The sequence below is a fragment of the Henckelia pumila genome, chromosome 4, assembly GCF_033568475.1.
Source record: "Henckelia pumila isolate YLH828 chromosome 4, ASM3356847v2, whole genome shotgun sequence".
Lineage (NCBI taxonomy): Eukaryota > Viridiplantae > Streptophyta > Magnoliopsida > Lamiales > Gesneriaceae > Henckelia > Henckelia pumila.
Window position 1 is genome coordinate 210,937,044 of NC_133123.1, and position 72,089 is coordinate 211,009,132.

Sequence of the window (72,089 nt, forward strand, 5' to 3'; positions counted from 1 at the left end):
GCGCGGCTTTAACGCACAGAAATCTCAAATTTTGATTAATTTCCTACAAAATTCAACCAGGTGAGTCTAATGCAAACACATAATATAAAACACTAATAAAACTAACGAAAAATAACTTAAATGCATGCAAACTAAACACAAAATGCTATAAAATAATGTATACTAACTGCACTTATCAAACACAGTTTTAGATGACTCACCAACTTCGAACTTGCTATTCTCAAACCCTAGTCCAGTTTTATCATTTTGTCCCATCATTACCATTGAATCCAGCTTGGCTTTACTTGAGTTGAACTTGGCAAGTGTAGCTGTAGCTCTTCCAAGTTCCTCTTTTAGTCTATACAGCTCCATATCTTTCTTGCTCAGAATGACTTTAAGTCTAGCCACTGCTGCCTTCATTTCACTGTTTTCTTTTCATAGAGCCGAATTTGATTTGTTCCTCATTACCCAATCAGTAAATAACTCTTCATACATCTTCTGGGCATCTTTAAGTGACAGCTCATTATCACAAACATCTTGATCATTCAAATTTTCAGGTACAGATATATTTAAGCAGAACAGCTTTTGTTCAGTGTTGTGGCCAAGTGTAGAGACACTTGTAACAACACTGCTCTCCTTCAGCTTCAGAACAGCCAATGCATTGTGGGTCACTTCTGCTTCTCCTTGTTCTATACCCTCTTCATCTTCATCATCACTTAAGGAAGTATTCATCCCTCTTCGAAGTCTTGTTGGACACTCACTTGCATAGTGACCAAACCTTTGCATTCATGACACTTTACAGAATCAATCCTCTTTGAAATAGTCAGAGTTTTACCTTCCTTTTGTGTTTGAAGTGGATTCTTCGATGGGGTTATATTCTGATTTGATCCACCAATTCTCAAGGGTCTTCCACCAGTAGGAGTGATGGACTCTTCAGATTTCTGTCCAGGTTTCTTTGAGTCTCTCATTCTCTTCAAGTAGTTACCAAATTGTTTGGTAAGTAGGGCAATTGATTCATCTCCCAAGTCAGACTCATTTACTCCCTGTGTCAGATCAACAAAATCATTGTATGAGTTGTTAGAAACCTGTAGAGCAATAGACTTACCTTTTTCCTTCTTCCCCATCAAAATGGGCGAGGCATACGATGGCGAAGTTGGACAAAACTCAGCAGGAGAAAGGAAGAAGGAGGTATGGGTTTTAGAAAGGTTCGTGAAAATAGAATAAAAGTGGTTACTATACCTTAACAAATTTACATGGTGGGGACCGTGGAGTTCCTAGTATGGGGAGCATAAAATAGAATACTGTGTGGAATTTGAAAGAATCGGCTAAAATTAGAAATTTTATTTGGAGAACTCTTTCATCATGTTTGCCAACCATGAAAGCCCTTCAGATTCGTCGAGTGGAGGTTTCGGAATGGGGTCCAATATGCCATCACGAACCAGAAAATGAATTTCATGCACTTATTTCATGTCTGTTTGCTAGAAGTGTTTGGCGCCTCACTTCCATTGGCAGTCATATTCCATTCATCTCCATTGTGGAGTGGTGGAATTTTGTTGTCCAGGAGAGCACAAGGAAATAGAGATGGCAGCAACGGCTTTGTGGTGCATTTGGGTAAATCGCAATGAGGTGATCTGGAATGGTAGAGGTAAAAGTGCTATTCTGATTTTCCAATCTGCCATGCGTATGCTTTCTCAATGGCAAATATCAAAAAATCGTGATATTCAAACCCAACATCCACTAAGAAATCAGGAGAAAATGAGATGGCAAAGACCTAAGCATAACATTCTGAAATGCAATGTGGATGCGTCAGTGGTAGCAGATTCTCCTCATTTTGGCTACGGTTGTATCATTAGAAATTCTCATGGAGTAGTCCTAGCTGCAATGCAAGGTCAAATTCTTGGTAGTTTCTCTCCAACTTTAGAAGAGGCCATGGGAATTAGAGAAGCTCTGAGTTGGTTAAAAAGTTTAAGGTTGTCAAAAGTTAGGTCGAATCTGATGCTCTCCTTGTCATTGAAGCTCTCAATGCCCAAGAGTCAGATTCCTCCAGTGTAGGTTTAATTATAGATGATTGTAAAAATCTAGTGTTGGATGTTCCATTCACTACCTTTTCCTTTTGTGTATAGATCAACGAACTGTGCTGCTCATGTTCTTGCGAGAGGAGCTGTTTCTTTGTCTGGTCTGGTAGGATGAGTTTCTCCTAGTCCTAGTGTAGTTGCTTATGTAATTGTCCCTAATTTGGTTTAATATATATATATATATATATATATATATATATATTGAAACAAACAAGTTACCCAACTCCCGTCCCGAAAAGAATCGAGAAACTTTTTTTTCTCCCGATCTCGTACCCGAAACATTTTGGGACCCGACTATTCGAGATCCCGAACATTCGGGATCCCGTCGGGTAGGGAGAGAAAATCCCGAATTATAAAAAAATTGAGATTATTTTATTAAATATACTATTTAGAAACTTATATTAATAAAAAAAAATAATTATTTAACTTATAACATATAATATTAAAATATTTTGGATAATGTTTCAAGGTTTTGTTAAGAGAAAAAATGTATCGAATAATTATTAATAAAATATTTGGATACAATTACTAAATAAATTTTGTTAAATAGATTGTCAAATTAATCTCTTGAGTCTTGTTCTACATATTTTTTTTAATTAGATAATTATAAATATGAATTAATTAAATTATTAATTTATTTTAAAAAATACACAAAAATAAAATGTCATTTCGTGATTTTACAATTTTATCGTTCCAAAAATAAAAATTATGCAAATTAAGTCCGCAATTAATTGTTATATGAGTTGAAACCTAATAATATTTCGCTTATTATATTAATAAAGTTATTAATAAAATATATTATTATATTATTTCGGGACGGGTCGAGAATCCCGTCGGGATAAGGTTTTATTCCCGATCCCTCTCCCGATATTAATCGGGATGGGAAAAATCCCGAAAGTTCGGGTCGGAAAAATTTCAAATTGGGATTTTTTCGAGACGGGAATGGGATGGGATTCGGGAAGGGTCGGGATTTCGAAAATTTTTGCCACCCCTACTTTCAGTTATAAAAATTCTAATTTCTTTATTTGAATTTACCTTTTTTCAAAAATATTTATTAATCATTATAAATATATATTTTTAATATTACCCTTTTCTATATATAAGATTATTGGGATATAATAGATCCAACATGCAAGAGTTAAAAATCTCAATAGTTTGAATATTTTGGTATGTGATAATGATAGTAGAAAAAATTTCAACGGCATACTTGTGTTTAAAGATGTTTTCCCAAATTTCTATGTTTTATTTGTTTTTTTAATGTATGATTTATACCCCAATTAATTATTTGTATTTTAATTAATTAGTCAAACATTCACTCACTAATGCAGAAATTCAAATTATTGATTCAGTATAATAACATCTCGTGTGATACTCCATGCATTGCACGGGTGAAATTCTAGTCAAATAAATAGAAAAAAAACATGACATCCAAGTTCCATAGCACACGATCTCGTTTAATGGTAAGGAATATGTACATGTACTAGTCTATATTCTATATCTATATCTCTATAAATATACCAGTTTGATTTGTGATTTTACAAGTACGTCCTCATAATCTTCTCCTAAAATTGTTGTTCTTCGAGGCTTTGTTTGTCCTTTCCGGTGCATCAGTTTGACTATGATTCTTTGAATACATACGGTGCATTAATTAATTATTAATTATTATATTAATTATATTATAGTAGTAATGGTAGATAAATAGTTGAATGCATGCATTTGCATTTCTTAGAGTCATTATTCTCCTCAATGCATTTACTGCTTTAAATGACACCTTGACCGTTCAATACATAATTAATTTAATTAACTATTATTTTAAATTAGATTGGTAAATAATTTAAAAATCTCTACCAACCCTTCAAACTTTATCTTAACTCTCTAACCATAATTGTTTTTATTTCAACTCCCTAGTGGTCTTCATTTTTGAATTAAATATTAATTAGTAACTAATTCTTTGTACATGGCATTGTTAACATATCGAACCAGTCCCGGCCATGCAAGACTATCGGTTACACAAGGTTTCCAGCCGATATACTCCGAATTAGGGTCCAACATGCTTCCGTAAGATGAATTAAATTCAAATAACTCTTTGACCAAAATGTCGTCGGGTCATACCTGCAGAGTTTTACGAAGTGCTCCTCACACTCCAATCACGCAGTCACAACAGATGGTTTCTGCACAAGCTCCTTCAACGACACCCAGCACAGCCTTAATTCGTTTTTTACCTTAAGGCGTATGGTATATAAATTTAATTATAAAATATGAGCATTAAAGAACAAGAGGCTTTAAAGAAATTATTCAGACATAATATTATTACATAAATCAACTCCTTTGAAGAGGAGAAGACAACTTGTTTAGCTACTCATAGTAGTTTTATTCTTGAAATACATGAAAGAAAACCTAATACAATAGAAAGAGAAATATTACAACAATTTATTTGAAAGAAAACTGAAGGGAATGATCGATATCTTCAGCTTCCTTGAACGCATGTATTTATAGCTGAGGTTCCACTCGTTTCACCGAGAAACTTCAGGGAATCTTACAGATGTCTTGTATTTCTTTATGCCATTATTGATGGCATCTTTTACTAGTGAAGGAGGTAGCTGTCTTGTATTCTTTATGCCATTATTGATAGCATCTTTTACTAGTGGAGGAATCACATGTCTGCCACTTTCTTTTGACTTTATTCTCCTCACATGTTTGCTTTATTGTTGTCGGGGCATCTTTTGCTTTTGAAGTAAGCCCCTGTGAAAACGCATCTTCAGTGGTCCTTGTCCACCTTTGCTTGTCTCGGAAAAATCCTTTCGATCCGTTTGGGGTCTAAAGGTTTTTTCAAATTCTGGCTCCTTCTAATTTGGGCATTCTGAGCAGATATTTTCTGACCATCGTCCAATATGAGCCATGTTACAAAATTTTCGGCGAGTTTCTTTACTCCCCGGCAGCTTGTTATTCCACAAAATATTTCTATTCTTTTCAAAGAGTTCTTCCGCAAAGGTTGTAGTGTTTCCTGTCATTGTGTTTAATAGGAACGATCCATTCACAGAATTCTGATAAAATTTAAATGGAAACTTGACTTTGTCCATCTCAGTAAGACAGACCCAAATACCCCATGCCCTTCTGGTTGAGATCTCATTTTCCCCGAAAGTGTACACTAAAGGTATTTCTTCAGTTTTAGGATCCTTGATAAATTTATGACTATTTATATCGGGTCTCCTTAGCTTGATGAAATGAAAGGGTTCGTGTGATCCTTTCACTATTGGTTCCGGAGCTGCATTTAAAAAGTATAACTCAAGCACATCTTCTTTGGACAAATGGTCATTATTTGCCCATGTTTCTTGGACTGCTTTCTAAATCTATTTCGATAACTGTGATATCTCCGGGAAGCTTGGTGACGTTGTATAAACTGAGACCAAGGCTCCAAATTCATACCAGAGCTTTACATCCTTAGGATTGACATTGTTTTTTAGCCAAACCCTTGGATATATCCCTGCCACATCAATCCTACAAGTGTTAGGGTTAATTTCACTTCTTGTACTTAATTTCTCCCACCTTTGTTGATAAACCTGAAATGGAGAAATAATAGTTGGGTTAGTATCGATCTTAGATTTGCCCTTGTCAGTGTTGGGCCTAAGATTGATCTCTTCCTCTTTTACCCCAGAGGCGGAGGGTTGACTTGATGAGGAATCCTCATCAATTGTTGCTTCATCTAGATCATCAAAATGTGATGATAGATTAGCACTTGTTTCTTGAGTTTTAGCTTCCTCAACATCTTGTTTCCCAACCGGTGGTTGTATTTCTTGTTTTTGTAAATCCAATGGTTTTATCATATCTTGTTTATGAGAAACCAATGGTTTCTCTATAGCCTTCACAATTGGCCCTTGAATAGCAGCCCATAGTTGTGTTTGAGCTTGCATACATCCTGTAATTCGATTAGATACTTTGATCCGATCAGCTTGTTGTAACCTATCGGCCATTTCAGCATTAATGACTAACTGGTTGAACTCGGTTTGAAACAACCCAAGGTGTTCCCTGAGATGCCTCTGCATTTTCATGATGGAATCCACGTCACTGTCTTCCATCTCTTGTTAAGAAATCTGCAAGAATATTTTCATGAGATTTAATAATAACAATATCAAAAATATAATTTTGACATAATGCTTGCCATCTTAATAACCTAGCTTTCTTAGGTTTAGATTCAATTTTATTTTTTAGGAAAGCTTTTACCTAATTGTTATCAACCTTCAGAGTAAATTTTTTAGAAAGTAAAAATAATGGCCATTTTTCAAAAGCCCTTTTAACTGCATAAAATTCCTTTTCGTTGATATGCCATCTGATGGCCTCTGATTCCGAAAAAAGACCGCTACAGTATCTCCATGGTATTTCCCCATCTGGAGTGATCTTGGTAAGGAGTGCTGCCCACCAATCGTCACTGGCATCCGTAAATAATACCAGATCATCTTCATCTAAGGGTATAGCCATTTTTGGGAGATTCTTAAATATCTCTTTTAATTGGTTTACCCTTTTAGTATGGTCATCGGTCCATATAAACCTAGCATCCTTTTTTAACAAAGGACTGAACACCTTTCTGTACATTGCTAGGTTATTAATGAACATCCCTGCAAAATTAACTACTCCAAGAAAACTCTGGAGTTGTTTTACGTCTTTGATTTTATCTAGAAAATTCTTTACCTTTTCCACAATATGGGGTTGCAGAATTATTCCAGTTTCATCAATCTCAATTCCAAGGATTTCAATTTTCCTTGTTGTTATGACTGCTTTCTTTTCAGATAAGACCAGTCCTTCTTGTTTACAAATTTTGGAGAAAATCTCTAAGTGTTTAACGTGTTCGTCTATGTTTTTTGATGCTATTAGAATATCATCAATATCAACAAACATAAAGTTGAAATAATCTTTAATAGGTTATCCATATTTCCTTGAAATATCTGGGGTGCATTAGCCAATCTCATAGGCATAACTTTCCAAATATAGTGTCCTTGTGGAGTAGAGAAGGCTGTGAATTTCTTACTGCCTTCTTCCATTCGAATCTGGTAAAATCCAAACTTACAATCAAATTTTGAGAACACTCTAGCATTTCGTACACAGCTAATTAGGTGTTCTCTACTCGATATGAAGTATCCATCAAACTCCAGGATTTTATTAATACCTTGGTAGTTAATAACTAGCCTGGGTTTCTCTTTTTTTATTTCACCATGATTTCTAACCAGAAAACCTGGGCTGCTATATGATGAAACTCCTTCTTTGATTAAACCAAGGTCCAAATGTTCCTTGATAATCATTCTCATATCCTTTTGATTCTTTATGTTCATCGGGATAGACTTATATCTGAAGAATTCATACCCTTTGCCTTCCTTTAGAGTAAGACTGGCTTTAAGTTGATTTCTATCCCACCATGCCAAAGGATGATCATTGTAACTTTCTTTGAGTCTCGTTTTGACATCTTCAAGGGATATCTTATTCTCTAACTCTATATCTCTGTGATTTAGGGTTACCTTGAGAAGCTTCATATCCTCTGTCTGGAGTTCTTGTTCCGTTGTTATTTTCAACATGGTTTCTCCAAACCTTCTTGGATCATTCATTTTTGGGTGAAAAAGTTGTCCTTTATCACCACGCTGGCTGCGAAATATTATCGGCAAATTGTCGATAAAAAGCAACCTTGAGTCTTTGAACGATAATTTTATGATCACAAATTGTCGTGAACATAAGTTTTCTTGACTCATTGTCTTGTGTGTACTTCTTAAATATTTGTAAGAAGTTATTTCCTAACAGGATATCAGCTCCTGTATCATGGAAATAGATTGGTGGTGTTTTTACCTTGTATCAAGGTGTTTGACCTGCACCTCCCATAAGGATCTCTGCTTGTTTTATTCCTTTGCAAAGAATTAAAATTCTTCGAGAGAAATCTCATCTAGCAATTTTTGGCAATTCTTCTTCACATTCTTCAGGGAAGACTCCTCTTTTTGCTGTACAAATTCCTGCTCCCGAGTCAATATAAGCTGCAAAGTACTCAGCCTTATATTGTTCATACAACATTACTATCGAAATGTATATGGAGAAAGGACTTGTTGTCATTTTTTAAAGGGATTACTAAATGGCCCCGCCATTTTTAACAGACTGTGTTGTAATTCAGTAATCCAATTAAAACTATTTACCTTTAGTTTTTCTAAGGCCTCAGAAGGTAGAGTATGGTTACACCTTTCTAATTCTTCAATGCGTTCTACTAAATCATGTTCATGACTTACTAATTTCAGCAGTTGCTTCTTCCTCTGTTTGTGAACAGAGTTTTCGAATCTGATTAAGGGATTGTCCCTTATCCAATTCTCATGGTTTTCCATTTCGTAGAATTCTTATTGAATCCTCCAAGTCTTTTATTTTGCCATGAAATCTATTCCCTTTTCAAGGCGTTTCCATGGTTTATGGTCCTCCAGAAATTCTAGATCAAGAATGAGCTGATCCATTTCTTTTCCTGGAATTCCCCAGATTTGAACTTCCAATTCTCCAATATTTATCACTCCTTGGTAAGTTTCTTTTTCCTGTTGTTCCAAATAGTAAATCGAGTTACAAGGGAACTGGTTCCGATGACTTGTAATTTCGAATACTATTTTCACTTCTTTCCATCCTTCTGGAGATCTAAGTTTTCCTATTATAGAAAAATATTTTTCTTCTAGTGGAATTTCTTGAATAGGAGATTTGTCTCATCTCTTGCTTGTCATTCTGTTTTCTTGAAAAGATAACCTTCGGGGTTCTATTTTAAGGTCTCTGTATAGAACCGGTCTGTCTTAAATTTGAATGTCTGTTTCCTGAATTAAAGGAAACTCGATTCTTTCCGGGTATATTGCTTGAGCAACTTTCCCAAAGATCTCTGGAATTTCAATGAACTCATTTCTAATAAATAATTCAGAATGATGAGTATTAGAAAGAGCATATGAAATTTGATACGTAATAGAATATGGCCTATTACCTTCCTTCATTAGTCTTTTTTCCTTGAAGTTTTGATGCAACGTCAAGGCTCGACTAAAATCTCTATCAGCTAAATTGTAGGCTATTCTTGGATAAATAAATCCCACAATTTTTCCTGCACACAAATTTCCCGAGATAGTTCCTAGAACCGCATCTTGTATATTCCCCATTCTTTTATCACATACTACAATATCTATGGGTGAATCTATTCCCTCTTTAAAAGAAACTTTGATCATAATCTGGATTGCTCCAATATGAATCCAAGACATTGTCTTTGCTACATCTGCTTTTAATTTCTGTAATTCCTCTCGAATTTCTTCAAAGGGAATTAACTGCATCTCAATTTGATTACTGGTTAATTCCATAGAGATTGTCATTTCCCTTCTGGATACCTTTATAATTCAAATTATGTCTTCTTTGTCTTAGCCCTAGGTTTCCTAAGACTCTTTCAACTTGTCCTGCTGAAAATCCTTGGTACTTTTGTAATGTTGGATTTTCTCTCATAATCCTTTGGACCATATTATGAGATATCGTGGTTTGACTAAAGAACCCAGCCAAACTTTCATGTGTTTCATGCCAAAACACTTCCTCTTTACTCTGATTCTGATTCTGATTCATCCTCAAAAACTTCTCGACTAAACAATATCTCTTCTTCGTATATGCTTTCATCTGAGGGGATATCCTCAAATTGATATACTTGGACTAGATCTTGAAAGAAGACCGCATCATCCATATCTGGTGTTGCTTCAAAGAGTTTAACTCTTTTTTTCTCGTTTTCTGGACAATTTGTAGATATATGTCCTCTTGCCCCACATGTCCAGCAGTTGCAATCCTTGAAACTTTCACTTGCTCTTGTATGAGTTCTTCTGAAAGTTCTTCTTGATGGTGTTCTTCCCCTTCTTTGTGATGAGCCTGTTGTTGGGGATGTTCTTGTAGGTCCACTTTTTCTACCCGATCTATAGGATCTGGCCTTTTGTTTGGACCAAAATTTTCTTGGTTTCCAATAACTTTTCATTCTTTTATTATAGGAATTATTTCTGAATTTCTTTCTTTTAAATCTCTGTGATCTGTTTCCAATGATCGTTGGAAGATCATTTTCTCTACAACACAAAGGTGTACGCTTATCTATACCCCTTATTTTCTTGTAGTTCTTCTGTAATTCTGCCATATGGCACCATTCTGCTAATTTTCTTTTCAAAAAGGAGGCACGTCTTGCCAATGTATCAAGATTACCTGGAACATATTCTTTGATTAACATTTCTCTCCATGGACTTGGCATTTTTGCATAAAATAGTTGAATACTATACTTTTCTCGACTCCCGAATTTCATCTGTATTTAGTAAATAACATAATGTATTCATCAACTAAACAGATATCATGTAACTCGAGGCTATAAAGAGTTTGAGTATATCTTCTCTTTTTCTCTGTATCTTGATTATTGAAATAATCTACCCCTATGAATTGTGCTTTAAATAGGGTGGTCATTCTTTCTCCAATCTCGCTGAGGGATTCTCCTGATAAGATTGATTCCTTAGTTTCTGGCATAGTCATTTCCCATGCGATCTTAACAGATCCCATTAGACTCATTTCTAGAAGTTTAATAAATCCTTCTTTATTGAGATCTAATGTCCCTGCTGCTATTCTCATAACTGACGTCCAATCATCTATAAGATCTTCTCTGTTTTTGAAGTCCAAAACATCAAGGTTTAACATAACCCCGTAAGTATGTATTGGATCTAAAACAGCTTTTCCGTAAGGAGTTTGATGGAGTGGAATTTTACTCCTTGATCTGGTTCCTGCTGGATGTGAATTTTCTCCAACCTGAAACTCACTATGCGGTTCTTCTGTTTTAACCACATATCTTGGGGGATTCCCTATGGGTTGTTCACCCTCAGAGAAATTCATTTTTAGATCTACTACTTTGAGATTCACAAAAAAATCCGCAAGATCTTGAGATCCTCGAGATTTAATCTTTCTAAAGTAGTCATCAGATAGTGTTTTTCTCTGATACTGCTTTTATAAGATTAATCATCATTGGTTAAATGTTTTTGAACCATTTTGGTTTTACCTTTCTGATGTAGCAAAGGTTCGGTACCAAATGAGAGTGGTAACCTTCCTCCTGTATTTCCTTTTCTAGAACCCGAAGTGTGTTCTAGATTTATGATTTTATTTTGAAGATCCTTTAGAGTTCCAAGAATTTCTTCTTGTTTCTTAAGGATTTCATCAATTTGCCGAGGTATTTCATACAGCTGATTGTTGTAATATTGTACTATCTTTTGAATTTCTCTAAGATCTTCGGAGAGTTTAGAGGAATCTAGGGTAATCTCTAAATCTTGAGAGTTAGAAATCATTTTTCTTTATCTCTTCAAAATTAAGAGCATTAATCACAACCTGTTGTAAGTAATCTATTGTGAATAGATTAACTTGTTTATAGGATTTCATATGAATAAAATCCTCTTGATTCAAACCTTCGTTTGAAGTCATCTTTTGTAAAAATCTTGTCCTCAACAAAGAAAAGCATGATTTAACGAATAATATTACGTCTGAATAATAAACCTAAAGCTCTGATACTATTTTTGCGGATAATTCTTTATACTGCAAATGAGCACAAAATCTCTAGATTCAAGCATAAAAACTTTAAATTTTAAGCATAAAACCTATAGATTTCAAGCATAGATTAGCATAAATCCAGTACAAGAATTAAACATTAAAATATTCAAGTTTGGTAGTCTTAGGAAGTTATAGTAAAGAATCTTTTGGCTAGGGAGTTATAATATAGTTAGGAAGGGTATTAGAAATTTTAGAACAATTCATTCTTAAATTAAATGATAATCCTGGATGCATGTATTTATTCACGTAATTCTCTATCCTTAATTCAACGACTTCTCATATTACGGCCATGACTGAAAAAACGATTTCCTACAGCCTTCAAAGGTCGAACCTGTAAGAGTGGGTGCCCAGTGAGCCAACTGTGTGGCTATGGGCTTTGTTGACTCTTTGTATAAACAATCTTTTGTTTAATATTATTTACACTTTTATGGCAATGACTTTATATTACTTCATATTGTTATATTGTGATATACTATTGTTGTTTTGATAAAGACCTTGAATATACTATAGTGTATGTAAGATGTGGTAGAACATGGAGATGTCTATCATGAAATACATCTTATAGTCACTGTATATTCTAAAACCGTTCCTAGTCGATTGAGCCGTCCGATAATAAGGATAAGGATCGCTCGAGTTTGAGACTAGCATTTGCGATGCGGAGTACCACGTTTCATTGGTAGGGAACATGGAGATGTTCGAAGCATGCAAATGGATATTCATAGGATGAATAGTCGAACTACCCTATCCGGACTTTCCAAGTGGTTATCACTTATCGAGTGGATAAAGTCCGCGGTTTTGGTTGTACACCATTAGTCCTTACGACTTGAAACATCATGGAGACTCTATATGCTAGTACTGTGCTTTGACTCGTTTACCGACTCTGAGGGGGTCATCAGGTGTCGAGATTGGGTACAGTTACGACACATATAGGAGTCAATGCATTGTTGTCAAGGATTCACCACATACTTGCGAGTGTGGATATCCTATGCGATCTGAGGAGATATTAGTGTGACAAATCTCTGGCCAGAGTACTTGATGTGATTTAAGAAATGGTTTCTTAGTAGCACATGCGATGTCACTAATTTGATCTTCAAGATGTATTGCATAGTTATCGAATCTTGAGCGACTCTCGATATACCAATGGTTGTTGATTCGATCGGGATATATGGATGAAGGGACCGTACTGTACGCTAACCAAAATCTACTGGTTCTTGTAGGCACTATCAGTGATACCTAGGGAATCATGGGGCGATGTTGCTAGGCGCTTTACCATGATTCGTTGGGCAAGTCGGAAAGTGTTGTTCCGAGTCACAAGGAGTTGTGAGCCCACGGCTAGCTGTATCCCTGAACCATTGAGGGTCACACAGTGTAATGGAGTTTTAATCCCCGTTGAGATAGTTAAATTTAAAGAGTTAAATTTAATGAACTAAGGAGTTGGACTTCTTAAATAAGAGTAAGGGAGTAGGATTTCCTAAAATGACATAGGGATGGACATTTTTGGAAACCACTGAATTCGGATTCAGGAAAATTTATTTTGACTTTAAAACGTGCAGAAATGGTTTCTGTACACATTGGTGAAATCGGTTCATCAATCGGAGTCACGATAAATTTTATATTAATTTCTGAACGAGCGGGCTTTGCTTGTCGGGCCCCAGCTTATGATTAATGGGCCCTAAGGAGTTAGTGGCCTGCATTATAAATAAGTTATTTCAGTACAGAAATTACACACAACAGGTCATAATTTTTGAGACAGAGCAAAAATCGAACCCTAGCCTCTCTCTCAACAAATCGGCCGAACCCTCCCCCTCTGCCCGAGAAAATTCCGGTCTGTGATTTTGAATCGCAGTAAGGAATAACGAATCAAATTCGTGTATTCTCTTCGCAGAAAACTTCTGATAGATTTTCTAGTGCAATCTATCAGAGGGATTAAACCTCTGTTCGTGGACCTGATTGAAGGCGTTCATCGGTTCCAGGGAGAGACAACAAGAGCAGAATTGTTCTGTTGGTGTCCATTAATCTCGTTGCGAGATTTGAGGTAAAATTTATTTATTTGTTATTTAAATTTTACACACACGTAATTCAATCGATGAACGGTTGATACCCATACCATGGAAACGTTCCATGAAAAATTTTAAACTTCCGCTGCACCGGGTATCAATCGTAATTGGTCTGGGAACTCGCCAGTTTTCCAACAGTGGTATCAGAGCCAGGTTGCTCAGATCAATCGATTGAATTAATCAATTGTACAAAATTTTTGAGTCTCGGTTTTTGAAACAAAATAAATATTTTTAATAAAAAAAAAAATTTTTCGGGGGCGAAACCCGGGCAGCGATTGGATCGCTGCCCGGAGGGGGCAGCGATGGTCGCTGCCCCCAGGGGCGGCGCACGGCGCCGCCCAAAGCGGGCGCACGGCGCTGCCCAGGGCGGCGACCATCGCCGCCCAGGGCGGCGCACGGCGCTGCCCAACGCAGCGCTGGGCGCTGCGCAGGGCAGCGCTCGGCGCTGCCCAGGGCGGCGCACGGCGCCGCCCAGGGCGACGCACGGCGCCGCCCAGCGGCGGCGCCAGGCGCCGCCAGGGCAGCAAGCGTTGCTGCCCTAAAGGGGCAGCCGGGCTGCCCCGGCCCGCGCCCCGGGTGCGGGCCAACCCGGGAGTGTCCCGGTGGCCCGCGGGAAAAATTAATATTTTATTAAAAATTAATTTTAATATGTTAAAATTTTATTTTGGTCCGGTCAAAAATTGTTTTTGATTGGTTCACGAGATTTCGGATCGAATTGTTCGAGTCCGTAAATTTTAAAATTGATTTTGGATAAATTTGAATTTTTGGAAAATTTTAATATTTTATCCGTAAATTGAATTTTGAAATCAATTATTTTGGTACAATTGATGATAAGATATGATCTTATGATATATTGAGTAAAATATGATTTTATTTGTAAAATTGGATTTTATAGATAAAATATGATTTTATTTGATATGGAGATAAAATATGATTTTATATGTGAAATGTGATTTTATATATAAAATATGATTTTATCTTGTTTAAATTTGAATTGCCACAGCATGTTATCCAATAAATTAATTTTGAATTAAAGGTTATTGGATAAGGATGATCGATTGCCATGACCAATTTTGTAGGTGTATGTTAGGAATTTACATTTTGTCTTTATTGTTGTTGGTTTTATTAATGGGCCTGGTTTATGGCCCGATATGAATGTCATATGTAATAAAAGTGGGCTTGGTTTATAGCCCGTTCCCACCCCTAAAATGTATCCCCTACTTGTCATTGTTATTTATTGTAAATACATTAGATTTAGTGGGAGATCAAGATTTGAAGATGGTGGGCCCAGCAGACAATGAAGACTGAAGAAATGTAAATTGGAAGCATATGTAATAGGATTGCATTTGCATACTGCATATTACCTAGGATTGGACTAAGACCCGTGATTGGCAACCACGGGTCAATTAGAAATGGAATCGATCATCCTATATAATATGTGATATTATGATTGTATGCATGTTTAGACATAAATTGCGTGAATCCGGCAATGCATGCAATAAATTAAATATGATGAGACAAATATTTTTATAAATAAAATCCCTCATTTTAAATATGATTTAAAATTTATATCAAGATAAATAAAGGAAATTTAAATATTGTTTAAATGTTCCTACCTTCCATCAACGGTCAATGTATGTGATGCTACCCGCGGATACGGTCCGGCTCATATTATTGGGGGGCCCGTCCGTCGGAAAGCTGTACATTGGATCGACAAATGTTGTAAGTTGGGTGGAACTCCCATGGGATCGGCTCATATTATTGGGGGATCCACATGGCGACCGTCCATCACAACTTAATATTGATGGGTCATCTTGACATGTCACTTTAAACGGCGTCATATTATTGGGCCCTTATTGGACATGAGGTAAACACATGGGGGTTGCTTTGGAAGCAATTGGGCTCTACCTTTTGAGAATTATGGTTGGCTGATATTATTCGGGACCATAAGTTTGTCAATTGGACTCCATGTTCTCACTAAGGAAAAAGTTTCCCGTTTTCACTAGAGGGTGGTGAAATCGTTAAAATAGTGGGAGTGAGATTCATAAAATTAAATTCGCCTATTTTATGTCTTAGTAAATTGTTAAACAATCATTGATATATGTCTGTTTTCCTTTTCAGTATTTCATACAATGAATTCGCGAAATCCTTTATTCTCGATCCTCGAACAAAACAAGCTGACTGGCGCCAACTATACGGAATGGTTCCGGAAGTTGAAGATTGTCTTAACTTCGGAGAAAATGCTCTATGTGTTAGAGAAAGCACCTCCGAAGGAAGCACCAGCTGATGTTAGTGGAGGAATTGGCCAAGCTTGATGCATGGTGGGACCATGACATCAAGACCAAATGCTATATGCAAGCCTCGATGTCTGATGAACTCCAGAGGCGATTTGAGGACACGGTGAATGCTGCTGACATTCACGCGCAACTCAAGGAACTTTTTGGGGCTCAGTCGAGGGCTGAAAGGTTCTCTACTGTTAAGGAGTTGATGACGTGCCGCATGCGTGAAGGGACTTCGGTCCGTGATCATGGGGTACGAGTGATTTGGCTCATACAGAAGTTAGCGACCCTTGATTTGGTGTTGGAGCATGAACTCAATGTGGACTTGTTGCTTCTATCTCTTCCTTCCTCATTTGATGGATTCGTGATAAATTTTAATATGAACAAGATAGAGGTCACCCTTGAAGAGATGGTCAATATGCTCGTTACATATGAATCCACACTTAAGAAGGATAAGCCAGCTTTCTTGGTGGGCTCCTCATCTTCTGCTAAGAAGGGGCCAAGTATGAAGGGCAAGAAACGTTCTGCCCCACCCAAAAAGGTGGAACCCGAGAAGAAGCAAAAGACAAAGGCTTCAAACAATGGAAAATCCAAGGATGTTTGCCATTACTGCAAGAAGCCGGGTCATTGGAAGCGCAACTGCAAGGAGTATCTTGAGCAGTTAGGAACTGCAAAGGGTATGTTCTATATCGAAATAAACATGTCACTTAATACAACTTCTTGGGTATTGGATACCGGATGTGGATCTCACATTTGCAATGATTTGCAGGTGATGACAAGAAGTCGCAGGCTTAGAATGGGTGAGACCCAGCTGAGGCTCGGGAATGGTTCCAGAGTTGAAGCTACGGCCATTGGAGATGTTTGTTTGATATTGCAGAACGGTTTTAAATTATTGTTGAGAGATGTTTTATTTGTGCCAGATTTAATTAAAAACATTATTTCTATTTCTATGCTTGATAGAGATGGTTATTCTTGTAATTTTGTGAATGGGATTTGCAGTATTTACAAGAATGAATGTTTAATTGGAAATGGACAACTTGAAAACGATCTATATAATTTAAAACTAAAAGACGTTCCAGTGAATTGTATTGACAAACCGGCAACAACAAACAAAAGGAAAATTGATAGTCAAAACCCGGCAAACCTATGGCACGCTAGACTAGGTCATATTTCCTCAAGGAGGATGAACAAGCTAGTGGGAGAGGGCATGTTTGATATGTCTGATATTAACTCTCTACCTACTTGTGAATCCTGCCTAAAAGGGAAAATGACTAAATCTCCTTTTAAGGGGAAGCCTGAGCGTAGTCAAAATCTGTTGGATTTGATCCATACAGATGTTTGTGGTCCATTTAGAGTAGGGACTCAGCATGGCCACACCTACTTCATTACCTTTACTGATGATTATTCTAGGTATGGGTATTTATATTTAATGAAATATAAGTCTGAAGTATTTGAAAAGTTCAAAGAATTCAAGGCTGAAGTAGAAAACAAGCTAGGTAAAAGTATTAAAGCACTTCGATCGGATCGAGGTGGAGAATACTTGAGTACCGAGTTTTTGGACTATCTAAAAGAGAATGGGATTCTCTCTCAGTGGACTCCTCCTATGACACCACAGCTTAATGGTGTATCGGAGCGTCGTAATCGAACTTTGTTGGACATGGTTCGATCTATGATGAGCTTCACTGAGCTTCCACCTTCGTTTTGGGGCTATGCGCTTGAAACGGCGGTATTGTTGTTAAACAACGTCCACACTAAAGCAGTGGACAAGACACCATACGAGTTATGGAATGGCAAAGCTCCTAAGTATTCGTACTTGAGGATTTGGGGATGTCCTGCTTACGTGAAGCGGACAGTGGGAGATAAGTTGGATAGTCGATCCAGCTTATGTTATTTTGTAGGGTATCCGAAGAATTCAATCGGATATTATTTCTATTATCCTGCTGAAACAAAGGTGTTTGTTTCACGGAATGCCACCTTCTTGGAGAAGGAGTTCTTATTGGATAAGAAAGGCGAGATGATGGAACTCGAAGAGGTTCGAGAAGAACCCGAAATACAAAATAACGATCCTACACCTCAGGAACCATTGCTGGACACGCCTGCACCTAGAAGATCCGAGAGGACTTCTAGACCTCCAGTTCGATATGGTCTTCTTCTTGAAGAGGGTCAAGATGAACCCGACATTGGATATGATCCAAGAAGCTTCAAGGAAGCAATTTCTGATGCGGATTCGAATTTATGGCTTGAAGCTATGCAGTCTGAATTGGATTCGATGCATACTAACCAAGTCTGGTCTTTAGTGGATCCTCCCGATGGAATTGTTCCAATAGGGTGTAAATGGATCTACAAAAGAAAGCTTGGGCCTGATGGTAAGATATTGACTTACAAGGCGCGATTGGTGGCGAAAGGTTATACTCAAAGGCAAGGAGTTGACTATGATGAAACCTTTTCACCAGTCGCAATGTTCAAGTCCATAAGAATCCTAATTGCCATAGCTGCATGGTATGACTATGAGATATGGCAAATGGATGTGAAGACTGCTTTTCTTAATGGAGACATTAAGGAAGAAATCTATATGAAGCAGCCTGAGGGGTTCACATCCATGGGAAGCGAGCATAAGGTATGCAAGCTTCAGAGATCAATTTATGGTCTAAAACAAGCATCAAGAAGTTGGAACCAGAAATTTGATGAAACAATAAAAGATTTTGGTTTCATCAAGAATCCGGAGGAACCTTGCGTGTACAAGAAAGTAGTTAAGGATGCGGTGACATTCTTAGTACTTTATGTTGATGACATCCTACTCATTGGGAATGATGTAGGGATGTTACAGTCAACAAAGATATGGTTATCAGGTAGATTTTCGATGAAGGATTTGGGTGAGGCATCCTACATTCTTGGGATACAGATCTATAGGGATAGATCTAAGAGAATGATAGGACTCACTCAATCAACCTACATCGATACCATATTGAAACGGTTTTCAATGGATGGGTCCAAGAGAGGACATCTACCCATGTGTCATGGAGTTTCTCTATCCAAGTCTATGTGTCCCAAGACTGATGCAGAGATAGAGAATATGACACATGTACCATATGCGTCAGCTATAGGTAGTATCATGTATGGGATGATATCTACCAGACCGGATGTAGCATTTGCTCTGAGTGTCACGAGCAGATATCAGTCTAATCCTGGTCAGATGCATTGGAAAGCCGTGAAGGACATTCTTAAGTACTTGCGAAGGACTAAGAATATGTTCATGGTTTATGGAGGACGAGAACTCAAACTGGAAGGCTATACCGACTCTAGCTTCCAAAGTGATGTGGATGACTCGAAGTCAACCTCTGGATTTGTGTTCATGCTCAATGGCGGTGCTGTCTCTTGGAAGAGTTCCAAGCAGGACACCACAGCGGATTCCACCACTGAGGCTGAATACATTGCAGCATCAGCTGCTGCTAAAGAGGCCGTTTGGATGAGGAATTTCGTCCAAGAGTTGGGCGTCATTCCTGAATTTGTTGGTCCAGTCCCGGTGTACTGCGACAACACGGGTGCCGTTGCTCAAGCAAAGGAACCAAGGTCTCATCAAAGATCCAAACACGTACTGAGGAAATACCACATAATCCGGGAGATTGTGGAAAGAGGAGACATCAGTGTCGAACGAGTGGCCTCTGCAGACAATATCGCTGATCCACTTACTAAGCCTTTGCCAGGACCATTGTTTGACAAACATCGCGAAGCAATGGGTCTACGTAGTATGACTAGTTGGCTATAGGGCAAGTGGGAGATTGTAAGAGTGGGTGCCCAGTGAGCCAACTGTGTGGCTATGGGCTTTGTTGACTCTTTGTATAAACAATCTTTTGTTTAATATTATTTACACTTTTATGGCAATGACTTTATATTACTTCATATTGTTATATTGTGATATACTATTGTTGTTTTGATAAAGACCTTGAATATACTATAGTTTATGTAAGATGTGGTAGAACATGGAGATGTCTATCATGAAATACATCTTATAGTCACTGTATATTCTAAAACCGTTCCTAGTCGATTGAGCCGTCCGATAATAAGGATAAGGATCGCTCGAGTTTGAGACTAGCATTTGCGATGCGGAGTACCACGTTTCATTGGTAGGGAACATGGAGATGTTCGAAGCATGCAAATGGATATTCATAGGATGAATAGTCGAACTACCCTATCCGGACTTTCCAAGTGGTTATCACTTATCGAGTGGATAAAGTCCGCGGTTTTGGTTGTACACCATTAGTCCTTACGACTTGAAACATCATGGAGACTCTATATGCTAGTACTGTGCTTTGACTCGTTTACCGACTCTGAGGGGGTCATCAGGTGTCGAGATTGGGTACAGTTACGACACATATAGGAGTCAATGCATTGTTGTCAAGGATTCACCACATACTTGCGAGTGTGGATATCCTATGCGATCTGAGGAGATATTAGTGTGACAAATCTCTGGCCAGAGTACTTGATGTGATTTAAGAAATGGTTTCTTAGTAGCACATGCGATGTCACTAATTTGATCTTCAAGATGTATTGCATAGTTATCGAATCTTGAGCGACTCTCGATATACCAATGGTTGTTGATTCGATCGGGATATATGGATGAAGGGACCGTACTGTACGCTAACCAAAATCTACTGGTTCTTGTAGGCACTATCAGTGATACCTAGGGAATCATGGGGCGATGTTGCTAGGCGCTTTACCATGATTCGTTGGGCAAGTCGGAAAGTGTTGTTCCGAGTCACAAGGAGTTGTGAGCCCACGGCTAGCTGTATCCCTGAACCATTGAGGGTCACACAGTGTAATGGAGTTTTAATCCCCGTTGAGATAGTTAAATTTAAAGAGTTAAATTTAATGAACTAAGGAGTTGGACTTCTTAAATAAGAGTAAGGGAGTAGGATTTCCTAAAATGACATAGGGATGGACATTTTTGGAAACCACTGAATTCGGATTCAGGAAAATTTATTTTGACTTTAAAACGTGCAGAAATGGTTTCTGTACACATTGGTGAAATCGGTTCATCAATCGGAGTCACGATAAATTTTATATTAATTTCTGAACGAGCGGGCTTTGCTTGTCGGGCCCCAGCTTATGATTAATGGGCCCTAAGGAGTTAGTGGCCTGCATTATAAATAAGTTATTTCAGTACAGAAATTAAACACAACAGGTCATAATTTTTGAGACAGAGCAAAAATCGAACCCTAGCCTCTCTCTCAACAAATCGGCCGAACCCTCCCCCTCTGCCCGAGAAAATTCCGGTCTGTGATTTTGAATCGCAGTAAGGAATAACGAATCAAATTCGTGTATTCTCTTCGCAGAAAACTTCTGATAGATTTTCTAGTGCAATCTATCAGAGGGATTAAACCTCTGTTCGTGGACCTGATTGAAGGCGTTCATCGGTTCCAGGGAGAGACAACAAGAGCAGAATTGTTCTGTTGGTGTCCATTAATCTCGTTGCGAGATTTGAGGTAAAATTTATTTATTTGTTATTTAAATTTTACACACACGTAATTCAATCGATGAACGGTTGATACCCATACCATGGAAACGTTCCATGAAAAATTTTTAAACTTCCGCTGCACCGGGTATCAATCGTAATTGGTCTGGGAACTCGCCAGTTTTCCAACAGAACCTTCTGTATTTTCTTTTGTTTATCTGCTTCGTGTGTTCTTATTGGTGTGTTTGTTAAAATTTGTCGTACAAGGACAGTTGGTGTTAATGGTTTGGTATGCAGGTTATTTATCTTTTTTAAGAATTGGGTCACTTTATTTTACTTGGTCGCTATTATTGTTTGTTCGTGTATTTATTGTCTTTTTTTCATGTGTTGAGTTACTGTTATGATGGTTAATCTTGATTTTTTTTGGTGTTTTGATTTTTTTACTTTTTCTTAGGGCTAATTGCATCCACACCCCCTGTGAAAAGTCTAAAAGGCATAAAACCCCCTAAGAAATATTAATAGGCTAATGCATCCCTCAGTTTATAAAAATGTAGCACATTTCACCCCTATGTTATACAAACTCAGGCACATTTATACCCTCTCATAGGGGTTTTTATGATAATTTTTTTAAAACATAGGGTCTAACATGCTATTAATTTTACACAGGATTTTTTATGCCTTTTAGACTTTTCACAGGGGATGTGAATGCAATTAGCCCCTTTTTCTTATCTCATCTTAATATATGTTGTTTTGTGGTTTCAAATGTGGTGTGTGCATCTGTCTTTCTTTGTTTTTGTGGTTTGGTTTTTTGTTAATATTTGTCAATTTCGTTTTATTCTGTTGTTACTGTTTGTACATCTGTTATATATCTTTTTCTTTTTTGGATGGCAGATGGGTCCATTCTTAGGTCTGATAGTTGGACTTAGTTCTATTGTGGTATTTTGTGATGTCAACGTGTGGTTCACAGGTTTTCTCATAGGTTTTTTCTACCTTTTGTGGTGCCGTGTGCCCTAAAAAATTTCACTCTTCATATGTAACCAAATGAAACTGGAATTTCAATTCAGTTTGATTAGAAAATCAATTTTAGCTAGGACCTTATGTCAGGAGAAAATTGAATTGGCAAGGCATTACACCGGCATATATAGGTGTTGTAGGGTATAGATGTGCATTACACCGATGTATATACCCTACAAAACCTATATACGTCATAGGTGTGCATTACATCGATGTATATAGGTGTTGCAGGGTATAGGTGTTTCGGATTTAACGATCAATATATTCGAATTCAATCCGTTATTTAGTCAAATCAAAATCTCTGAGCTGTATAATTAGGGTCGAGTTGTGGCAGTGAAATCAAAAGAAGAAGAGCATCATAGTAGCAAAATCGACAAACAAATTAATACCATGGAAACTGCAAATTCAACAAAATCCTAGGTGAGGATTGAAGAAAGCTAAGAATAATTGGTTTGCTTTTATTTTATTTTTTTTGTTAAAGGATGTTCGTAGAATTATTATTACACATATTTAGGAAATCCTTGGTTAAGAAATGGAGGTTGACAACCTGAAACGGCGCTATAAAACAGCTATTACACCAACTTAAGATTTAGGAACAATGGATGCATGTCACCAAAGATAATATGGGGACTAACTTTTGAAACAGTAATTTTTAGGTCTCTCAGATCATGAAAACACGTTAGCATGCTTAGGTCTAATCTAAGTGGAAAATAAGGGAAAGAGTTTATCAAAATTGTAGCTTAAAACTCGATGAAATGAGACTAGGCAAAAATAATCATACATGGTCAAGAAATTGGTCATTAATGATGGACTTACGTATATGTTTTCATAATCGATGTTTTCAACGACATGAATATTGGGTGACATTATAATTTATTAAAATCATGATCATGAATCACATTCCAAAAATATGTGAAACACGATTTGAAATGGATTACTGTTGAGGCATCGAACTCGAATGAAAATTAATTATTGAGAGCCGATGGTAGATCAAGATTAATGATAAAACTTGAACTTATAAAAATGATTCCGCTTAAAAAAACTAAGATTGGATCTAAAACTTAAACTTGAGAAGTAACACTTAGAAGAAAGATACACATAAGTCAGCAAGTTAAAGATATTCTACAAGCAATGAAATTTTATGTGGCTAAAATTCTAGATTTTGCAATCACCCGTAACTAAACAAATATATACGCAGACAATATATTTTCGTGTATGTTAGGTAGAGTTCAATAAGAAATAATTACAGTTAATTGGATATCATGTAATTTAGTTCAATATTTTATGTCATAACATTAACATTTTCTAAATTGATGGAATCCATTCAATTAATTGATATGAACTAAGTGTTGCAGAAAATTTAATTCTGATTTTTTTGTGGTGGACTTTGAAAAAAATATATATCTTAAAGGTTAAACGAAATTATTTAGAGAATTTCTAATCCATATTTCCCCATTTTCGCGTTATTTAGATATGTATTTATTTTAAAGCAGCGATATTCTTTTGAATAATGTAAGTGAATAACATACAATTTTTATGTTGAAAAAAAATAAGGCAAACAAGTAATTAATTAACATTTATTTTGAATTATATATATATATATATAAATATCATATTAGATAAAATGATAATATAGATAAATAAGTGTAATCTTATCTTAAGATAGATATTATTTAATGGTAGTATGTTGCCCTTGTGCTTCAAGTTATCTTGGTGAATTCATTTTCTTTATAAGCTCGAATTTTTCTTGATCAAAGTCTATATATATATGCTTGTTTGATCTTCGTAGAACTTTTGATGAATACGGGTCCATGGAAGTTAAAAAAAATTGGAAAAAAATTGTGTTAAAATGTTTAATCGAATGATTTTAGGAAAATAAAATAAATTAATATAAAATCGAAAAAATTCATACATTTTTAGATTAACTTAATTAATATTAAAATGATTATATTCAGATTTTTTTAAATATTATCAAAATTGCAAATACATGTTTTTAATCAATATTATCAATATTTTCTTACGTGCAACGCACGTACACCACTTCTAGTTATGATAAATGAGTCGGTTATAATATCTGACAATTGGTGCTAGTTTTACCGTGAAAAATTATCCAAATTGTGAAAAATGATGATAAACCACAATACCTTCCCCAAGGGCCAACTCCAAGACCCTCTATGAACACAGACTTTAGACGAACAAAATAATCAAACTAATAACCTTACTGCAGATGCAATGGCAAGAAACTCCTGATCCCTAACTTTCCTCCGTACTCCATCGATCATCAGATGCCCTTTAACACCTTCTAAACTAACATCGCCTCCATTGTATGATTCACAATCTGGCTCAGTCTCCTTTACTTTCTTAACAGATATCTCAGCCAATTCTTGAATGGCACTCTCGGCTTTTCTTTTGTTGCATTGCTTCAGTTCCCTAAACTCTTTGGTCTCCGATAATGTTACTTCTAAGCTTTCATTGGTGCACTCAAGGAATGGAAGACGGCCTGAAAAACCTGTTGCACAAGGAAGCATGCCCAAGGGACTAGGTTTCCACCATTTGACCACATCCCGACTACTCTTTGGTCTGGATTCGGATTCTTTTCGCTTTATAGCATTGCCATTGGCTCGAGACTGTTTGATCAACTCAAATTTCTCTTCAGCGTAAAGGAGAGATTCTTCTAGTTGAGAAAGGGGGATGAAATCACCTGGGGGATAAGAGTTTGGTTCCAAATCAGATAGTCCCAATGAAGAAAGTTTCTTGAGTTTATGGTGCAAAGAGAGGTCGCCGATCAGATGTGCGATAATCAAGGCAGATTCCATTAATTGCTTTTTTTCAGGAAAGGATATCAAAAGACATCTATGAAGAAGTCCAGTTAAAGATGCCTTGCATTTCTCGGCCAGAAAACCTTGGCATTCTGAAGATTCTTCATGACTAGCAGTAGTTAACATCTTCAAATGTGGAATAAACGACTCAAACAAACTCAAAAGTAACTCAAATCCGTGAGCCTTGAGTGAATTCTCTAGAGGCAAGTGTTCCCCTGATGAAGATTCACATAATCATTAAACCATGATGAATATAGAAATGATTCTCCAAACTAATTGTACAAAGGCAGCCAGCAAGATTACGTGCATAATAGAACTCCTAGTGGATATATAAACAACAATAGATGAAATTCCAACATTACATGCCCTACGAAAATGCGAGAATAAGGTGAGAAGCAATTGATTAGTTACCTGATTCATAATTCATCACTTCTTGAGCTTCCATCTTTTCAAGAATTGTGTCAGCAAGCGTTACAAGAAATTCTGGTTCCCTTCTAGATAATTTCAAAACAATCGATTTCCAGCCATCATATGAAGTTTGCTTATTTTCAATACTCAGATCAACATGCGAGTGCTTCTTTAAATTGGACGATTCTAATGCACTAAGCAAGAACTCCAACAGAACATGTGCCACTTGAGAAGAAAATGAAGAATACAAAAGGAGAACTTTCTTCAATAGTTTGGAGTGCCGGTTCTTCAATTTCCTAACTTGGCTCTTAAAACCTGAAAAGTTAGGGCATTTCCCACCCAGAGATTAGGACCCTTGCAAATATAAGACAATGTTAAGATGCAAAAAGCAGAAGCCCAATAAATTCATCATAGAGAACGTAAGTGTCATGAAGATTAACAAGAACGAGGGAAACATGTACAGCCATATGTGCAGTAGAAATATATTCTTTTCTGAATAATTATTCACAGTACAACCCTACACTATATATAGGTGTGGAGAAAAGGAAACAAAATATCTTATTTGTACAGAAATATTAGTTAATATTTTATTCTTTTTTGTAGATTAAAATTAAGGATAGATAATATTCTGTCACATTAAATTAGGGCTGGTAGTTGTGTATATAATGATGATATTTGTAACATCTTTGATATGAGAAAAATATTATTCATACCACTGATAAAATGTTCTCTTATTTCCTGTGCATATATTCCTTGTATTTGGTCTGCTCACATGGTATCAGAGCCATAAGGCTTTGATAACGCAAGTGGGAACCTTGTGAAAGGAGTACTAACATCTGGGTTGATAAACCCTCACCCTCCACATCATTCAAATCGTGATTCCGTTGAAATTCAAACAGAAGTTCATCTCCTGCAAAGCAGCAACTCTGCCTGGGCCATAAAACCAACGCTGGTGCATCTCGTGTGAAGAGGCGACGAGTTTGGGGAACAAATCCGACACCTTGCAGATCCTGAACAAGTGCGATTATGTCTGGGTCAAATGAAGAGAGTTCGGAAATCCCCAGTGTTGTTGTGGGCCTGAAATCCCAAGATTTGTACCCTAATGGGCTTGATCACTCATCAGTCCATCTTACCATTCATAAATTGAATGGTAAAAATTTTCTGGAATGAGCCCAGTCCATTAAATTGGTGATTGACGGCAAGGGACGGCTGGGATACTTGACAGGAGAAACAAAGGAACCTGAGAAGAACGATACCAAGTGGAATTCTTGGAAATTTGAGAATTCTATGGTAATTGCATGGCTTGTAAACTCCATGGAACCTTCAATTGGGAAAACCTACCTGTTTCTTCCAACTGCTAGGGACGTCTGGGATGCTGTGAGGGAGACATACTCTGATTTGGAGAATTCTTCACAGATTTTTGAACTGAAAACCAGGTTGTGGAATTCCAAGCAAGGGGAAAGGAACGTGATTGATTATTACAATGAAATGCGAGCATTATGGCAAGAATTAGACTTGTGTTATGAAGAATCTTGGGAATGCAAGAATGATAGTATAAAGTACCAAAAACGCATGGAAAATGATCGAGTATATGTGTTCTTGCTGGACTTAATCGAGAGCTTGATGATGTTCGTGGCAGAATTCTTGGGAAGAAACCCCTGCCATCTCTAAGCGAAGTTTTTGCAGAAGTAAGAAGAGAAGAGGGAAGACGCCGGGTAATGTTAAGTGTCAAACCTGTGCCTGCTATTGAAGTGTCTGCCCTTGTGTCCAAAAACACCAGTAACCAGCAACCTCGACAATGGCTGAGAGGGGATCGAATCAAGTGTGAACACTGTCATAAGCCATACCACACACAGGAGACATATTGGGAATTGCATGGCAAACCACCAAACTGGAAGCCAAAATTCCCAAAGCAAAAGGGCCGAGAATTCAGAGCCAATCAAACTGAAGATGGAGAAGAAACAGGGGCAGCCTCTGGAACACTTCTTTTAGTAAGGAACAATTAGAACAATTGTATAAATTTTTCCAATCCACACAGCTCTCAAAACCCACATCTGCCTCATCTTCTAGTTCATTAGCTCAACAAGGTAACTTCTTCCAACATACAGCCTTACATACATCTGTATTATTTGATGATCCATGGATAGTAGATTCTGGAGCAACCGACCACATGACAGGTTCATCTAAATTATTCTTATCCTATACCCCATGTGCGGGAAACAAGAAAATCAAAATATCCGATGGATCTTTATCCCCAATTGCAGGAAAAGGGTCCATCGCCATTTCAAAAATATTGATTTTGCATAATGTTCTCCATGTCCCTAATCTTTCTTGTAATTTACTGTCAATCAGCCAGTTAACTCAAGAAATGAAATGTGATGCTAAATTCTCTCAAAATCTGTGTGAATTTCAGGATTCAGACTCGGGGATGACGATTGGCAATGCTAGGGAGAACGGTGGGCTCTACTACTTTAAGAGATCAAGCTCGCATGGACAAGCTCAACAATCCTGTGTTGAACCGAACTCGAGCACCAATGATTTAATGTTATGACATCAGAGATTAGGACATCCAAATTTGTCATATTTGAGATACGAGCTTTATTTAAGCATAAAAAAACCTTTGAATTTCAGTGTGAGGCGTGTCAATTTGCTAAGCATCATCGTGCCACTTTTCCAGCACAGTCATATCAAGCATCTACACCTTTTTCCCTTGTTCATAGTGATGTTTGGGGACCATTTAAAATTCCAACAATTTCTGGAAAAAAAATGATTTATCACATTTATTGATGATCATACACGAATGACATGGGTATACTTGCTAAGCGAAAAATCTGAAGCTGAACATGTTTTCAAAATTTTTTATGCTATGGTTCAGACACAATTTCAAAAAAATGTTCGCGTATTGCGTAGTGATAACGGGAAGGAGTACTTTAATCAAATTCTAAGGACATTTTTTCTGGAAAATGGGATAATTCATCAAAGTTCTTGTGTTCGCACTTCCCAAAAATAGACATCTCCTAGAAGTGGCTAGGTTTCTAATGTTCAGCACTGGAGTACCCAAGTACTTGTGGGGAGAAGCTATCCTAACTACCACTTATTTGATTAATCGGATGCCTTCTAGAACTTTAAACTTTCGTTCACCTTTGTTAATGTTTAAAGACAGCTTTCCTTTGTCACATTTACCCTCTGACTTACAACCTCGCGTGTTTGGATGTATCGCCTTTGTTCATGTGTATGATCGAGATAAATTGGATCCTCGGGCATTGAAATGTGTTTTTGTTGGATATTCTTCAACCAAGAAAGGATATAAATGCTTTGACCCACAGAAAAAAAAGTCTTTCGTCTCACTGGATGTCACATTCTTTGAGTCTCAAGCCTATTTTCCTCATCTTCAGGGGGAGAATATACTTGAAGACTCGTTTCCTGACCTTGTCTCTCCTAATAAAGTCATTCTGATGTCATGGTTGATCTAGACATGAGTCTCGCACCACTAACAACAACAACAGAGTTAGCGTCCACCAATGAGAGCGGCACTAGAACAATGGGTGACAATGAGCGTCTGTTTGGTCAAGTCTATGCGAGAAGACAACCTCAAAGCAGGAAAGGCCCCGTGATCCCACATGACCATGGGTCAAAACCAAGAAAAGAATCTGATGTCACAACTCCTCCAAATCCAGGTAATGAATCTGATCCATCTCACAGTGAAATTGTTTTTCCCAGGTCTCTAGATCTTCCCATTGCCCTTAGAAAAGGCACTAGAACATGTACCCAACATCCATTATCTAACCATGTATCCTACAAGAATATTTCTAAGTCCTATTCCAGTTTTATCTCTCAGTTGCATAGTGTGGATGTTCCTAAGTCTATACAGGAGGCTCTATCTGTTCCGCATTGGAAGGAGGCTGTTCTAGAGGAAATGCGTGTCTTGAAAAAGAATGACACATGGGAAATAGTAACTTTGCCTAGAGGAAAGCAAACATTGGGCTGCAAATGGGTGTTCAATGTGAAAATCAACTCTGATGGGTCATTGAAGCGATATAAAGCCAGACTTGTTGCCAAGGGATTTACTCAAACATATGGGATTGATTATCAAGAAACGTTTGCTCCAGTGGCAAAGCTAAATACAGTATGAATTTTACTCTCTCTAGCTGCAAATCTGGATTGGCCCCTGCACCAGTTAGATGTGAAAAATGTTTTTCTCAATGGAGAATTGGAAGAGGATGTATATATGAATGCTCCTCCAGGATTTGAGGATCAATTTAAAGGAAGAATTTGCAAACTGAAAAACTCCCTCTATGGACTAAAACAGTCCCCACGAGCATGGTTTGAAAAGTTTTCCAGATCAGTAAAAAAACATGGCTACACTCAGGGACAATCCGATCACACTATGTTTGTGAAGCATACAAAGGGTGGAAATGTGTCTGTTCTAATTGTGTACGTTGATTACATAATTTTAACAGGAAGCGATGAAATTGAAATAACAAGACTGAAGCAGTGTCTCGCATCAGAGTTTGAGGTCAAAGATTTGGGTCCCTTGCGTTATTTCTTGGGAATGAAAGTTGCCAGATCAAGAAATGGGATATATGTCTCACAGAGAAAATATATCTTGGATTTACTTGAAGAAACCGGGATGAGTGGTTGCAAACCTAGTGATACTCCTATAGACCCAAACTTGAAACTCGGAAATGTGATTGAAGGAACTCCTGTTGATACAGGAAGATATCAACGGTTGGTGGGAAAGTTAATTTATCTTTCTCACACACGACCCGATATTGCCTTCGCTGTGAGTATGGTGAGTCAATTCATGCATTCACCGTTTGAGGAACACTTAGAAGCCGTCTACAAAATCTTGAGATACTTAAAGAACACTCCAGGGAAAGGATTACTATTCAAGAGGGGTGAACAGAGAAGTATAGAGGGATTTACAAACGCTGATTGGGCTGGATCAACTACAGATAACTTCAGGGTATTGTACTTTTTTGTGGGGAAACCTAGTTACCTGAAGGAGTAAAAAACAGAATGTTGTGGCGAGATGCAGTGCTGAAGCAGAACTAAGGGCTATGGCAAATGGAGTATGTGAATTACTCTGGCTCAAGATGGTTTTGGAAGAATTGAAGATAGAAGTGGTAACTCCTATGAAGTTGTTTTGTGACCACAAGTCAGCTATTAGCATTGCAAATAATCCAGTCAGCACGATAGGACCAAACATATTGAGATTGATAGACACTTTATCAAGAAAAAATAGAAAGTGGGGTGATATGTATGCCTTATGTTCCTTCAGGACAACAAGTTGCTGATGGTTTAACTAAAGGACATTTTCGACCAAAGTTTGAAGAATTCACAAGCAAGTTGGGCATGATCAATATCTTTGCACCAACTTGAGGGGGAGTGTGGAGAAAAGGAAACAAAATATCTTATTTGTACAGAAATATTAGTTAATATTTTATTCTTTTTTGTAGATTATAATTAAGCATAGATAATATTATGTCACATTAAATTAGGGCTGGTAGTTGTGTATATAATGATGATCTTTGTAACATCTTTGATATGAGAAAAATATTATTCATACCACTGATAAAATGTTCTCTTATTTCCTGTGCATATATTCCTTGTATTTGGTCTGCTCACAATAGGAAACTTATTTCTATATTCTATTAACAATCTAACCTTAATTAATAGACAAGAAATAAGGAATAAATATAAGTCAAATATTCTAAGACTAAATACAATATTTCTTTCCTTTTTTCTACATGTCATATATATGGCAAGTTAAACTTGGTTTCTTATACATTCAAATGTGTTTTCATAAATACAAAAAAAAAAAAAAAATCCTACGCTCAGGTTTCAGCAGAGTTAGAATATGATTGCTTTCCAGAAGCAAGAAAGAGATTTATTTGGCGGTTAGGTATACAGTACACGGTAACTTAATGTAGCATAATCACTATATCATCCACTATAAACATGGGTGACATAAAACTTCCATGTAAAAGACATATATATTAGGTAATCCATCAACCTACACTGCATCGGGTGCTTTTCACCAGCAATAGAATTAGCTAAGGAATACATGCAACTGATTTGTCACTTTGCAGTGATTTGAGTCGTTGGCATTCATCCATCATTTAGGGGAAAAAATTTACTTTTTAAAACCATCATTGTCAAATCTTTATGCTATGTTAAGCCATAAATGAAGTTCATGTCTTATTATAATACTTTGTAAGTTTGTATGGAGTTCGAACCGAAACTGTAAGCTATCTAAATTCTTATAAGTTCATAAAATCCACACGACCAAAGTGAATCTTGAGAGGCTGCATAATTTGATGTTCGGGTGGAGAAAGATGTATTGTGCAAACACAGCTGATAAAAACAATTATTAAGAATGCTACAGTCGTAAAAGAAGTAGGTATAACTCAAATGCATCAGGATTCGACTAAAGAAAGATTAAAAAATCAACTCACATTTTCCCTCGGGGCTTGAATTACTAGCCTTCACAGCTATTTTTGCATTCTCACACAGAGCAACTTTCTGTAATCGGTGCTTAATTTTTTTCTCCATATTTTCCTTCTCAATGTTTTGATCTGGAATGACCTTTTCTTGAGGTTCCCAATAATATGATATCAACCAATCTAGTGCCTGCATATTAAATAACAGATCTGACAGCATCAATATCTCAAAAAAAATACTGCAATAGTCATTTAAAAGATACATTGACACCATAAAACTCAAAGAACACATTATAAGATGGCAAACAAAATTCAATACAGAAGAACGTAGAAGTTCAATTGTTTTTCAGGGAATAGATAAATGGAGGGATTAAATGTTTCACCAAAGTTATTTCTGTAACCATTCCAAGGTAACATGTCAACTGGCCTCCGAAGCAAACAGATATCAAGGTTTTCAAAAAAGAAAAGGAATAAGGGGTGTTTGAGACATGAATGATCAATGCAATATATGTTGCAACGGGACATTTACAACAAATTGAACGCCCCTGGACGTTTAAAGCTTGCTAGATTAACCTTTTCATCGATAATATATGAAATCATCCCATAAATTATTTCCTCACAAATGTTGGATATATTTGGAAAACAAAACAGAAAATATAACATGTTGTCCAAAATTTTCGAAGAATTATGTTCTTAAAACTATTTGCGAAAAACACAGAAACAGATCCAAACATAGCCAATGTTTTCAAGGAAAGGCAGAATCACAAAAAATTTATGCAAAAAGACAATCGAGAAATACAGAGAAACATAAAACATAATATACGATAACAAGCTATTAGTCATTAGTTAGAATCAAAACTGACCTTTTCTGAGGCACCGCGGAGTAGTTTAAGAGAAGGGAGATCACGATGAGAACCCTCTGCAAGTATCCCATATCAAATACAGATCACAGATAAGAGAACACAAACAAATTCGTGATATATGAAAACTGATGGGATTTTATTTACCAAAGAACAAGAACACTAAGAATCAAGAAGTAGATAAGTATCATAAGAAAATTAGGATATATTGATAAACAGAAATGATTACGATCCCAGAGACCCTGCTCTATAATTTCCCCTAGCAAATGCTAATAACCATAATGAAAATATGCTGAATGAAATAATTAACTCCTCTGTATGCAATAATGGGCTTTTCATCATTCTTTTCGCCCAATTTACTCTCATTCCTATCAATACTCTTCCCTTCAACATTAGCCTTGTCCTCAAGGCTAAAAGTAGGAAATTGAGTAGCCATTACAGCAGCATATTCCCAAGTAGCTAAAAGTAGGACCTTTCCATCGAACCAAAACCTGCAAAATTTCATCATCTCCCACAGATTTATACCTCCTGGCCAGCACTTGTTTTGGTTCATAATCAACTGCCAAATCAGTGGCCGTTTCTGCAGGTAAGCTCGCTTCACCAAATTGGTCACCTAAAGCCCTTTTCAAGCACATCATGGAACACTGGATGAACCTTCGAACCTGCAGGCAACTGTAGTTTATAAGCAACCTTACCCAGCTTCTGCAGAAATTTAGAAGGACCATAGTATCGGGCTGCCAGCTTTTGATAAATTCTTCGGCATATGGACTGTTGGCAGTGGGGCTGAGCTTAACAAAAACCGGTTCATCAACTTCAAATGCAATATCACGATGGTGAACATTGGCCTGCTTCAACATTCGTTGTTGTGCCCTCTGCAAATTACAGCTGATCTGCCTCAAGAGCTCATTTCTATCACTCAATTCTTGAGACACAGTAGCCACAAGAGACTCCCCTGGTACGAAACGCACAATGGTTGGAGGTTTTCTTCCATAAACAACCTCAAAAGGCCTCATCCTTGCTGTTGATTGGCACGTGGTGTTGTACTAGAATTCTGACAAATGTATCCACTAAGCCCAAGTTCGTGGGTGTTCTGACGCAAAACAATGGAAATATGTCTCAAGGCATCGTTTCAAACCTCAGTTTATCTGTCTGTTTGGGGGCGATATGCAGAACTCATTTTAAGCTTGGTGCCTTGCAGCTTGAAAAATTCTGTCCAACACATAACGGTGGAACCTGAGCTTTGATACCATGTTAAGGAAATTGTACTTGGACCTAACTCCACCACAAAAACTAGCTCAAGGAGAGAGGATTGTCTTTGTCTATATATTAAACTCCAAGAATATTTATCCAACCGATGTGTGACATAACTAACACACCAATTTTTTTTTTAATCGCGCAACTTGAGCACTGTCTCATAATCTAGAACAATACATGATTCTACAAGTTTTTTGATTGCACGAAATCAAAGCAATCTGCCACAGTTTTTTAAACGTGGCCGGGAACAATTAAGCCTTTTTCTAACAAAAAAAAAGAGATCTAAAACCAGTAAATTTAGAAAAGTAAAATTGTGGAGCACCTTAACAGGCTCAACTTCTAGTTTAAGAGCGGACTTTACGATAATACCAACAGTATCCGAGTGTCCTAAAGTTCATCATCATCCACATCAACTGCAGGGTTGTCTTCCTTAGAATCTATCCAGCTGGCATCGTCATCAGCCTCATTGTCTTCTGCATCAGAATCATTATCTCCATCCTCAGCATCCGAATCAGCTGGATCCGCCTTTGACTCCTCTTCTCACTCCTTTTCTGCCTCGTCAAAAGCAGCCTTCTCAGCCTCCTTTCGCTTTCCACATGCATCTTCAGCTAGCTGCTTAGCATACTCGGGATCATCACATACCAAGACATTGTCAAACATGGTTCCAGATTTGACCTACCACAACTCAATGCTTACATACTTCAGATTCGAGAAAACATCGAGATCTGGATCATCCTTGAAGTCTAGATTATCAATCAATGGTGTCTCCCACTTCCGACTGTAGTTGGGGTTCTTAATTTTCTTTGGCTTCCATGGACCCTCATATTGAGGATTGGGAATGGTTGGTGCTGTCTACTCACCATCTCCTCCTCATCCCAATCCTCTAGCTTTTTGGCATCGGGGTCTAGAATCTCTTTCAGAATGTCATCTTAACCCTCGGGCTTTTGGTCTTCAGGGTCAAGTATACATTCTTTGTCATCCCAGTCTTCAGGCTTCTTGGCCTTCATGGGTCCTTAATCGTCTTTGGAGGGAGAAGATCCCAGTCCGAATACAAGCTACCAGATTGCTTCTCTACCTTGTCAATGAGGATGTTGTACGTACTACGTAGCATCAGGGCGGAGAATGAAAGTATAGAAATGAGTCAGTTGGTCAGTTTCACATGGAACATCCTTCTTGATCAAGTGGTTTGTCCCATTGTATGTGAGATATAGCATGTACTTCCTTAGTGTTGTAGCCACAGATGTCTGGTCCAAACATGAATGTAAAAAGTGTCACCACCAAATTTCTTCTGGTCAACTTCACCGCTAAGCAATTTCATGTATCCACCGCCACAGTTAAGTTTCTGTTGATTCTTGACAGAGAACTGGAAAACCCTTATCGTAAAGATTATATGATTGGTTTGAAGAATGCCAGCTATTTTGTGGAAAATAAACTTGTATGCCACATGCTTGAACATGCTTTGCTCATTGTATGCATTGTGAAATGGGTGCTTGACAAAATGCCCTTGAGAACTTCTGTTGGTTAATTTCTATCGATTTTCAGTTATTTCGAATCCTTCTATTTCCATTTTTTAAGCTTAATCGCTACCCAATGGAGAGATTACAAGTTTGTATGTATTATGGAATGGATATAAGAATCTCGTTGGTTACCTTTTTTAAAAATCCAAATATTAAATTTTGAACCTTTCTCATTTGAAGGGATGACTACCTCTGGCTCTATTGATGTCCGTTAGGTCTAACACTTAGTGATACAAAAACCATTGACTAAATTTTACAAGAATGCACAAAATCATATGCTCACATTCACCACGAGATCGCCCAATGTAAGGGATACACAATCGGCTCCGGAGGAATCAACTCCCAATTGCATAATTTGTTGGAGATTAAAGCTCCTCGACGCCTTGGGGTGTGAAAGATGGGTGTAGTTAATTACTTAGAGGCAATGTTTTCATAACCGGACTGGTGATCGAACTTGTTTACCTTGAAAAAACGGTTTAACCGGTCGGACGGTCGAACCGGAAAACCGTTTATATAATATAATATAATTAATAATATATGTTAAAATTTAAAACCTAAAAGATGTATATAAATAGACAAAAAAATATATTTATCCTAGTTTTAAAAATAAATAACGATATAAATATATTCAAAATATTAATTATAGTTATATAATTTTATAAGTAAATAAAGTAATTGAAAAAACTCTAATAACACTAAAATAATATTTTTTTAAATGTATAAATTTCAATTAATCATGTATATATATAATAAAATATTAAATTAAAGTTTAAAGTTTTTTAAAAAAAAACTAATTTTCAAAAAAAAAATTAAAAAAGTTCAAAATTCCGATTGAACAGGTTCTTGGTCGGTTCTTGAGACCGGTTCTTGGCCGGTTCGACCGGTTTTGACCGGTTCTTGACCGGTTCTGGACGGTCCAACCGGTAAAACGGTTATTTGGGGTATTCCGGACCGGACGAGCGACCGGTTCCCGGTCAAACCGGTCGAATCGGCCGGTCCGGTCTGGTTTTAAAAACACTGCTTAGAGGCCATACGCTGCTAGATGATCTCACATCCAATAGAAAAATACACAAGATTACTGATATTCTTCTGTCCCTACAACACCCCCTACACTCTCGGAAAAAGGCGAACTGTTCACAACATACTGGTTTCCGAGTCTGAACTGAAAACCATGGGTGCAAACCTTCACTATACACAACGTGGAGGGCCTGGAGGCGATGTCACATTCCACGGTCCTGACCAGGTCATTTTGTATCCAATTATCTCGTTGAGAGAGAACGGCTTAAGGGCAAGAGAATACGTGGAGTAGCTCGAATCGACGATTATTGAGCTAACTGCCCAGGTTCCACCTTTATGTGTTGGACTGCCTATAGTTGGGCCACCCGTTAATGTCTCCACGCTCTAGTCGTTTCATTCCTGAGCGTCAGAGGGATGTGTTGGTGTGTCCCATATCGGTCGGGTAAATATCCTAAGAGTTTAATATATAGACAAAGACAATCCTCCCTCTTGAGCTAGCTTTTCGGGTGAGTTAGGTCCAAGTCCTCTTTGAGCTAGCTTTGGGGTGAGTTAGGTCCAAGTCCAATTTCTTAAGCTTTTGGGGTGAGTTAGGTTCAAGAGGGGTGAGTTAGGTCCAAGTCCAATTTCTTAACCGAGAAAATAAGTATTATTAAGAAATTGAGGATATATTGATAAGCAAAAATGATTACAATCCCAGAGACCCTGCTCTGTAACTTCCCCCAGCAACTGCTAGTAATCATATTCAAAATATGCTGAATGAAATAATTAACTCCTCACTCCCTCTCGATATTCCCTTCCCCCCGTGCACTGCCTTTTTTCTTCTAGAACTAGCAAATTTTTGCACACAATCCGTGCACAAAATTAAATTTGTTTGAAATATGTTGAGATTGAAGTTTCTTTAAAGTTAATATTTGATGTTTTATTTTATTGAATTGTTATTTAGTTCAAAAAATAACAAAATTGTGGGCAAAGGGGTATTTTGGGAAAGAAAACTTGGTATGCCACTAAAATGCCTTTGAAGTTAATATTTGATGTTTTATTTTTTGAATGGTATTTAGTTCAAAAAATAACAAAATTGTGGGCAAGTGGTATTTTGTGAAAGAAAACTTGGTATGCCACTAAAATGCTCTTACTTAATAGATAACTAGCAGCAGTGGCACACGCTATGCGTATGTAACAAATAAAATGTGATGTATAATTTAATATATTGATTTTTTTTATATGGCATATAGTGTTTGACATATTAAATAGTGCATCTCATTCTAAGTTTAATTTTCCAAAGCAAAAGCATTAAATCTATCTCCAAGCTATTTACTTTCAAATCAAATTTGAGCACATAATAAAAATAAATAAAAAAACCATGATAAAGAAAACTGAAGATGTTAAAAAATATAAATTTTCTTAAAAACCCAGAAAAACTTGATAAGAACACGATAAAGAAAATTGAATATCAAATAACAAATCATAAAAAAATCATTCTAGTCTTCAACAAATCTAAGTAGAATCGGATATAGAAGAAAAAAACATTATACCAGAAAATTAAATTATGAAAATACAAAATGGTGAATTGTAAATGGTTTATGACCTCTCCCAAGACATTCGGGTCATGACCACTAAGCCCACGAATAAAATCGGTATTGACTCATCTTTCACACCAATTGTAGAAAAAAAATTAGATAGATGATAAGAAATCAAAAAAATTCACTACAATGAAGCATAAAAATCCGACTGAGATATGGAAAAGAAAACACCAAAACAGTAGCAACACACCTTGCATTGGAGAAGAGAATTCCGATCTTTACTTGATATTTTGGCTTTCAGAATTGGACGATTCAATTCTTTTCTACTTTGTAGGAAAATTAAAGTTGTTTTGCAGATGTGGGAGAGAGATGAAACATGGAGATGTGGAAAGAAATTAAAAGGTTGAAAGTTATGGAGATGTGGGAAGAAATTAAAAGGTTGGAAGTTATGAAAAATTTATTTTTCTTTTGCCCTTTGACAACCGTGTGCAAGGAATCTATGACATGAGAAGAGTTAAAAAGAGGGGTAAAATGGGAAAAAAAAACATGGTGTCCTCTTGTCATACCAAATGCAGTTTTTATGTGTCTCTCAAGTATTATAATATAGTAAAGATAGTAAAGATATAGAAGATATAGATATACAGTAATGGGCTTTTCATAGTCCTTTCGGCCCAATTTACTCTCATTCCTATCAAAACACTATTGAGAGAATTAAAAGAAGACAATTCAACCCAAAAAATGTGAAGGGGTCACTCACCATGACGAATATCAATCAGCGTTCGTGGGATGCCAATGGCATCAGCTGCCTCACCAATTGAAATGTCATTCTTTCTCCGTGTTTTCTCAATTATGCCATTGACAAGCCTTTGGAAAACCGAAAAACAAACACAGCCAAAGGAAACAGAATTAAACATTTTCCCAAACTTAAAGTGCAAAATGTTGAAAACAGAAAATAGAATAGCTACCTCATAATTGCCATGCAATATTGCATGGACAGCGCTTCCTCTGACTGCCGAGCACTTTCATTCAAATCATGTCTGCGATAAAAAACACAGAAATAGAAACTATAGAAAGACAAGTAGAAGGTAATGTTCAATGTGCACAATCACATTAAGACTCCTTCAGCAACCTATCAACTGGATTTGATGCAGGCACTATTGTAATACCGTAGAATGCATGTTATACTCATCGAGGTCTGTGTAACTTCATCCCAAAAAAGTGTGCCAATATAAGAAATAGACATATATATTTTTCTACACCTTAAAGAAATATTCTGTAGCTGAGATTCCAGGAGGTATTAACAGATCAATTCAAAAAAATCATCTTTGTCGAATTTCATTAGAAAGTATTCACTATATAAAAACAAACAAACCAAAAGGCCTTCCAAACTAGCATAATGATATTCTTGATTTTACTTACTAAGAGGCATAACAGTTACTCCTAACAAAGGAAGGCAAAAAAAGGATAAGTTTAATGGGCCCATGAAAAACTAAAGCATCAAGAATCCTATTGGTTTCCCAATTCCACAAAACTAGACAAAAAGTTACACACTATCACACATTGATCACACCCAACTCAGAACATGCTTCTTTTATAACGTGTAAACAAAACAAAAATTACCTGAAGTAAGGATCTTTCTGTTGATTTTCAATAATTGAAGCTGTAACTTCAACCTGCACAGGAATGCAGCTCCTACTCCGCCATGTCCGTATCTTAAAAACCCCAAAAAACAAACCAAAAAACAAAAGAAACGCTGTTTATTCAATCACGTAAACATAAAATAAATGCTAAATTAGTTATTGCATAAAGTACTTACTTTTTTAAGGACGGAGGCAACTAAATCTGGAGAAGAGGAGAAAATGGATTCTCTGACAAACCGCCAGTCATCCCAACTGAACCAAAGCACAGTTTTGAAATCGTCGGGTTCGTGTATTGGGCCTTCGTTATATTCAAATAGTGTGTGATCCATAGCTTGTGACTCTTCCCTTTCTTTCCCTGAGTGTCACAGTAAAAATAAGTGGAGTAAAATAAAGCTGGCAGGAGAAAATCCCAAAAGCACATCGACAGCGGAGCGACCTAAAGAAACAATCGCGCAGTTTTTTTTTCCACTTACTAATTATTTTTTAAAACAGAAATAGTGTTTTAACTTTTGAGTTAGGATACTATATTCTGCTCGATCAACAACTAATTAACTGAACAAAAACTAAAAAAAGGTTATCTAAACAGATTAAACCAAACGCTTTAAAAAAAAATATTTAAAAATAGGTTATCATCTTCTTCTATTGATCCCAAATAGGATGATGTTTCTTTTTCTAAAAAAAAAAAAGGCTATCATATTTTCCGCACAATGATGTTTCAACCTTCCAACCAGAGCACTTCAAATCAGTAGTGTCACAAACATTTGAAATCACATTTAAAAAAAATTTATTTAACTGACCATTAATGTTTTACCTTCAAACTTGTTTTACAAATTAGTCCAACCACGTTTTCCGATCTTCTTTTCCACAGATTTCCATGAAAAGCTCGGCATGAACTGGTGCTCTATACTGGGAGGAGCTACATTACAACCTAAATCGACAAGATACTCTGTAAATTCGTAGAAAACTGAACTGAACAAAACTCGAAGTACATAAACTCGTTTTCCGCAGATAAACATGAGAAAAGACCAGAATCAAAATTAATTTTAAAAAAACAACAAAATAAAACAAAAGACTTGCCTCTCACTTTACGCATCCTTTTGGTTCGAAGATGAGGATGGGCAACAATGGAGAAATCAGATTGATGCAAGAATTGGGTTAAGAACAGATGCAAGTATTGGGTTAAGGGCAACAAATTGTTCTTTGTAGGTTTAGGACAAAAACCAACCCAAAACAAACTAAATTGAAAGTCAGTCAAGTCCAATATACTTCTGTACAGTGGGTGAGCCGTCAAAACCGGTAAGGCCCTCGCACCAGCCCACCTCACCATGAAATCATGAAAAATTGACAGGTTGGGTCAAGGTTTTACTAGCATGTTTGGAAGCTGGCCTAAACGGGCCACGAGTTGAGCCGGAGCGGGCCGACCCGCCAGTTTTTTTAAAAAATAAAAGATAATTTTGTGTTTTTTTTATTATGGGCATAAAAACACTTATTTTTAAATAATGTCATTTTAAAATTTTAAAACTAGTATTGTAATATTTTTAATATCTTGTATTATTATTTTTTATGGTTAAATATATATTTATATTATTCATACTATTAAAAAATGCACACGTTATGCGTGTGTAAAATAAAAGTTATTTTTAAACATGAAGTGAGTGAGAGAGGTTAGTGGGATTTTGGAGAGGTTGATGGATTGGGTGACCATGACCCATGTAATTGGAAAGTTGTGAGAGTGAGGGTTGATGTGAAAGATTTACTCAATGTAGAAATGTGAAGAGAGGGTAAAATGGAAAAGAAAATTGTTGTCCTCAAACAAACCATTATTCTAACTCACTCAACTACTATATAAAATAGTAAAGAATAGTAAAAATTATTTGAAAATGTATTTTTTATTCAAAATATAATGGTTAACATCCATCAAAATTTTATATGATTTGTTTAATTGTGATATTTATTATTTTTTATTGTGTAACATTGTTGATATATTTTTTTCAATCTCAAATAATAATTTTGTTTTTTGAATTTTTTATTTTTTTAAATTTTGGTGGGTTGGCTCGGTTGACCCGCGGCCCAAAGTGAGTTGGGTTGTCCCAACCCGCCTTTATGGCGTGCTGTCCCTCCCCACCAGCCCGTTCTGACAGTTCTAACCGTGGGTTTGGATTGTTTTTTATGTGTTTGAGGCAAATGTGGATAGACCTAGGTATCAGTGTTTGGGAGAGTTTTTAGGAAATTTTTGTAATTTTTTTAACAAAATTTTGAAAATCAAATATTAATTGTTTTTAAATGCACTTAATTAAACTAAAATAAGTAATTTTCTAAAAGCCCATATTTTTAGTTTTTCAAATGTTTTTCTAATAACTTAAATTTAAAAAAGTGTTTCTCGTTTATTTATCCAAAAATAAAATTATTAGAGCTTTTAATTTAAAAAAAAACTCTTAAAAGCCAACTTAAAAAAATAATTTTTAAACCAAACCAAAAAGCACTTAATTAGTTTTAAAATTTAAAAACGAAATCGGATCAACTAAACCGATTCTATCGATATTTTAGGGAAAAAAACAAGGATAATGTTATGTGTACATAGAGTGTTACATAAAGGATTACACGCTCTATTAAATTAGAAAAAAAAATCCGAATCTAAAAATTACTTCTTTTCAAACTACAATTGTTTGCCTTGTTAAAAAATACTTAATAAAAAGATAATTTTTTATTGTATAGTTTTACAAGATTTATGTTGAGAACCTCAATTATATGCTATAAATTTTTAATTTTTCAATAATATTTATGGTTTTAGTTTAATATTTTTCCTTCAAAAAAATTTTCTCGTATTTGGCCAATCAAATAGAGTTATTTGAAAACAATAAATTTTAATTTTTTTGAAATATTTGATAAGAAATATTGTGATCTCTTAGTAATTGCATACAACGATATATATCTTTAAAAAAAAATAGAATGCTACTATTTTCAAATAACTCAACTTGATTAGCCAAGTACGGGAAAAAAAAATTGATAGAAAAATATTAAACTATAATCATAAATATTATTCAAAGGGTAAAAAAACTATGCCATATAATTATCTCAACATAAATCTTGTGAAACTGAATAGATGTGTCAATTCTGTAGGTCGGATATGTTCGGGTTGGGTTCATGGTAAGGTATTGATAAAAAAATTTCTCAAACCGAACCCGAATAAATCGGAAAATAACCAACTCAAACCCGAATCCGACTAACCCAAATCAATCCGATTTGATTTTTATTTTATTTTTTTAACAAAATATCTAAATACACGTCATAATCATCAATATATTTTGATTTAAATACATAGTAACAAAATCTCGCTTATATATAATTTAAATTTGAAATTTTAATTGTACAAAATTTAAAATATACTTACTACACAAAATAAAAAATTTTACAAAATAATTGTTACATGATGAAAATTTAAAATACAATATACCATAATTTTCTTTCCTTTTTTTAAGCAAAATAATTTTATTTCAAACATACAACATATAAAAATGTAGTCAATATTTATTAATTCTATAAACAAAAAAATTTGGGTAATCCCGGGTTGACACAAATCTGACCCAACCCAATTAATTTTTTTGGTTCAAATTTTGGGTCCAACCCGATCTGACCAAACCCAGAAACTGAACCCTAATTCGATATTTTCTGGCCAACTCGGGTCGGATTCAATTTTGACATCCCTAAAATTTTACAATAAATAATAAAATAAAAAATATTATTTTAATTAAAAGTTTTTTCAGCAAGACAAATAATTTTAGGTTGAAAAAAAAGAGTGTTAAAAGAGTTTTTGGATACTTTTTTAATTTAATAGAGCGTATAACTCTCTATGTAACAGTCTATATACACATAACATTATCAAAAAACAATAACCGATTAAATGGAACCAAACTTTTGATTTAATTCAATCGGTTATTTTGGTTAAACAAAGATTTTGCACACTCTTACGTTAAAAGACTCAAATTTATTCTAAAAAATTCAAAATTACATCAAAAAAAAGTTTTCTTACTTTAAAAATGATTATATTTGATATTATATAATAATGCAAAATCCTATCAAATGTTTTAGCTATACAAAAATTCATGTGATACGGTCTCATGAGTCAACTTTGAGAAACATGTGTCTTATTTGGGTTATCAATGAAAAAATGTTGCATTTTAATGTAAATATGAGCATATATGATATGTCTTACCAATAAAGATTGACGGGATCGGTTTGCGGAGCTAAACTGCATGATAAACTGATCTCTTGAAATACTGTAGCAGTTGATTTCTAAAACACTTAGTTTGTTTCAGTTGAGGTTGGTCAACTGAACTCTTTCTTTCTCGTGAATTGATGTCAATTGGCAAACAAGGGTATTGTGCGGAAATATGTCAACTGGCAGATTGAACTAATTGAATCAATGGATTGTGCGTGAGTGTGATGAACTGAATGTAAAGACATCGGAGTCTGTTTATAGATGTTCGAAGATTTCAACAGCTCCTACGTCACCCCTTCTTTCTCAACGGAAGGATTTACTCTAGAAAACTTTGACTATTACAATAATACACTTGCAATAGCCCACTCCAAGACTAGGACTTACACACACTGCCTATCACAGAAGTCCTAGAAACACTCAAGAATACAGTTCACTACTGCTTCTTGTTATAATGAGGTTTGCAGCACCTCAACTGATACAACACTTTGTATTACACAACACTTAACATTGGTTGATCTTCAATACATAAATACGTGCTTGTGTTCTTCGACTCTCAGATGATAGGCTTCAAGATACTTGATTTCTCGATTGAGTGGGTAAACTGGATGAGTTCAGTTTTCCTCTGATGATTTGAGTATGTGTGCGAGAATTCTTATTGAGTCGGATGCCAAATCTGATCTTCTAGGTGAGTATTTATACATGGCGGACAACGACTCTTTTGAATTTGAATTAATGTCGTTAGTTTCTCCCATCTGCAAACATTCCGTGGCATGCTCATACACTAATGAGCTCTATAAATGCAACGTGTTGTCTTGTACGAACAAGTCTATCCAAAAGACCTTTGTTGATATGCTTTGGTTTGCTCAGTCTTTTGATCAGTTGGATTGGACATCAGTTTAGCTTTGAAAGACTAATCCAGTTGCGTACACTTGTTTGCCTTTGAGGAACTCATTTATTTTAGCTCCGTAAACTGAATGTAGTTTGCCTGTGTGAGGTTGACTACTCGATGCTCCTTGATGACTGTTTGAAGGTTTCAGTTTAGCTCTTGGTCAAAGTCAACTCAGTTAATGTGGTCAGTTTAGCTTTAGATCACTTTTGTTCAGTCTATGTCTGTATCTAGTCACGATCAGTTGAACTGGGATTATTTGCTCAATTTTGTCGATATTAAAACTTTGTAATCCCTATCATAATCCCTAACAAAATATTAATGAGACTGTTTTGAAAGAGACCAAGTCTCTTAAAATTAAAAGAAAAACGAATATTAGAGACCGGAAATTCGGTCTCTATTCGGTCTTTATTAATGGTTTGCGACCGAATAGAGACCGAATTCCTTGTCGCTAAATATTAACCATCGGAATTTTGCTTTGGGTCTCTAAAAATAGAGATCGAATATATCAACCAGTCTCTAATTTAGAGACTTGCATTTTTTTTTTGGTATCCAAATTAGAAACCGATATTTATTTAACAGTATCTAAGTAGTGATTGATAAATTTAATTCGGTCACTATTTAGAACTGATTTGTAAATTTCAATCTTTTAAATTAGAGACTGATATGCAAAAATAAGTCGTTATTCATCAACCATCCACCACACTACTCTAGTTCATTTATGCAACCAATTTCAACCAAAACATCATATTAAATCACAGCCAACATCAGAGAAAATCAATGTGCACATCATATATATATATATATATATATATACAAATATTTGTCCAGAATATTCATAAATCCTTACGAAAGCATTCTAACTAGTAACTACTAAAGAACAATAGCGAAAACTCTAAATACACAGGATATAGGTCAAAAGTTCTGGTTCCCAACTCAATCCATATAAAACCTCTAAAATTTCAAAGGATAGCCATATCTGCATGCAGTCATCTATGCCCAAACTCGCTTTGTGTTTATTTTGATTTTACATTGATACAAGCAAACAACTTCTGTCCTTATTCCTTGGGTAATAAATCTATATTGAAAAGATTATTAAAAATAAAAAAAATGGGAGGAAAGGCACAATGAAAATAGTTCCTACAAATAGTGTAGGATAAAACATCAAGCATGATTTTAAAAACAGTAGCAAAAGAAATATTTAACTCACATCTAAAATATCTAATCAAAGAAATGCATCATCCTATTTCGCAACGACTAACTGTTGAGATGTCCATCCCTTCTGCCTTTGACATTTCTATCATAATGCAGAATATTCTTACCGTGTCTTTACTATCCAATTTTTTTTTGTACATTTATGACTGCGTGTCGTGACAAGAAAAATGACGAACCCAAAAATGGTTTGCAGGACTTACCTTTCCCAGGCATAATAATGATTGGTCCTATTTTACAATTATGAAAGAAATATTCAAGAACTCTACCCTGCACCAATTTTAACATCAATCTGCACCAAGAAAACAAAACTTAAGTTGTTCCTTGTGTTAAAAATATCATTACTGTATGTTAAAAAAATACTGTATAAAGAAAAAGAATAAAACTATTGTGCCAAGAAGAAATATACAATATGTTAGGAATTCATAGCGTATCTAAGTTTCGGTGTTTGACAAACTACTTTGAACATAAACTAAACCGAAGGAAGAGCAGAGTGGTAAGCAGATCAATTGAAGAGAAGAATACCAAGCAGATCAATTAAAGAGCAGATCAATTGAAAAGCAGAATAGCAAGCAGATCAATAAAAGAACAGATTAATTGGAAATCAAATCAAAGAAGCAGACCAATAGAAGTGCATACCAGTTAAAGATCAAACCAGTTAGCATAACATACCAAGTTGAAAGAGCAGACTAGTTGAAGAGCAAACCAAAGAAAAAGAAGGTCAGTTAGAGAACGGATCAAAAGAGATTATCAATAACCAGTCGAAGCTAACAACCTTTGGAAAAGATTTCCCGTTCATTAAACAAGAGCAAAATGTGCAGCGCACTACCAGTGTACCACTTGTCGGGAATGATGACGTGGAGAAGGACAAAAGCAACGGATCTCTTATTTAGATGCACATGGGATTTGAATCTTATGACCGTTGAAAACCAAAGCTATAAATAGCTCATGCAGATTAGTTGAGACATGGATGATCATTGAAACACTTTCTTATACTTTGAAACACTTTTGAAATACAAAAAAGGCGTTCAAGTCATAAATCAGTCGAGTTAAGAGCCTCAAGAGCAGTTGAAGAAAACTGATCAAGCACAAGCTTAGAGTCACATCAGAGAAAGTATAGGATCATTTGTGCTAAGTTTATCGAGTTGTAAACTCATTATATCAGATCAATTGGGTGTTCTATAAAACACTGCTATTGCATCAAAAATCATTTGAGGACTGAGTTTTTGAGTTGAGTTTAGGAGTTCTAAGATAGGCAGGAGTGTAAGTCCTAGTCTTGGATCGGGTTATTGCAAAGTGTTGTAATAATTAAAGTCTTATTGAAGTGAATCGTTCCGAGTTTGAAGAAAGGGTGATTTATGAGTTTTAGCTCCGAACATCCAGAAACAAACTTGTTGTGTTATTTTCTATTTGTCAAACACATTTACTCATTCACCATTGAACCAAGCCATTTGATAAATATTCAATCTGTTAGTTGGACTATTTTCGCTCATTATATTTGTTGGTCAATTAACATCGATACACGAAGAAGAATAGAGCTCCGTTGATAACCCATCTGAACTCATAATTGATCTGGTAATAGTCAGATTAGTTTCCTTACCCAGATCAGATCAATTTATAACCATAGTCAGAACGATCCAAAAAATTAACCAAAAAATATTGTTGGGGTGCAATAATTGTCATTGCTAGGTAGAGCGATCGAACCATGACGCTTGGGTTGCTGTGCGGTTTAAAAGATTTGAGTTACACCATTACCACTAGCTATAGCATTTGGTAAAAATGGCAAGTGCTCGGTCTTACACAGTATCTATAGATAGGTCAAGATTATGAGACAAGAATTCACGATTAACAACACATTTCTTCAAAACTTTAAAATGAAACAAGTTGCAAAATTTAAATCACTAGAAAAATAAACGCTAAATAAAATAAACATCAAAAGCCCGACAATCAAGAAACAGGTGACAAACTCGTCTAGAAGAGAAATGCAGTCAAATTGGAGGAGAAATTGAAAAAATAACTGACATTTTATTTGACACACCTTTTTTCGAGGGTTTTACTTCAAAAGCTTCACCCATAGTATGTCGTTCACTCGATTCCTATGATGACAAAAGTTTCAGGTAAAGGCTCGTCACCATATGACCATAGCAATTAATTTTTAGATCAGACAAACAATTCTCCAAAACAAAATATGTCCTGAAAACAATAGATGGTTATCCAATATATGATTTAGTTATATGTTCATACCGGATGATACTTAAGAATATTGGTCAATCATGTATATATGATTAAGCATGTGATTTTATAAGTGATGAGAAGAAACTATGAGAAAAACTTTTGAATCAAACTTTGGACTCTGGTGACTATCACCATTCACCACATCACTAGCCTTCAACCTTTCTACTTCATCGCATATAATCTTTCCATCATCATTTTAATCTTGATAGTTGAAAAGGTGATGCTATTTTTTTAAGAAATATAATTCCACAAATAACATAGTATGAAAGTCAACATTTCAGACACTAAACTGCGAAACATACACTGATGTTTAGGCTTTAGTTTATATCTAAACCACTAAACAAAACTTTCACACAAAGAAACAAAAGAATGCATGGCATTTCCTATTAATTTCAATCATATTCTTATTTAAAACTAATTCAGGCTCTCCTTAAGCAAGCACCCTTTTCCAAACACAAATTGATGAATCATATCATACTGATAATAAGAAAAAAATTTAGTTTGAACTGATGTTATCCTCACCTATTTGATTCAAACCCTTGGTTATCTCTCACATATATAAAGACCTGCTTTGAAATGCTGGAACTAACATCATCACAAAAATGTTATGGCATGTTTGTTGGACTTTAGAATTCATTGGGATTTAATGTAAATGAAAATTTGGACAAGTAATTGATCTTGTTAAGTGGATGGTTAAGTGGGTAAATTGAGTGTCCCACATAGAAAAATAAACATGGCATGGTGATAAGTTCATTTTATGCACTCAATTTTCATATGATTTGACTTGGATTTTGTGATGTATCGAGTGAATTTTATGCATATTTGTTGTTGTTTTTGTGAGATGCAATGATTGGAAGAAAAGTAGGAAGAAAAGCGGAAAGATGAATTACGAAAAAACATACTTCAGAAAATTACTTGGGATGTTAGAGACATAAAAATCCAATCTTCACCGTTCATATTGAATTTTTGGATGTTTTAAAGTTGCTGTCAAAATTTCAGCTCGATCCGACGGCTAAAACTCAAGATATGATCTTTACAAGAATGCTACACGAGTTGGATGCGCTGGAGCGCACCCGCGCCCTGTAGCTCTTATTTTTGAGAAAATTATCGGCGATAAGCGCACCTGTGTCTGAGGGTAGCTCACCCGCGCCCTGGAACCAAAAAACAGGGCGCACCTGCGCCTGACGTGCCGTATTTTTGGAAACTTTTAGTTTCAAACTTTAAAAGGACTCTTTGGCATATATCAGAGGGGGAATCGAGGGTTTTCAAGTGTTTTTGAAGGCGAGAGACGGTTAGAGACCAAGGAGAAGGGAGAAAAAGTATTCTTGTCACGAAGACGGATTAAGCGACTTCCGGAAATGGGGAAACATCATCTACCTTCGTTTTTATTTTGTTCTTTCTCCTGATTGTTGAATGATGATCAAGAACATGTTTTGTTTGATTTTTATTTTCATTATGAACTAATTCCTTTGTCTAGAGGGACGACGTAGCTTGACTTGAAACCATGTTTTTGATATTTTGATTGATATATTAGAATTCTTCAATTGGTTTATTTGTGTTTTCCTGAATTAATTGCGTTCAATTAACTGATCACTAATTGAATTGTTATATTTATTTGAAATCTAGCAATCGAGAGAGGCGATTTTGAATAGGATAGTAGGAAAATACATCGTTGGTGTTTAATAGAGTTTGAGAGGCCTATAACTCCAATGAAGCCATTATAAGAATTATTGTGTTGTTTACCGGTTTTGATATCTAAACTTTGATAGAAATATTGAGTTTGATATTAGATACGAATTTCTACTTGTCACTTGAGAAAGGGAGTATAAAATATTTATAATTCTTGGTTAGTAAACTATAAGAATTTATGATATAGATTTCTTTAGGAATTAAATTGGTGGATAGTCAAGTTAAGTCGAACCTCTAGAATTCATCTCCAATTGAATTTGCATCTTGAGAACTTGTCGTTATTTAATTTTAATTATTGCATATTTTAGTTTTATTAGACTCAAACCCTTTATCGTAGCTCTACATAGGATTAAGAATTTATTAATTACAAATATTTAATATAATATCATTTTATTCATTCTCTGTGGGATCGAATTGGACTTAATTTCTATATTATAACTTGACACCGTACGCTTGCGAGCGAAAAACGCGCAACAAGTTTTTGGCGCCGTTTCCAGGGAATGAATTTTATTTGATTTATATTGAGCTGCGCTAATTAGTTTTAATTTTGATTTAGAGATTTATTTTATTTTATTGGTTCTAATTTTAAATTTTTCTCCTCTGTTTTATGCAGTTTATGCGAAAAAGCCAAAGTTACGACTCACTGCTCTTTGATCCAAAAATCGAGAAAACTGCGAAAGCTTTGAGAAAAGCTAGAAGATAAGAGTTGAAACAAATGGCTGAAGAAAGAGAAAGAGGAGAAAATACTGTTCCGGTTCCAATCAGAGATCACCTTAGACCGGTGATCAATAATCGCTATTCTGGAATTGCTCGGCAAAATATCACTGCTAATAATTTTGAGTTGAAGCCAGCATTGATTAATATGGTGCAACAGAATCAGTTTAGGGGTGCAGTTATTGAAGATCCAAATGTGTATCTGCGCACTTTTCTGGAGATCGCTGATACTGTAAAAATTCATGGTGTTACTGAGAAAACCATCAGACTACGATTGTTTCTGTTTTCTCTTAGGGAAAATGCTCGTAGTTGGTTACAATCACTGCCATTGGGAATCATTACAACATGGGATGAGATGACTTCTAAGTTTTTGGCTAAGTATTTTTCACCTGCCAAGTCATTCCAACTGAAAATTGAGATCACTACATTCAGACAGCAAGATTTTGAGCAGCTTTATGAAGCTTGGGAGCGATACAAAGAATTGTTACGAAGTGCTAAAACCATAATTTTGCAGATTGGGATCAGATTGAATTATTTTACAATGGTTTGAATGGGCCAACTCGGATTTTTGTGGATGATGCTGCTGGAGGATCAATATTTTCTAAATTTCCTGCGGAGGCTTATGAGATGCTTGAACAGATAACTATTAATAGCTATCAGTGGCCGAGTGAGAGATCTGTGATAAGAAAACCTACTGGAATTCATGAAGTTGATGCGTTCACGGCCTTGACTGCTCAAATGGCTGTTATTTCTATACAGTTGGCTGTGATGAGCAAGGGAAATCAAGTTTCAACTGAGTCGGCATCATTGGCGACTTCAATTTAACCTGCTGGTGGATTTGAATGTGTGGAGCAAGCTCAGTATGTGAACAACCAAAATTTTACTGGCTATCGAGGTAATCCTATACCAAATCTATATAATCCTAGTTTGCGCAATCATGAGAATTTTTCATATGCAAATAATAATGTGTTGAATCCTCCATCGGGTTCAATAATCAAAAGGAGGGTAGACCATCTTTGGAGGATTTGGTTAGTAATTTTATTTCTAAGTCAACAAAAATATTTGAGAGAACTGAGAATAGGTTTGATAATATGGAGATACACTTGACCAATGTGGGTGCTTCTATGAAAAATCTTGAAATACAAATTGGTCATGAAACGACCCTAACTTCTAAACTAAATTAAATAATAAAGAAAATACTGATTTATAAAAATTTTGCCAAGACTTATTTGAAAATACAACAACCCACCTGTCTCAACTAAACAATTAAATTCAACTAGTAATAGACACCCAAAAAGGGAAACAATCATGATAAACATAAGCTTCTGAAATTAAAACATCCAAAAGTTCAACAATTTGACTTTTAATGCCCTTGAACAATTCTATAAATCCTTAAGCTTACACTTAACCAATCAAAGTAAACTCTTTGCGAAAATCTAGCATAGGTCGGAGGGATGTGCCGTGCCCGCATCGCAGTCCACTCGATAGTCCTGCCCATCAACTCAACGATAATCTAATCTGCACCAAGCAAGCGTAGTGAGTCTAATGACTCAACAAGTATAGACTTGTAATATCAAGGGTTAAAAATACCTGCGAGAATACTTAAAGTACTGTACATAATATACTTTGAAACTTAAATTGAAAAGTTGTATGATAAAAGAGAATGAGACTAAATGTATGCAATGAACTCACACTATGAACTTGGAACTTTCTTAAACTTTAATTTTCTTTTCTGTGAATTTAGATAATTTATTATGAAGTTTTCTTTGATTTTGATCGATCATGACTGCAGTATACAATGCCGGCAAGGACACCGAGATTACTTCCGACGCCACATTTCCCCTTAGTTGGTAAGGAAAATCAGGATTTCTCCCAACTCCTCCAAACCCCTCTGTGTCATAAATCAACTCACTTTATTCAAAACTTTTTACTTTCTTGACTTGAAACTTTAACTTTACTTGAGATGCAAAAGAAATGCTTCAACTTGCTTAAACTTTACTCAACTCGAAGACAAAACTCACACACACAAAAATGCAACTTTATGGAATGAAAACTCAACTCAAAATGAGGATGTTAGGTGGGTAAGTGGCTGCCCCTAAGATGTTTATCCAACTTATACCCCATTCCTCCTCGAACATGTCTTATCCCGAGCAATCAAACCAAAAAGCCCTTAACTCAATCTTACCTTAACCGAATTCAATCCCACTTGAACCGACACTCTCTAAACACTTCAAAATAACCCAAGGATTGGGTTAGGACCTCCAAAGACCAACTGAGCAACCCGATCAAAACATATTTTCGAGCAGCCCTCAAACTTGTCAAAATTATACACTAGACACCCCGACTTGAGAATTTCTTAACTTGAACTCGATTCGCTCCCAAATTGAACCAACAAGACCACAACATCCTAAAATTGACTTAGGACCAGCCCTCACCCATCCATAGTTGCTCAAAATGTTCAGTTTAATCAAACAATCCAACAGCTCACACATTGCTCTAAAATTCTGACCATTTAACTTGAATTACCCTTATCCTATACGAAACTTGACCAAATCGAGCCCAATTTATACCGACGCGACCACAACGTCTTAATCTCGACCTAGGACTAGCTCAAGACTCGACCATACCTGAAATGGTAACTCCCCTTCCCAGAATTCAGTAGCCCTTACATGATGCATTCCTCACTCTACTTCACATCTACTTCAATAATCCAACTCTATGCCCCTTTTCCTTAACTTTACTCCTTTCCAACCCAATAAACCAATCTAATAACATCTCTTGGGACTTAACACAATCACTTAGGCAGCCCTCAACCACACTTCAACCCAACAATTCAAAAATAAACATGAACATGCATCAAAATGCATTAAACTCTTGAACAACCAATGAATCCAATGACAATCAATGAAATCCTACACACTTCAATTTCAGCCCAAACACCATATGAATTTTGAATTTAGGGCATGAACACTTCTGAAAATTTTGAATTTAACAATATGCATCAAAACCCTTCATGTCTCATATCACAATTAATCATACAACCCCTTAATCTTCAACCCACATGCAACTTTCGAAATTTAAACATAAAATTTGCTGAAAACTTAAAAAACCAAAACCCTAGCTTGAAAAATAATGACCATTTTGAAATTAAACAAAAACAATAGAACAAATGCTTAGATAGCTAGCTTGGGGCCAAAGGAAAGCCACACTTGCCTTTACTTGACAAAACCTAAAGAAAATGGGTGGAACCAAGGCTGAACACGTCCAGCAGCTGTAGGTGACCTTCTATGGTGGTCCTCCGGCGACAGCGGCGGTGGAGGAGGGCGGCTGGCGGCCGAAAAAGCAAGGGAGATGGGCGGCCAAAGTTTTGAGAGAAAATGGGGGGAAAAGAAATGGGGAAGAGGCGGCTATGTGTTGAGTTGTGTGTTAGGGTTTTATTTTTGTTTTGTGTTATAAGTTTAGTGTTAGATGTACATGTGTGTGTATATATAGGTGTAAGTATGAAAAAAGTAAGTGTGTGTGTGTTGCTTTAAAAGTACAACTCAAAATACTACTAATTTTGCTTACTAAATTTACACTTATAAAATTTCTAAGTTTAAAAACCCTAAATTAAAGTATTAAATTGGGTTTTACTAGTTCGGGTTTAAGAAAAATCTAATTTTTAAAAAAAATTATAAAATAAGTTCAAGAATACGATAAGTGTGATTTCTAACACCCGAAAACTTCTAAAATCAAACTTTCCTATAATTTCCTCATTTCTCCCAACTTAAAACTATTTAAATAAAATATTGGAATTTATCGCTGAAATCCACCATCGCCGTATCCGGAACTGGAAGTCACTGAACTCAAGAATCCCAAAATAAATAACTAACTTAATAATTAAACAAATAACATATGGATGAAATTTAAGCACTAACTTAGGAACTAAAATCAACACTTTATATATTTTGATGTCACAACAATAAGTGAAATATTTAAATAATAGACAGAGCGATTAAAATGATTCAAACAAACTAGACGAACGATTAAAAGTCATTTAAATAAATACACGAGCAAAAATAAAAACCTTAAAATGATTTGGACAGATAAAAGCTTTTAAATAAAATAAGCTAAGCATTAAAATAATTTAAAATAACTAACCACTAAAAATAAGTTATTTAAAAGCAGATAAGTTGCACAATAAAATCATTTAAATAGATAAATAATATTCTATTAACACATAATTCAAATAAAGAATTTAAATCAATTAAACTTAAAAATAATAATAATAACATTTATTTAATTTACTATATGCGAATTAGTAGATTGGATTTTAGGTACTACAGGTGTAAGGTCCAAAAATCCACTAGCTTAATCACGTTAAGATAATTAAATCATGTGATTTAATGCATGTTATTTAGTATGCTTAATTGTTATGTTTAATTATGTGAATTATTTGAATGCCTGAAATATTTTATGTATGGCCCGGGATTATTTAATTTTAATCCGAGAATATTTAATTTGAGAATATTTAGAGTTTAGAATTAAATTCTAATATTCTTAAATGAATAAGGATTGAAATTGAATTAAATCGCTTTTCCAGAGACTGAATTACAAATAGCCAAAAGTGCAGGGACTAAAGTGCAAATAGGCTAATATATATCTCATTCTTACATATTTACTTATCATTTTCACGTGCAAAATCAGAAAAAAGGGCAGAAGAACGGCTGAACCTTTCCCACGCCATTTTTGTCCCGTTAAAGCTTCGATAACTCCCGATCCGGTCGTCAAAAATTCAAGATAAATATATATCTGCGATCACCACTTTGAGACCTTCGTTTTGGTACAACTTTTATTGAGTTCTTTCATACTTTATTTTTATGTTGAAGATGGGTTGTTCTTATTTTTGATTATATATGTGATTGAGCCAGTACCGGTTACGTATTCGCAGACAGTAAGGAAAATGACTGTCGTTCGGATTTTATATGAATTTAGAAGCAAAATTCGAAATTTATCATTTCTGATATGTTGCTGAACGTGTATATATATTGATGTTTTTGAAGATTATGGTTGGTATGGCTTGGTAGATTGATTTGGATATCGTTTGAATTGCCGGTTTTTAGCCGTTACGCCGCCGATTTAAGAATTGATCTACGTTTGAAATTGTTGAAAAAATGGTGTATTGTATTGAGTCGAAGTTGATATTATTGTTCCAAACACTTCATTTCAGATTTGATATTGAAGTTTTTCGAACTCGAGATCTTCGATTCGAACCGAGAAAGAATTAGAAGGCTTAAAGTTTATTTGCATCAACCGAGTAGCCATGATTTGAGCAGATTTTGATATATGTTCATCATGTTATATTTTAAGAGTTGAAGTATTTGCAAACTCGACATCGAAAGGTATAAATGACAGCTAATCCAGATGGGATAGAACACTCGAAATAGCTATTGTTTTGAGTATTCCCTTGTTAATCACATACTTGTTTGATTATATATTTTATGTGATTAGATGCTTTTTGTTGCTTTGCTTGTTTATTTGATTAAGTGTTCAAGGTGTTTTATAGCCTTTAATGCATACAGATTATGTTGCATGCATCTTGAACTCCAGACTAAAAAGCATAGAGGGCTGAAAGGCCTAGAGTGCATATAACGTTTGGAAAACTGTAGTTGAGTGGCACGGAATGTAGAGTTACTTCCAGAGCCAGAAGACTCACTATAGTTATTCCAAAGTCAGATGAAATAAAATACTTGACTTCACCTTGAATGGGTAAGTTGGTGTTCGTTTGAGATTTTATTTTCTCGGGATCCCAAGAACCAATATTTGTTTGGTATCAGAATTGATAGTCTGCCATTGAAACATGCATTGCATTCATGCTTATTATACTGCATGTTTTGTTATTTATACTGGGATTTATTCTCACCGGAGTTATCCGGATATTGCTTTGTTTTGTATGTGTTCATGGCAATAGGTGGGGCAGGAGCTGGTCAGAAACGACAAGAATAGCTCGAGAGAGAGTAATAGCATGTGGTGATTCCGATTTTAGCAGTTGATGTACTAGATTTTGTATCAAACGTCATGTTAGAACACTAGATTTTGGTTTATATGTTTGATATTCGTCACTTTTGAGATTGGTACATATTGTGTATTCTTGAAAACATATGTTTATAGAAGAAGCTTGATAAGATGATATGAGCTATGCATGATTTCTCTTTTTATAGTTTAGTACACATTAAAAGGCATCAGAGATTTCGTCCCAGGATTGCTGGTTTGTTAACCTGCGCGTGGGAGAGAGCTTGTCTCGCGCGAGCACAGTGAAACCAACGAAGTCGCTGGAGCATTGTCTTGCGCGCGGGCGAGAAATCATCTCGCGCGAGCGCAGGCAACCAGCGATTCTCGCTGGAATGTTTGCTTGCGCGCGGGCGAGATGCCCCTCACGCGCGCGCGTGAGTCATGGAAAAAAATCTGGTTTTAATTACTTGAACTAGATGATGTTATATGATGTTTAAGTATAATTGCCCCAAGATAAGATTAGCAACCCGGGTCCCCACAACAGGTGGTATCAGAGCGTAAGTTTCTGGATTAAGAGAGAAGTTGATGAGAGGGGTAGATTGAGTCTGTCTGATTGCTTGATATTGCATGAGATTACATGTTGTATCTGATTATGTGCAGTATATGATAGCATGCTTTATATTGCAAGACTTATGTGATTGCATGATTATGTGCTTTCATTTCTACTGCATGCTAGATATATGCAATTGTATTCCAGATTATCCTCCGTGAGAACCTGAATTCTCATGAGAATGCATGAGAATGCTTATCAGAGAAGGATGTAATAAATTGCTGAATATGATATTGTTTATGCACTAATCTGTTTGACAATCAGATATGCCTCCCCGTAAAGCACCGATCACTAGACAGACATTGGTTGTTCCCCAGGCCGAACCAGCACCACCGCCAGTTGTTGAACCTCAGACTGCACAGGGTAGTACATCTGCTGATTCTATGGATGCTACTGCTACTCCGATGGAGACATTGTTGAAACGACTTCAGTCGTTCAACCCGCCGAAACTGAAAGGAACAGAAAATTCAGTTGATTGTGAGAATTGTTTAGAAGACATTGAACAGTTATTTGAATCGCTTGATTATTTTGATGATCGTCGTATCAGACTTGTAATACATCAACTTCACGAAGTTGCCAAAAGTTGGTGGATTACTACAAAACGGGCGTTGGAACAACGAGGTACGACTATCACTTGGAATGTCTTTAAAATTGAATTCTATCAACGTTTCTTTCTAGTCTCCTACAGGAAAGATTATGGTGCTGAATTTTCCAATCTGAGGCAAGACAATATGAACATTGAAGAATACGTGGCCAAATTTTCAAGTCTTTTGAAGTTTGCCCCACATATAGCAGCGACTGATGAAGCCATGGCAGATCAGTTTATTAATGGCCTCAATCCAGATGTGTTTAATTTGGTGAACAGTGGACGACCCAATACCTTTGTTGACGCCTTGAAAAAAGCTAAGGGAGCAGAAGCAGGTTTATTGCGACAAAGAGGAACACCGTTCCTTCCACAGCCATCTTCACAGCCTGTATCAGTATCAGTGCCACAGAATCCGCCACAGTTTCAGCAACCATCTCCCAGATTTGAGGGAGGAAGCAGTGGCAGAAAGGATTCTAGATTCAGGCCAAAAGGTAAAAAGTTTAAGAAGTCAGGCAGTAGTTCCTCTAGTTCAAGTGGACAAAGGCCGTTTGGTACAGGGCAGATATCTAGTGATGCAGGGGTGTATTGTGGCAAGTGTGGCGGACAACATGCTACTGATCAATGCAGAGGTGTGTCAGGTAATTGCAATATCTGTCGTCAACCAGGTCATTATGCCAAGGTATGTCCTCAAAGAACAACATAACGTACATCTGGTGCAAGTTCATCTCGACCAGTACCTCAAACGAAAAGACAATCAGTGCATTCATTTCAGCCTCAACAACAAACCAGATCAGGAGGAATCCAGACTGTGACTCAACCTCCTAGACAACAGGCACGAGTGTTTTCATTGACGGAGGAGCAGGCTCAGGCAGCACCTGACGATGATATAGCAGGTAACTGCTTTTCTTTTGGTTATCCTGCTTACGTTTTGATAGATACAGGTGCATCACATACATTCATATCTGAAAAATTTGTTATGATTCATTCCTTATCGTCTGAGCCATTTCCTACTGTTGTTTCTATTTCTTCACCTTTGGGTGAAGGTATTGTATCTGTTAGAATGATTTGAAATTGTGCTTTGCAATATGACGGGAATGTGATTGATGTGGATTTTATAGTACTTGGATTATCAGATTTTGCTTGCATTATCGGTATAGATATGTTAACCAAGTATAGGGCGACTGTAGATTGTTTCCAGGAAGTGGTCAGATTTAGACCAGACATGGCAAATGAATGGAAATTCTATGGTAAGGGTTCTCGAGCCAAGATCCCTTTGATATCTGTGTTATCTATGACCCGTTTATTGCAGAGAAGTGCAGAAATATTTCTAATTTATGCAGTCAATGTATTGAAATCCAGTCCAGTAGTGACAGATATCCCAGTGGTACGTGAATTCGCTGATGTATTTCCTGATGAAATTCTTGGTTTACCTCTAGTTCGGGAAATAGATTTCAGCATTGAGTTAATACCAGGTACGCAACCAATATCTAAAGCTCCTTACAGAATGACACCTATTGAATTGAAGGAGTTGAAAGATCAGTTGGAAGATTTGCTGGCCAAAGGGTACATTAGGCCGAACGTTTCACCTTGGGGCGCTCCGGTACTTTTTGTACGAAAGAAAGATGGTTCAATGCGATTATGTATTGATTATCATCAACTGAACAAGGTAACGATAAAGAATAAATATCCATTGCCTAGAATAGATTATTTGTTTGATCAGCTATAGGGTTGAGCTATCTATTCTAAGATTGATTTGCGATCTGGATATCATCAACTGAGAGTACGAGATGAAGATATCCCTAAAACTGCTTTTAGAACAAGGTATGGACATTATGAATTTATTGTCATGCCTTTTTGTTTAACCAATGCTGCTGCAGTATTTATGAGATTGATGAATAGAATATTTCAGAAATACTTGGATGACTTTGTCATTATATTTATTGATGATATCTTGATATATTCCAAGAATGTGCATGATCATGCTGAACATCTCAGAATCATCTTACAGACTTTGAGAACTGAAAAATTATATGCCAAGTTATCGAAATGTGAGTTTTGGTTGCAGAAAGTTGTGTTTCTTGGGCATATCATTTCAGGTGATGGTATTTCAGTGGATCCAAGCAAGGTAGAGGCTGTACTTAATTGGCCTAGACCTACATCAGTGCCAGAAATACGGAGTTTTATGGGCTTAGCAGGCTACTATCGCAGATTCATTCGAGATTTTTCTAGTATTGCCAAGCCTATTACGCAATTGACTCAGAAAAATATGCCGTATGTATGGACTGAATCTTGTGAAGCTAGTTTCTTGGAGTTGAAAAAGAGGCTTACAAGTGCACCTGTCTTGACGATTCCATCAGGTACGGGTGATTTTGTTATATATTGTGATGCTTCTCACAAGGGTCTGGGTTGTGTGCTCATGCAGCGAGGGCATGTTATCGCTTATGCTTCGAGACAGTTGAAGCCACACAAGACTCGGTATCCTATCCATGATTTGGAGCTTGCCGCTATTGTATTTGCATTGAAGATATGACGACATTATCTTTATGGTGAGAAGTTTGAAATCTATTCTGATCATAAAAGCTTAAAATATATGTTTTCACAGTCAAAATTGAATATGAGACAGCGTAGATGGCTTGATTTACTGAAAGATTTCGATTGCGAGATCAAATATTATCCAGGAAAATCCAATGCAGCTGCAGATGCCTTGAGTAGAAAGGTATGTTCATTATCCTTATCTACGATGCGTGTATCTCATATAGTCGAAGATTGTTGTATTTCTGGATTAGTATTTGAAACAGATATTCAGCCTATCCGTGTTTATGCTATAAAAGCTGAGCCAAAACTTTTGATGAGGATCAAAGAAGCACAGAAGAATGATCATAATATTCAGAAATCGATTGCTATGGTCAGATCTGGACATCAATCTGAATATCAGGTCAGTGCGGATGATGTGTTATATGTGAATAACAGATTGGTTGTTTCAAATGTTTCAAACTTGAAACAACAAATATTGAAAAAGGCTCATATCAGTAGATTCAGTATTCATCCTGGTGGCAGAAAAATGTATAATGATTTAAAAATGCAGTATTGGTGGAAACATATGAAGTCAGATGTGACTGAATTTGTATCAAGATGTTTGAATTGCCAATAGGTAAAAGCTGAACAAAAGAAGCCAGATGGTTTCTTGCAGAGTTTATCAGTTCCAGAATGGAAATGGGATCACATTTTCATGGATTTTGTCACACAGCTACCACGTTCATCTAGAGGGTGCGATGCCATTTGGGTGATTATTGATCGTTTGACAAAATCAGCATGTTTTATTCTGTACAAGATGACGTACAGACATGATCAGATGGTAGAGATCTACGTCAAAAAAGTGGTAAGATTACATGGTGTGCCTAAATCTATCGTTTCAGATCGAGACCCTAGATTTACATCACACTTTTGGCATAGCTTGCAACAAGCTCTTGATACTCAATTGCATCTGAGTACTGCATATCATCCTCAAACAGATGGACAGTCAGAGCAGACTATCCAGACACTTGAGGATATGCTGAGAGCTGTAGTACTAGACTTTGGTACTAGTTGGCAAGATTCATTACCACTTGCAGAATTTTCTTATAATAACAGCTATCAGACTAGCATTGAGATGACTCCTTTTGAAGCACTGTACGAAAAGAAATGTAGATCACCATTATATTGGGATGATATCTCAGACGTACCAGATTTTGAGCCTGCTATGATCCGAGAAATGACTGAAAAGGTGAAGCTTATACAGAAAAGAATGAAAACAGCTCAGGACAGACAAGCAAAGTATGCGAATATAAGACGACGACCTCTATCTTTTTATCAGGGAGACAGAGTTTTCTTGAAAATTTCTCCATTTAGAGGTACAACCAGATTTGGCAAGAGAGGAAAATTATCTCCATGTTTTATCGGTCCTTATGAGATTATCGAGAAGATAGGCGGTCTTGCTTATCGACTCGCTCTTCCTCCATCTTTGTCTGGTATTCATGACGTATTCCATGTCTCTATGCTGCGGAAGTATCAGCCTGATCCTTCCCATATTCTTCAGCCTGATGAAGCTGAACTTGAAGAGACTCTCAGTTACTTTGAACAACCTATTCAGATTCTTGATTGTAAGACAAGCAACTTAGAAACAAGACAATTCAGCTAGTCAAAGTTCAGTGGAGTCGACATGGCACAGAAGAAGCGACTTGGAAGACTGAGTCAGATATGAGACAGAGGTTTCCAGAGTTGTTTCATTGATGTGAGTTCTTATTCTGTTTTATGTTATTTCATTCTCTTATGTGTATACAGATTGCATATACAGCTTGCTTATGATTTTGAGGACGAACTCATGCCTTAGAGGGGGAGAAATGTAAGGCCCGGGATTATTTAATTTTAATCCGAGAATATTAATTTGGGAATATTTAGATTTTAGAATTAAATTCTAATATTCTTAATGAATAAGGATTGAAATTGAATTAAATCGCTTTTCTAGAAATTGAATTGCAAATAGCCAAAAGTACAGGGACTAAAGTGCAAATAGGCTAATATATATCTTATTCTTACATCTTTCCTTATCATTTTCACGTGCAAAATCAGAAAAAAGGGCAGAAGAATGTCTGAACCTTTCCCACGCCATTTTTGTCCCGTGAAAGCTTCGATAACTCGTGATCCGGTCGCCAGAAATTCAAGATAAATATATATTTGCGATCACCGCTCTGAGACCTTCATTTTGGTACAAATTTTATTGAGTTCTTTCATACTTTATTTTTATGTTGAAGATGGGTTGTTCTTATTTTTGATTATATATGTGATTGAGCCAGTACCGGTTACGTATTCGCAGACGGTTCGGAAAAAGACTGTCGTTCGGATTTTATATGAATTTAGAAGAAAAATTTGAACTTTATCATTTCTGATATGTTGCTGAACGTGTATATATATTGATGTTTGTTGAAGATTATGGTTGGTATGGCTTGGTAGATTGATTTGGATATCGTTTGGATTGCCGGTTTTTAGCCGTTACGCCGCCGATTTCAGAATTGATCTACGTTTGAACTTGTTGAATAAATGGTGTATTGTATTGAGTCGAAGTTGATATTATTGTTCCAAACACTTCATTTCAGATTTGATATTGAAGTTTTCCGAACTCGAGATCTTCGATTCGAACCAAGAAAGAATTAGAAGGCTTGAAGTTTATTTGCATCAATCGAGTAGCCATGACTTGAGCAGATTTTGATATATGTTCATCATGTTATATTTTCAGAGTTGAAGTATTTGCAGACTCGACATCGAAAGGTATAAATGACAGCTAATCCAGATGGGATAGAACACTCGAAATAGCTATTGTTTTGAGTATTCCCTTGTTAATCACATACTTGTTTGATTATGTGATTTATATGATTAGATGCTTTTTTTTTGCTTTGCTTGTTTATTTGATTAAGTTTTCAAGGTGTTTTATAGCATTTAATGCATACAGATTATGTTACATGCATCTTGAACTCCAGCCTAAAAAGTATAGAGGGCTGAAAGGCCTAGAGTGCATATGACGTTTGGAAAGCTGTAGTTGAGTGGCATAGAATGTAGAGTTACTTTCATAGCCAGAAGACTCACTATAGTTATACCAAATTCAGAGGAAATAAAATACTTGACTTCACCTCGAATGGGTAAGTTGGTGTTCGTTTGAGATTTTATTTCCTTGGGATCCCAAGAACCAATATTCCTTTGATATCAGAATTGATAGCCTGCCATTGAAACATGCATTGCATTCATGTTTATTATACTGCATGTTTTGTTATTTATACTGGGATTTATTCTCACCGGAGTTATCCGGCTATTGCTTTGTTTTGTATGTGTGCATGACAATAGGTGGGGAATGAGCTGGTCAGAAACGACAAGAATAGCTCGAGAGAGAGTAATAGCATGTGGTGATTCGGGTTTTAGCAGTTGATGTACTAGATTTTGTATCGAACATGTTAGAACACTAGATTTTGGTTTATATGTTTGATATTCGTCATTTTTGAGATTGGAACATATTGTGTATTCTTGAAAACATATGTTTATAGAAGAAGCTTGATAAGATGATATGAGTTATGCATGATTTCTATTTTTATAGTTTAGTACACATTAAAAATCATCAGAGATTTCGTCCCAGGATCGCTGGTTTGTTGACCTGCGCGCGGGCGAGAGCTTGTCTCCCACGAGCGCAGGCAAACCAACAAAGTTGCTGGAGCATTGTCTTGCACGCGGGCGAGAGTTCATCTCGTGCGAGCGCAGGCAACCAGCGATTCTCGCTAGAGCGAGCAAGATGCCCCTAGCGCGCGCGCGAGTCATGGAAAAAAAATCTTGTTTTAATTACTTGAACTAGATGATGTTATATGATGTTTAAGTATAATTGCCCCAAGATAAGATTAGAAACCCGGGTCCCCACATTTTGTAATATGTAAGATTTTAAAGTTTTCATGTTGGAATTAATCTTGGGTCGCAGGAACGAGTCTATGTTGGAAAACTGTGATCAGATCAATCAGAATTGATACCCGGTGCAGCGGAAGTTTAAAAATTTTATATGGAACAATTCCATATCATGGGTATCAAAACTTTACGATTAAATTGTGCGTGTAAAAATTAAATAACAATTATAAATTTTTACCTTGAATCTCGAAACGAGATTATGGACACCAACAGATTACTCTGCTCTTGTTGTATATCCCAGGAACTGATGGACGAACAATTCTTCAATCAGGTCCACGAACAGAAGTTTAATCCCTCTGATAGATTGCACTAGAAAATCTATCAGAAGTTTCTACGAAGAGAATTAACGAATTTGATCCGTTAAACCAGACTGCAAATTCAAAATTCACAATCTGGAATTTTCAGAACAGAGAGGGAGGGGCGGCGGCCACTGTTAGAAAAACCAGGGTTTTCGAAAATATTTTGTGACCAATGTTATCTAATTTCTGTACTGCAATAACTTATTTATAATGTGGGCTGCTAACAACTTAGGGCCCATTAGTCATAAGTTCAAGCCTGACAAACAAAGCCCGCATGTTCAGAAATTAATATAAAATTCATCGTGACTCAGATTGATAAACCAATTTCACCAATGTGCACAGAAACCATTTCTGCACCTTTTAAAGTCAAGATAATTTTTTCTGAATCCGAATTCAGTGATTTCCAAAAATGTCCATCCCTATGTCATTTTAGGAAATCTTACTCTTCTACTCTGATATAAGAATTCATACTTCTTTGTTCATTAAATTTAACTCTTTAAATTTAACTATCTCAACGGGGATTAAAAATCCATTACTTGTGTGACCCTCAATGGTTCAGGGATACAGCTAGCCGTGGGCTCACAACTCCTTGTGACTCGGAACAACAATTTCCGACTTGCCCATCGAATCATGGTAAGAGCGCCTAGCAACATCGCCCCATGATTCCCTAGGTATCACTGATAGTGCCTGCAAGAACCAATAGATTTTGGTTAGCGTACAGTACGGTTCCTTCATCCATATATCCCGATCGAATCAACAACCATTGGTAAATCGAGAGTCGTTCGAGATTCGATAACTATGCAATGCATCTTGAAGATCAAATAGTGACATCGCATGTGCTACTAAGAAACCATTTTTTAAAACACATCATGTACTCTGGCCAGAGATTCGTCACACTAATATCTCCTCAGATTGCATAGGATATCCACACTCGCAAGTATGTGGTGAATCCTTGACAACAAAGCATCGACTCCTATATGTGTCGTAACTGTACCCAATCCCGACACCTGATGAACCCAATAGAGTCGGTAAACGAGTCAAAGTACAGTACTAGCATATAGAGTCTCAATGATGTTTCAAGTAGTAAGGACTAATGGTGTACAACCAAAACCGCGGACTTTATCCACTCGATAAGTGATAACCACTTGGAAAGTCCGGATAGGGTAGTTCGATCATTCATCGTATGAATATCCATTTGCATGCTTTGAACATCTCTATGTTCCATACCAATGAAACGTGGTACTTGGCATCGCAAATGCTAGTCTCAATCTCGAGCGATCCTTATCCCTATTAACGGACGGCTCAATCGACTAGGAACTGTTTAGAATATACAGTGACTAGAAGATGTGTTTCATGATAGCCATCCCCATGTGCCACCACATCTTACATACACTATAGTATATTCAAGGTCTTCATCTAAACATCTTATAGTATGTCACAACATAATAATATGATAAAAGATAAAGTAAACGCCATTGTAAAAGTGTAAATTATATTAAACAAAAGATTGTTTATACATAGAGTCATCAAAACCCTTAGCCACAAGTTGGCTCACCGGGCACCCATTCTATCAATCTCCCACTTGCCCTAAAGCCAACTAGTCATACTACGTAGTTCCATTGCTTCGCGATGTTTGTCAAATAATGGTCCTGGCAAGGGCTTAGTAAGTGGATCAGCAATATTGTCTGCAGAGGCCACTCTCTCAACAGTGATGTCCCCTCTTTCCACGATCTCCCGGATGATGTGGTATTTCCTCAGTACGTGTTTGGATCTTTGATGAGACCTTGGTTCCTTTGCCTGAGCAACGGCACCCGTGTTGTCATAGTACACCGGGACTGGACCAACAACTTCAGAAATGACGCCCAACTCTTGGACGAAATTCCTCATCCAAACGGCCTCTTTAGCAGCAGCTGATGCCGCAATGTATTCTGCCTCAGTGGTGGAATCCGCTGTGGTGTCCTGCTTGAAACTCTTCCAAGAGACAGCACCGCCATTGAGCATGAACACAAATCCAGAGGTTGACTTCGAGTCATCCACGTCACTTTGGAAGCTAGAGTCGGTATATCCTTCCAATTTCAGTTCTCTTCCTCCATATACCATGAACATATTATTAGTCCTTCGTAAGTACTTAAGAATGTCCTTCACGGCTTTTCAATGCATTTGACCGGGATTAGCTTGATATCTGCTCGTGACACTCAGAGCAAATGCTACATCCGGTCTGGTAGATATCATCCCATACATGATACTACCTATGGCTGACGCATATGGTACATGTGTCATTTTTTCTATCTTTTCATCAGTCTTGGGACACATGGACTTGGATAGAGAAACTCCATGACACATAGGTAGATGTCCTCTCTTGGACCCATCCATTGAATACCTTTTCAATATGGTTTCGATGTAAGTTGATTGAGTGAGTCCTATCATTCTCTTAGATCTATCTCTATAGATCTGTATCCCTAGAATATAGGATGCCTCACCCAAATCCTTCATCGAGAATCTACCTGATAATCATATCTTTGTTGACTGCAACATCCCTACATCATTCCCAATGAGTAAGATGTCATCAACATAAAGTACTAAGAATGTCACAGCATCCTTAACTACTTTCTTGTACACGCATGGTTCCTCCGGGTTCTTGATGAAACCAAAATCCTTTATTGTTTCATCAAATTTCTGGTTCCAACTTCTTGATACTTGTTTTAGACCATAAATTGATCTCTGAAGCTTGCATACCTTATGCTCGCTTCCCATGGAGGTGAATCCTTCAGGCTGCATCATATAGATTTCTTCCTTAATGTTTCCATTAAGAAATGCAGTCTTCACATCCATTTGTCATATCTCATAGTCATACCAAGCAGCTATGGCAATAAGGATTCTTATGGACTTGAACATTGCAACTGGTGAAAAGGTTTCATCATAGTCAACTCCTTGTCTTTGAGTATAACCTTTCGCCACCAATCGTGCCTTGTAGGTCAATACCTTACCATCAGGCCCAAGCTTTCTCTTGTAGATCCATTTACACCCTATTAGAAAAATTCCATCGGGAGGATCTACTAAAGACCAAACTTGGTTTGTATGCATCGAATCTATTTCCGACTGCATAGCTTCAAGCCATAAATTTGAATCCGCATCAGAAATTGCTTCTTGAAGTTTCTTGGATCACATCCAACGTCGGGTTCATCTTGATCCCCTTCAAGAAAAAGACCATATCGAATAGGAGGTCTAGAAGTCCTCTCGGATCTTCTAAGTATAGGCGTGTCCATCAATGGTTCCTGAGGTGTAGGATCATTATTTTGTATCTTGGGTTCTTCTCGAATTTCTTCGAGTTCCATCATCTCGCCTTTCTTATCCAATAAGAACTCCTTCTCCAAGAAGGTGGCATTCCTTGAAACAAACACTTTTGTTTCATTAGGATGATAGAAATAATCTCCGATTGAATTCTTCGGATACCCTACAAAATAACATAAGGTGGATCGACTATCCAACTTATTTCCCACTGTCTGCTTCACGTAAGCAGGACATCCCCAAATCCTCAAGTACGAATACTTAGGAGCTTTGTCATTCCATAACTCGTATGGTGTTTTGTTCACTGCTTTAGTATGGACGTTGTTCAACAACAACATCGCCGTTTCAAGCGCGTAGCCCCAAAATGAAGGTGGAAGCTCAGTGAAGCTCATCATGGATCGAACCATGTCCAACAAAGTTCGATTACGACGCTCCGATACACCATTCAGCTGAGGTGTCATAGGAGGAGTCCACTGAGAGAGAATTCCATTCTCTTTCAGATAGTCCAAAAACTCGATACTTAAGTATTCTCCACCTCGATCCGATCGAAGTGCTTTAATACTTTTACCTAGCTTGTTTTCTACTTCAGCCTTGAATTCTTTGAACTTTTCAAATGCTTCAGACTTATATTTCATTAAATATAAATAATCATACCTTGAATAATCATCAGTAAAGGTAATGAAGTAGGTGTGGCCAAATTGAGTACCAATTCTAAATGGACCACAAACATCTGTATGGATCAAATCCAACAGATTTTGACTACGCTCAGGTTTCCCTTTAAAAGGAGATTTAGTCATTTTTCCTTTCAGGCAGGATTCACAAGTAGGTATAGAGTTAATATCAGACATATCAAACATGCACTCTCCCACTAGCTTGTTCATCCTCCTTGAGGAAATATGACCTAGCCTAGCATGCCAAAGGTTTGCCGGGTTTTGACTATCGATTTTCCTTTTGTTTGTTGTTACCGGTTTATCAACATAATTTATTGGAACGTCTTTTAATTTTAAGTTATATAGATCGTTTTCAAGTTGTCCATTTTCAATCAAACATTCATTCTTGTAAATATTTCAAATCCCATTCACAAAATTGCAAGAAAAACCATCTCTATCAAGCATAGAAACAGAAATAATGTTTTTTAATCAAATCTGGAACAAATAAAACATCTCTCAAAAGTAACTTAAAATCGTTCTGCAATATTAAATAAACGTCTCCTACAGCTTTGGCTTCAACTCTGGAACCATTTCCGAGCCTCAGCTGGGTCTCACCCATTCTAAGCTTGCGACTTCTTGTCATCACTTGCAAATCATTGCAAATGTGAGATCCACATCCGGTATCCAATACCCAAGAAGTAGTATTAAGTGAAACATTTATTTCAATATAGAACATACCCTTCGCAGTTCGCAACTGCTCTAGATATTCCTTGCAGTTACGTTTCCAATGACCGGGTTTCTTGCAGTGATGGCAAACATCCTTGGACTTTTCCATGTTTGAAGCCTTTGTCTTGTTCTTCTTCTCGGGTCCGGTTTTCTTGGGTGGGGCAGAACGTTTCTTACCCTTTGTACTTGGCCCCTTCTTAGCTGAAGAAGAGGAGCCCACCAAGAGAACTGGTTTATCCTTCTTTAAAGTGGCTTCATATGTTACAAGCATATTGACCATCTCTTCAAGGGAGGCCTCTATCTTGTTCATATTGAAATTCACCACAAAACCGTCAAACGATGAAGGAAGAGAGAGAAGTAATAAGTCCACGTTGAGTTCATGCTCCAACACCAAATCAAGCGTTACCAACTTCTGTATGAGCCAAATCACTCGTACCCCATGATCACGGACCGAAGTCCCTTCACGCATGCGACACGTCATTAGCTCTTTTACAGTAGCGAACCTTTCAGCTCTTGATTGAGCCCCAAAAAGTTCCTTGAGTTGTACGTGAATGTGAGCAACATTCACGGTATCCTCAAATCGCCTCTGGAGTTCATCAGACATCGAGGCTTGCATATAGCATTTGGCCTTGATATCATGGTCCCACCATGTATCAAGTTTGGCCAACTCTTCCGGACTTATGTCAGCTGGTGCTTCCTTCGGAGGAGATTTTTCTAACACGTAGAGCATCTTCTCCGAGGTCAAGACAATCTTCAACTTACGGAACCATTCCGTATAGTTTGCGCCAGTCAATTTATTTTGTTCGAGAATAGAGAATAGTGGATTGCGCGAATTCATCTTAATGAAATACTGAAAAGAAACAGACAATTATCAGTGATTGTTTAATTAATTTACTAAGACATAAAATAGGCGAAATTTATTTTATGAATCTCACTCCCACTATTTTAACGATTTCACTACCCTCTAGTGAAAACGGGAAACTGTTTTCCTTAGTGGGAACATGGAGTCCAATTGACAAACTATGGTCCCGAATAATATCAGCCAACCATAATTTTCAAAAGGTAGAGCCCAATTGCTTCCAAAGCAACCTCCACATTTTTTACCTCATGTCCAATAAGGGCCCAATAATATGACGCCGTTTATTGTGACATGTCAAGATGACCCATCAATATTAAGTTGTGATGGACGGTCGCCATGTGGATCCCTCAATAATATGAGCCGATCCCATGGGAGTTCCACCCAACTTACAACATGTGTCGATCCAATGTACAGCTTTCCGACGAACGGGCCCCCCCAATAATATGAGCCGGACCGTATCCGCGGGTAGCAACTCATACATTGATCGTTGATGGAAGGTAAGAACATTTAAACAATATTTAAATTTCCTTTATTTATCTTGATATAAATTTTAAATCATATTTAAAATGAGGGATTTTAATTTTGAAAATTTGTATCATCATTTAAAATTTGTATGCTTGCGGGATTCATACAATTTAGTCTAAAACATGCATACAACGATAATATCATATATTATATAGGATGATCGATTCCATTTCTAATCGACCCGTGGTTGCCAATCACGAGTCTAAGTCCAATCCTAGGTAATATGCAGGTATGCAATGCAATCCTATTACATTGAGCTTCCAATTTACATTTCTTCAGTCTTTATTGTCTGCTGGGCCCACCTCCGTCTTCAAATCTTCATCTCCCACTAAGTCTAATGTATTTACAATAAATAACTATGACAAGTAGGGGATACATTTTAAGGGGTGGGAACGGGCCATAAACCAGGCCCACTTTTATTACATATGACAATTCATATTGGGCCATAAACCAGGCCCATTAATAAATCCAACAACAATAAAAACAAATGTAAATTTCCTAACATACACCTACAAAATTGGTCATGGAAATCGATCATCCTTATCCAATAATATTTAATTCAAAATTAATTTATTGGATAACATGCAATGACAATTTAAATCAAAAAGAATAAAATCATATTCCATATATAAAATCTTATTTTACATACAAAATCATATTTTATCTTTTTATCAAATAAAATCATATTTTACATATAAAATCCAATTTTATACATAAAATCATATTTTATTCAATATTTCCATAAGATCATATCTTATCATCAATTGTACCAAAAATAATTAATTTCATAAAATCTGATTTAACGGATAAAATCTATAAATTTTCCAAAAATTCAAATTTATCCAAAAATCAATTTTAAAATTTTTGGACTCGAACAATTCGATCCGATGCCTTGTGGACCAATCAAAAACAATTTTCGATCGGACCAAAAATAGAATTTTAACATATTAAAATTTTAATTTAAAATAAAAAATTAATTTTTTTTCCCGGGCAGCCCGTCGCTGCCCCTTGGGCAGCGACCATCGCTGCCCGTGGTTTTTGCCCGTCAAAAATTTTAATTTTTTCAAAAAACGAGGCTTAAAAATTTTTGTACAATTGATTAATTTAATCGCTTGATCTGAGCAACCTGGCTCTGATACCACTGTTGGAAAACTGTGATCAGATCAATCAGAATTGATACCCGGTGCAACGGAAGTTTAAAAAT

At 36.3% G+C, this 72,089-nt stretch overlaps 1 protein-coding gene and 1 pseudogene across 1 annotated transcript; both read right to left on the minus strand.

The window, feature by feature from the left end:
- Window positions 1-24,460: 24,460 nt before the first annotated feature.
- Window positions 24,461-41,132, minus strand: LOC140866024 (uncharacterized). Its single transcript, XM_073270879.1, has 10 exons — window positions 40,997-41,132; window positions 40,731-40,847; window positions 40,096-40,274; window positions 39,900-39,991; window positions 39,245-39,316; window positions 39,037-39,143; window positions 32,975-33,030; window positions 32,127-32,301; window positions 25,672-25,983; window positions 24,461-25,475 (listed from the first exon to the last, which is right to left on the minus strand). Exons 3-10 carry the CDS (start codon window positions 40,246-40,248, stop codon window positions 24,646-24,648), a joined length of 1,797 nt encoding a protein of 598 aa, XP_073126980.1. The 5' UTR covers window positions 40,249-40,274; window positions 40,731-40,847; window positions 40,997-41,132; the 3' UTR covers window positions 24,461-24,645.
- On the minus strand, window positions 34,390-36,217 carry LOC140865040 (calreticulin-like; annotated as a pseudogene).
- Window positions 41,133-72,089: the final 30,957 nt, after the last annotated feature.

Excerpts from the sequence above, each read along its gene's own strand:
- LOC140866024 (XM_073270879.1), bottom strand. The coding sequence starts at position 40,248 with ATGGATCACACACTATTTGAATATAACGAAGGCCCAATACACGAACCC. Across the intron at positions 39,317-39,899 it reads CAGAAAGATCCTTACTTCAG|ACATGATTTGAATGAAAGTG; the intron begins GTAATTTTTGTT and ends TTTTTATCGCAG. Across the intron at positions 32,302-32,974 it reads TCCGCGGTGCCTCAGAAAAG|GCACTAGATTGGTTGATATC; the intron begins GTCAGTTTTGAT and ends TTTAATATGCAG.